The 72,089-nt window shown below is 33.6% G+C and overlaps 3 protein-coding genes, 2 long non-coding RNA genes and 1 pseudogene across 6 annotated transcripts; 5 read left to right on the top strand and 1 right to left on the bottom strand.

Annotated features, from left to right (window-relative positions):
- The first annotated feature begins 8,687 nt into the window (after positions 1-8,687).
- On the top strand, positions 8,688-9,112 carry LOC112718355 (uncharacterized). The gene is made up of 3 exons (XR_003160777.2): positions 8,688-8,749; positions 8,825-8,899; positions 8,973-9,112. It is a non-coding gene; the product is annotated as an uncharacterized lncRNA (long non-coding RNA).
- A 12,474-nt stretch (positions 9,113-21,586) lies between these two features.
- LOC112716458 (probable mitochondrial saccharopine dehydrogenase-like oxidoreductase At5g39410) lies at positions 21,587-23,747 on the top strand (annotated as a pseudogene).
- A 2,575-nt stretch (positions 23,748-26,322) lies between these two features.
- Positions 26,323-32,609, bottom strand: LOC112716457 (probable ubiquitin conjugation factor E4). Its single transcript, XM_025768368.3, has 16 exons — positions 31,429-32,609; positions 30,719-30,923; positions 30,492-30,643; positions 30,124-30,406; positions 29,817-29,969; positions 29,007-29,210; positions 28,797-28,909; positions 28,554-28,668; positions 28,184-28,273; positions 27,875-28,078; positions 27,665-27,760; positions 27,417-27,539; positions 27,214-27,306; positions 26,946-27,110; positions 26,766-26,855; positions 26,323-26,676 (listed from the first exon to the last, which is right to left on the bottom strand). Exons 1-16 carry the CDS (start codon positions 32,277-32,279, stop codon positions 26,497-26,499), a joined length of 3,117 nt encoding a protein of 1,038 aa, XP_025624153.1. The 5' UTR covers positions 32,280-32,609; the 3' UTR covers positions 26,323-26,496.
- A 3,504-nt stretch (positions 32,610-36,113) lies between these two features.
- Positions 36,114-38,049, top strand: LOC140175900 (uncharacterized). The gene is made up of 2 exons (XR_011866918.1): positions 36,114-36,244; positions 37,313-38,049. It is a non-coding gene; the product is annotated as an uncharacterized lncRNA (long non-coding RNA).
- A 3,802-nt stretch (positions 38,050-41,851) lies between these two features.
- On the top strand, positions 41,852-42,928 carry LOC112716461 (uncharacterized). Its single transcript, XM_025768371.2, has one exon. It carries the CDS (start codon positions 41,852-41,854, stop codon positions 42,650-42,652), a length of 801 nt encoding a protein of 266 aa, XP_025624156.1. The 3' UTR covers positions 42,653-42,928.
- A 303-nt stretch (positions 42,929-43,231) lies between these two features.
- LOC112716460 (uncharacterized) lies at positions 43,232-46,522 on the top strand. 2 transcript variants are annotated; one of them, XM_025768370.3, is made up of 7 exons: positions 43,487-44,075; positions 44,165-44,259; positions 44,365-44,514; positions 44,669-44,927; positions 45,012-45,230; positions 45,316-45,458; positions 45,970-46,522. In XM_025768370.3, the coding sequence occupies exons 2-7, from the start codon at positions 44,221-44,223 to the stop codon at positions 46,267-46,269; spliced, it is 1,110 nt and encodes a 369-aa protein (XP_025624155.1). In that variant the 5' UTR covers positions 43,487-44,075; positions 44,165-44,220; the 3' UTR covers positions 46,270-46,522. The 2 variants fall into 2 exon arrangements, with proteins under 2 accessions (XP_025624154.1, XP_025624155.1); XM_025768369.3 differs by lacking the exon at positions 44,165-44,259 and having other exon boundaries at positions 43,232-44,075.
- Positions 46,523-72,089: the final 25,567 nt, after the last annotated feature.

The raw sequence follows: 72,089 nt of genomic DNA on the forward strand, positions 1-72,089 counted from the left end.
AGATATTTCATAGTTTATAAAAAAAATTAAAGAGTAGAAATAATGTATTATATGAGAGAAAAACAAGTTTTATCAAATAAAAGAGCCATGATAAAAAAATTAGATTCTCTTATAATATATATGACTTTATATAGTGAATACATTTTGAATTATGGAATTAGGTAAAATAAAAAAAAGAAAAGAATGAAATTATATTTTTTAACAAATTAAAAAAATATTTAGTATCATATAATTAATGGTAGACATATAACTATATATTAAAAATAAATTATAAGAAAATATAAATAGGAATATTAGATTTGATATTAAAATATAAAATATAAAATATAAAATAATAAATAAAAAATTAAAATTTAAAATTAAAATATTTAAGATTAAGAAAGGATTTGAAGATGAACTTTTGATAAACAACGATTTAATAACATGACAATAAATTGAATAATTGCTATATTAAATTAATTCAATAAAGTAAGTTAAATAAACAAAAAATATCTTATAAATATTGTAACACTCTATCACACGAAGTTTTATGCTTAAATCATAAAGTTGAAGACTTGAAGTGGTAAGGTATTACGACAAGTAAAAGTAAAAGTATATATATATATATATATATATATATATATATATATATATATAATAGTAGTTAAAAGGAATTTATACCGAGGAGCCTGTGAAGAAAAGTTTAAAACAAGAATCGTAACACTCACATAAACAGAAAACTTGCGTGTGAAGAAATCTAAAGTTAACAAGCATAGGATAACAGAAACTAGGAATAGGGAACCAAAAGGTACATAATAACAAGCTCCTAACTCAGTCTGCGAAGTTAAGACTAGCCGGAGAATATTTACATACATATATACACCGCCCAAAATCTGAAATACCTAAACAAAATCCTAGTTCTCCATAATCCTCTAGGAGGAGCAAAATAAACAAGTATATAAGAAGGGAATTTATATATACACATATCAAAGATCAAAAGAAACCTCAAAAGAAACCACTTCGTTGCAGAAGCTCCAGACGCCTAGCAAGGTGCCTCTCGACCTGCATCTGAAAAACAACAACACAGTATAGAATGAGAACCAGAAGTTCTTAGCATGGTAAAGGTGCCACACATATAAGATATAAGGTCTTTGAAATGTCAGAGACAATCCTAAAACACCGACACTCAGATTATAAATCTTAAGGGACTAAAAACAGAAGCTATAAATAGGTGGTCTAAGGTTCTCAACCTAACCAAACTTAACCTGCACACTAATCTTTTACACCTTTCTCCATTCCTCCGTCTCCTATGGGTTGCACAGACAAACAAGCAAACAAAGCAAACACAAGTAGTTCACAAGTAATACAGATAACAATTATAACAAATAGCAGATTATAATCACGTAGGCAATCCCATATAGTTCACAAGCGAGCAAATCATACAATATGCACATGATGTATACCTGCCCTATGGCTGTTAATATCAACTGTCAGTTACATAGTCAGCCCGACATGTCTTCAAGCTCAACACTCACCATGGGGAGAATTCCCAAGCTGACATGGGGGAGAGAACACCCCAAGCTCAATAACATCCATTGGAAGAATCTCAAGCTGACATGGGGAGAAGAGACAACACCCCAAGCTCAAAGATTAACCATGGAAAGAATTCCAAGCTGACATGGAGGAAAATAACACCCCAAGCTCAATAATAACCACGGAAAAAATTCCGACTAACATGGAAAAGACAGCACCCCAAGCTCAAATTATTCAATCGTTTCTTACAATTTATCATTTTCAATCTCATAGTGATTCATATCTCATCTCATCATTCTCAATTATTTAACATCATTAAGAGTCTCACACATCATTATCAATGTCACTTTACTCTCTTAATTACCTCATATACCATTTTCATCATCTTTATCGATCAAATACCATCTTCTCTAATCACTTATTACCTTTAAAAAGAATCTTTCTTCACCTTTAAGTTACCAAAATTTCATAACTTCATCCTATGACTAGGCTTACTAACAATATTTAGGCTAAAGGAATAAAAATAGAAGTCTAGAGGTTCGAGTTTGAGTTTTAAAACACAAAATCTATTTTTGCTGAAACAGAGGCCACGCGTACGCATGGGTATGAAAAATTCTTACTCGCGTACGCAAGCCTCATGCTCGCATACGCGTGAATCCCAACCCGAAAGGTTGGTCGTGTTGCGAGCAGCTGGACGCGTACGCAAATCCTAGGTCACGCGTATGCTGGGCGTACGTTTTTCCAAAAATTTGCTAAGTCTGAAAAAACTACAGAATTTGACTTTCGAACCCTAAACTTTCGACGCGCATAACTCTTTTGTTTTAAAATATTTTTCATCCGTTCTTTGAACAGCGTAAACTTCATGAACCCAATTTTTATTTGAAAGAAGTTTAAAACACTTTGGGAGTTTGGAAGTCAAGTTATGTCTCGCCGAAATTTGGCCAAAAACCAATTTTTCACAAATCTCAAACCATAAAATTTTTATCAAAACAAAATTCTCTTTCATAACTCCAAGGTTCTACACAATATTACATAACTCAATTCACCTTTTCCACATTCTCATTCTTTCCAAAACATTCAACACATCATTCAACTACTCAAAACCAATAAATCCATATCCAAAGCAATCATGAGATATCAATGAAACAACAATAACAATTTCATATTCACAAATCCTCACTAAATCACCATCAACCACAATGTCTTATCATATCTCAATTCATCAATATCATGCATCAATTTCTCAAATATCTCAATAAAATCATAATCCACCTATCTTAGACATATACATTCATGTCATCAAGTCAATAATCATTAACTCAACACTCATCCAACAAACACCAAATCTATATCACAATTTTTAATCAAGGTTACTAAACATCAAACACACTCATACGTTCCAACCTATTCTATGGTCATCTAACCTAAGTTTTCACAGAACATTATGTATTAAATACATGAAATCTAAACCATACCTTGGCCGATTTCCACGTATAATCTGAGACACCACCAAAAGGCTCTAAACACAGCCCCAAGGATCCAAAGTTTCCAAAGCAATAACACCTAAACTCTACCAAGTCTCAAGTGTCCACAATTCAAGCTCCAATTTTCAAATACACACACCTAATACACATTATCACACACACACACACACACACACACACATATATATATATATACAAATTTCAATACCCAAAACTCACATAATCAAGAGTTTGACTAGGGTTGAAGATCCTTACCGTATATGTGCTTCAATTAAGGCAAAACCTACCAATTTCTCAAGTCAATTTGATCCTAAAATATCAAATTAACCAAAATCTCAATACTCCAAAATCTTAACATTTTTGAACTGAAGAAGAGGAAATAGGAGCTGAGAATGTGATTTCCTCACCTTGAAAGATACCGGGTTTTGTAGAGCTCGTCACTGCGGACGCGTGGCAGCAAATAATGTGATGATTGGAAGTTCGGATCAAAAGTTATCTTGATTTAAAGATCAAGCTAGGGTTTGAGAATCTCCTTCCTTCTCCCTTTTCATTGTGTAGCGTGAAAGTGATGAAGAAGAAAGGTAATGAGTTGAAGCTAATGTTTTAAATATATTGGGCCGGGCCTTGGGCCCAATACGGATCCAGTTTACCCGATTCAATTCGTTCAATTTAATTTTGGGCCAAATTCTTTAAAATTGATGTCAAAATTTTTGTTTTAATTTTCTTTATCTCATTAAACTATAAAAATTCAATTTTCTGATTGCTTGATTAATAATTAATATTAGTTAATTATTTACTAATTACTCAAATTTTACAAATATGCTATGTAAAAATTATAACACTTTTAAAAATCATTAATCAAAATGCATAAGGAAAAAAAATAATACAAATTAAAACAAAATCAATTTATTTATTTTAGTAAAATCAAATAATAAATATAATAGATTGATTATAATTAATGTGTTCAAACAAAATATTAAGTAATTTGATATTTGTTTCAATCAAATTGATTAAATAATTAATTTTAACACTAAAAAATTATTAATCAAAATAAATAAGATAAAATAATAAATGTAACATAAAACAAAATCAATTTATTTATTCCAGTCAAATCAAATAAATGATTAATTAACACATCTAAATAAATCAAATAAAATAAATCAAGAAATATTTTTTAGAAGGGTTAAGTACGATTTTGGTTCCTAAGGTAGGGGTTGAAAATTTTTTTTTATCCCCAACCTTTTTTTTGCTTACAAAATCATCCTAAAGTTTAACTTAGTTTAAAATCGTCCTTCAGACCAAAATACGTTTCCCCTTCTTCCCCAAAATCAACAAGAAGCAGAAGTAGAATCAGAAGTAGAAGCAGAAGCAGAAGCAAAAGCAGAAACCGAAGTAAATGCAACAACAAGAAAACAATGTAATAAAAATTAAAAAAAGTAACCAGAAGCAGAAGATCAACAACAACAACATTGGATAATGAAATTAGAAAAATAACAACAACAAAAGAAACAAAAGCAGAACCAACCAGAAGCATCAACAAATCCACAAATAAAAAAATTTAACAATATAATTAATAGAAGAAACAGAAGAATTGGAACCCCAAAAAGCACAGCGGCGAGTGACCAGCGAGGAGGACGAGGAGCAACGATGACCAGCGAGGAGCAACGACGACGGGCGACCGAGCGAGGAAGAGGAGCAAAAACAGCGAGCAGCGCGCAACGTTCACACTCGCATAGCTGCTGGCGTCGACGTCAAGCGAGGAAGAGGAACGGCGAGATCTGGCGGCGAGATCCAGCGGCGAGGACCGAACGACGAGCAGCAGCGGCGGTGATGAGGAACAACGGCAGCAGATTCCCTTCCTCCTCCTCTTTCCCACCTTCCCTTTCCCCTCTTCTTCCCTTAGCAACCCCCGCCTCGTGTGATTCCCTTCCCCCTTCTCTGTTTAAAAAATTAAAAAATTAAAATTTTGGTAAAAAAGACGGTTTTAAAATTAAGTTAAACCTTAGAGACGATTTTGTAAGCAAAAAAAGGTTGGGATGAAAAAAATTTTCAGCTCCTACTTAGAAACCAAAATCGTATTTAACCCCTTTTTAAAACATACCACGTCAGCTATACTATTAATTGAAGAAATTCGATTTTAATAATATATAATAAATAATAGATGACACTGTATGTACATAGTTGTCAGAATCGAAAATGTGATCAAATTGGTCATATTGTTGGTTTATTAGTTTAGTAGTTCAACCAATTGGACAAAGTTGAATTGATTAACCTAGTTATTATTAAGTAATTATATAAAATTTTAATATTTTTTCCCAATAAATATTTTTAAATTTTAATAACTAATCGATTATTCATATTTATTATATTGTTATATACAATGTGCAATTATTGAAAAAATAACTTTAATAAATATCATATAATAATAAAAAATTATGTTATAATTAATAAAGATATTTGTTATTTTTTGGTAGGTGTTTAATAAAATTTATATTTATAATAATAATTATTGATAATTAAAAAATATAATTAATTTAAATATAAATAAATATAAAATTAAATAGTATAAAATAATTTAACTTTATTTTTTATTATATATTAATTGAATAGCATATTTATTACAAAAAAACATCACAACCTAGTGGTAAAATGAACACTCTGTACTTTAGAGACCAAAGTTTGAATTATACTAGTTGAAAATTTGGAATTTTCTTTGCGAATCTAGATTTTTAAAAGATATAAATGCTTTTTTAAAAGTATTTAAAGTGAAACTTTTAAAAGTCATTTTATATTTATCAAAATTAAAAAATTTAATATAATTTTATAAATAAATTAAATTTTAAATTTAACTCTTATATTTATGTTTATTATAATATTTTAAAATTTTAAAATTTATTTTATGGTTAAATTTATTTTTAATTTGATTTTCTCAACAAAGATATTATAATTTTTAAAAAATATATTTTAAAAATTAACTTTTATAAAAAAAATTCAAAAACTAAAACACTTTATCAAACTAAATCATACTTTTCTTTCATATATTTTTTTAAAGTAAAATATTATTTTGGTTAAGATTTTTTTTAATTAAAATCATTCTCATTTTTTAAAAAATATTTGCGAGTAATTGAGTTTGTTTCTATTGGCGTTTTTTTTTCGGGCCTGCTACACAAACAAGCCTACAAGCATACAAGTTGGCCCAGCCCAAACAGAAATCACGCGCATGAAGAGAGATAACATGGCGCGTCAAAATCACGCGCTCAACATTCGAACGGTTACGTATGGCAGACTCTTCCACTTCTTCCACTTCTTCCATTTCTCAAGGCGCTTTCAAAACAACGAAACCCTCCCATTTTCGAGCGAAAATCAAGGTTCAAAATATAGAAATCGTAGTTCGAAAACTGCATCAAAACACCATCAAACTCTCTGTGAAGAATCTGAAGAAAAAACAAACCAACAATACTCAACGTAAGTCCATTAAAATACTGTATATTTTACTTTTCTTCTACGTCATTCTTCTAGGGTTTATTATTACTCTTGCTTCTTTGTTACACTGTTCTAAGTTATACGTCGTTCTTCTAAGTTCTACGTCGTTCTACGTTGTTATTCTAAGTTCTCCTGCTATTTTTGTTGATTTTTGGGGGTTTATTCCATAGATTCGGGGGTGTAAACTGCTTAACCTTGTAATGTGGCTTGATATTGAAGCATGGTTGAGTGATATCTGACTGATATCTATATGGATGTATCTGAATAATATCTATGGGTGTATCTCACTGTAATTAATGGGTGTATCTTGTTGATATCTTTGGGTGTATTTGACTCATCTATATGGGTGTATCTTACTGTTATCAATGGGTGTATCTTGTTGATATCTTTGGGTGTATCTGAATCATATATATGGGTGTATCTTACTGTTATCAATGGGTGTATCTTATTGTTATTAATGGGTGTATCTGAGTCATATTTATATGGGTGTATATTACTGATATCTTTGGGTGTATTTTTAGTTTCAGAGAAAATGGCAACAAGAAACCAAACTAAAGACCTTAAATGTGCCACACATCTCCTGAATGATAAGTTCAGAAACATGACTGAGGAGAAGAAGGCGATTGTGAGGGATCTTGGATTCGGTGGGTTGATGCACATCCCACCACTGAGGGTGGATCACCAACTCTTAAGGGAGCTGGCAAACAACTTCAAACTTGGGGAGAACAGACTGAAGATAGGATATGGTTCTTTCCAAATAACCCCAAAAAAATAGGTGATGCGCTTGGCATCAATGCAACAGGTAATTAGCTCAAAATTATAGGTGTATATTAAGTTGTTGCTTGGGTGTATATTAACCTGATGGTTGGGTGTATTTGAACCGACTTGGATGCTTTCTTGTCTTCCTTTTTGTAGGAGATCTATTTCCTGAGAAAGTTGACTATAAGAAACTTTCTGATGATGACAAAATAATTTATAGAAGATTCCAGGGTAAGACCCTCAAAAGTCTTACCGATGAAATGATGGAAATCGGCGTTGGCAACAAAGAGGAACGCCTGATGTTCAAGAGGATATTCATCCTCTACATACAGATGGCGTTCCTTTTGCCAACGACGATAAACAAAATATCGCCCGTGCACCTGGCCCCAATTTTTAAGATGGACGGCATATCGGAAAGAAACTGGGGGGGCATGTTTTGACCTTCATGGTCAAGGGCATCACAGACTATCAAGAGAAGAAGAAGAAGGCAATCAATGGCTGCCTCTTCGCCCTGATGATAATCTACTTTCATCTTTCAAAAAACAAAGGCAAGAACAGGGCTGAAAGACCACAAAAGCCATGGATTGCCAACTGGACTAAGGAGCAGTTGGTGGAAAGAATGAATGCAGAAAGAGAGGAAATTTTGGTGAGTAATCATAATAAGTTGGTGTATTTTATTTACCCGAATGGTGCTAACTAAAATATCTCATGTTTCAGGGGATTGTGAAGATGGCAGAGACAAGAGAAAAAATGAGAAAAAAAGAAAAAAAAGAAAAAAAACAAGAAATAAAAAAAACAAAAAAAAGGAAGGCGAGCCCAACATCGTCTTCGGAGACAGAAACTACTGACAGTGACACTTCTACCTCTGAGTCTGAGGCTCAAGAAGACTCAGAGGATTCGAGAAGAAAACACCCCGGGAAAAAGGGGAAAAAGTAAGTACCATACTTGGGTGTAATTTCTTTTTCGGTTTGGGTGTATTTTATTTGTCCACGTTGGGTGTATGTATCTTATTAAGCAGGGTGTGTTTCGTTTGCTGCGTTGGGTGTATATTATATATTTAGTTGGGTGTATCTCGTGAATCCATTTGGGTGTATTTTTAGTATGTTCTAAATGACAATTGTTTGCCTTCCAGAATGGACTCAAGAAAAAGAAAGCAGAGGCAAGACGAGTCAGATTCTGATACAGAATCTGAATCTGAACCAAGTGATGAGTAATGTCCTGAAATTAATACTCCTTTCTTTTGGCTTCGTTATAAAGATTTCGTGTATTAACTGAAGTGTCTATTATTCACTTATAGGAGCGAAGAATCATCGCCTGCGGAGAAGGAGAAGAAAAAGAAAGAAACAAAAACAACTCCAAAAAAGTAAGCAATTCTTTGGATAAAATTCTGTGATAAAATTAATTTTTTATTTTTGATTGGTACTGTTTTTTTTTCCACCCAGAACACAACAAAAAAAGAAAAAAGTTGTTGTGGAGGATTCACCTCCTGAAGAAGATCAATACTTTGACGGGTACAGTACCTCGTAAGCTATACTACGGTCTATCATCGTAATTATTTTTGTTAACGTCTTATTTTATGAATGTAGTGAGAGATATGAAATATCAAGTGACGAACTCGATGAATGGCTAAGGGAAAACGTTGATAAATCTGCTGCAGAGGGGTATGTCTTGCTGGGCTGTGTATTTGAGATTTTGGTGTCTTTTGTTTGCTAATAATTGTATCTTGTTTCGCAGGGAGAACCAAGCTGACCTGCGATCGACAGAAGGTCGCTATGTGTCCTCTGAAACGTAAGAAGCTTTATTATTTAATAAAATCTTGTTATCATGATTTGGATGTATTCTGTGAAACAATTTGGGTGTATTTTGTGGATCAAGTTGGGTGTATCTTGTTTACTAAGTTGGATGTATATTTTGTTTGAATAACATGAAATCTGTTTAGACTACCGGCTGTGAACTTGGGAAGTGATGATCCTTCCTCTCAAGGACGCACAGAACAGAGTAGTGTAAACCAGCCGTCTCAGAGCATGTAATTTCTCTTTCAAATATCCGTTACTTTTGTTCTTCTAATAACTTCTACTTCTAATTCTGTATATATTTTTTTTAGAAAAAAAAGCCCTTTATTATTTTATTCAAGAAAAAAAAGGCAGCAAAAAAAAGCAAAAACTGCAAGTATGTAAGTTCTCAAAAAACAAAGCCCGTCTTCTTTTTGAATTGTTCGGGTGTATTTTTTGATCTTCTTTGGGTGTATTTTAGGTTGACTCCGACTGATTCGAATATGATGGTTGTTAGGGAACAAACGCCGTCGGAAGCGCTTGCAATGTGAGTTTTCCAAGAATATTTCAACCTTATAACTTTATTATTTTCAAATACGTTGTTAACCTTTCATTTTTATTCTTGTTTAGAGTCCCGATCCAGTTTTTTGTGCCGGCATCCCAACAAACAACCACTGACGCAGATTTCGAACCAACCCCTATGCTACAGATTGAAGGGGCTAGAGAAACGTAAGAAAATAGTATTGGGTGTATATTTATTTAGGGTTTGGGTGTATATTTGCTAACAGTTTGGGTGTATATTCTTCCTGATTAATTTTGTGTAACTGTGCAGCACTCCTGAAACCCCCAAACAACTTCAAGAAACAACACCCAAGCTTCCCCCAGCTCCAACAAAAATGTAAGTTCATTAGACTAAAATCAATCTTTGCTTATCATCCGTATATTCTTATTCTTACTCTTATTCTTATACATAATGACGCAGTCATCCAGACGCAGAGGACGCTGCTGCCCTGTTGATGATGGCAAGGACAGCAAGCTATATTCCTAAAACAGATCCGGGGATGCCATCATTCAGCCTCGGATTGATAGATTCAAGCCAGGAGGGGGCGTCAACGCAGGAGACAGAAAGGGAAAAATCTCCAGAAACTGCAACTATGCTAGAACAATTAGACAGTTTGGTCCAAAAATTAGCAAGCAGTGCGGCAAAGGGAAAAGACGAAAGTCCACAAATTCAGAGGGAGACTGGGGGAGAAAGTTCTGCAAAGTTGGAAACTCCTGGGGGAATAAATCAAATTCCGGATGATATGAAACAAAAGTGCTACATCTGGGGGACGAGACTGAAGGAAGATGCAAAAGGCGATACTGACGAGTATGAGGAGATATGCACTCTGATTGGCCAAGGAGAATACATTTTGATGAGAACGCACCTTGCATCCCTCCAGGCAAAAAGTGATATAGAATCTCAGGTAATTTTAGACTAACATTAATGTTTTTACACCAAAGTCAACTGCAATGTTTATTAATTTAAAATTGATTTCTAGATTGTATCTGCCATCTGCCTCATCCTAAACCAGAAAAATGAAAAGAGGTTTCAGGAACAAATATACTGTCTCCCCCCCCCCCGATATTGTGGTAAGTGTTACTTCTACGAACTTTGGGTGTATTTTATGCATTGATTTGGGTGTATTTTTTAGCTTAGATTGGGTGTAAGTTGTGTATTTTCATGTTTTCATTTCTTGTATTGCAATTCTTGCAGAGCATGGCGCTTTCGGATCACTCAAGGGGGGAATTCATATCCCCGAAAACGAAAAAAGAATTCAGGGTGGAAGCCTACCCGAGCTTCATTCACTTCATAGATAGAAAAAAATTAAGTTCGCATCCATATGTAAGTTTTTGTTTCGTAAATTTGTTAGTACGCTTATTTACTTATATGCCAAATAAAATAACAGACTGTTGAAATGTGGCAATCCTTCATATTTTTGCTCCTGTTTGCCACTTGGGACATTGGTGGTTATGGCTGATAAATACAAGAAAGTGGAAATGTCAAATACTTGACCCGCTACACAAAAAAGCTCCAAGCGATGAGAGAAAGGACATTAATAAATTCACTGTAAGTTGCCTCTGTCTTCTTTACTTTAATAGATAGGTCTATTTTGAAGGTTGAGTTGGGTGTATATTCCATATTCAGTTGGGTGTATCTTGTCCATTCATTCGGGTGTATTACTGATTTGTTTTGGTATTTAAGGGATATGTATTTTCAAGATTGATAACATATGCCGGCGGGAAACCTCTCGAGAAAGGCGAGAAGGAGAAGGAAATTAAAGCATCATATGTTAAAATTTCAGGCCAAAAAACAAGGTATAGATTCGTGACTCTGAACCTTAAACTTTCCTAAATGAGATTTGTAATTTATTTTCTTCGTTTTCAGCTATGACTGCGCTATCTATGTAATGAAGTGGCTTGAGTTAATTGAGCCGGAAAACATTAAAAAGGGGAAGTATGAATGGGATAATTGGACACAGGTAACTGTCTTTAGAACTATATAACTCTGTATTACTTTACTGAATTAATATTTCTGTTTAAACATAACATACTTTTTAATTGTAGGAGGAGGTGGACCACTATAGAGTGGAGTATGCTTCCCGGATACTATTCAGTGAGATGAATAAACAGAGAGATCGGGCAATTAGAGAGAGTAGTGCTATAAGGCTGTCGAAGCCATCCTCTGTATTATTGAGTCCGTTTTGTCAGATTAATTCTGCTGATATAGAAACTGGGTAATCCAACTGCTGGGTAGTTTGTAAATTGAACAAATGATGTAAATATTTGCCATTTATCAACAACTTCTATTCGATGTATATTTTTTCCGATAGTTAAAATATCTGTGATGGTAAACTGCCTATGATGTATTCAAAAGCTGTATTACAGGTGGTAAAATATGAAGAAAAAATAAAGGCATATATAAACGTAAATTATAAACTGTTACACCCAATGCAAGTCTAATAATACACCCGAGGTTGAATAAAATATACACCCAACTGTCTGTGCTGTATTGAAAATGAATGAATTACATGTACTAAAATATGAAGAAAAACATCAACTGAAATATACGCCCATAACCTGTGAATTTTTACAGCTTTTGTTCTATATGTATCTATATATGTGTCTATATGTAAATTGTCAATTAACAAAAATACACCCAAAAGAAACAGAGCTTTTACACCCATACTCCCCATAACTATACACCCAAAGAGTTATCCCCTGCTGCTGGTACCCTGAACTGATAATTTATAACTTGTCCCTGATATTGGCTGCAATTTGAATGCGCTGCTGATGCAGCATCAAACAGGTTTATCTGAATATAACACTCCCGCATTAGCTAAACTATTAACTAGAAAAATAAACTCAATCGCCACAAATTTAAAGAACATTACATTTACCTCGCTTAAAACTTTCGTCTTCTTCTTCTTTGTGACATTTGCAATCTGTTTCTCGAGCTTTGAACCTAGCCTGTTTTTTGGACGTCCTCTTGTTCGAATCCTTGGCGGGCTTTGAAGCTCGTTAACGGATTCCAAGTTGGCGTCTTCGTGGGATAAAGAAGATGTCCCCTTCCTTTTGGCTTTTAATGCTTCCATCTCGGCCATGACGTTATCGTACACACGGTGCAGAATTGCAGTCAGCTCCTCCGATTCGGAGGCAAATTCGCAAATATTTTGCGAACGAAAAACCAATTGGTCGAACCTCTTGCTTATTGGCTCCATTAGTGGCTCGTCGTGGCTGCTCTTGATGTGTGTGTGTTGCCTCTTTACCTTCTTGCTCCATCGTTCCAGTATGTATCTAGGGGACACTTGGCTTACTTGTTCGAAGCTTAACACGCTTAGTGCGTGACGGCACAGTATCTCTCTCGACTCGAATAATAAGCATTGGCATTTTACCTCGGCTGCAACTGAGTCGTAGGTAACCGCGAACTTGTCGAATATTGAGCTGGAAACTTGTTCTCTGACTTCGTATACTGAATAGCCTAGAGCGGAATTCTTTAATCTGGTGATGCAATTTGCCTTTCCTCTGAATTGGGCTTGGACTTCCCTAAACTTTGCGTGAGTGTACGCATCTTGAAACTGAGCTTCGATGGAGGATTTGGTTGCACACGGTATGACCGTATGAAAATCTGCAGCATCTGATTCTCTCTTTGCTTGCTCCCTGCTTCCGAGGCAATTATCGTACTGTTTGACGAACTGAATGAGCGAGCTGTTCCGGGTGATGTACTTGTTAAAAAATGAATGCATGCTCTCGCTCCTTTGTGTGCTTCTCATCCCTGCCCAGAAGTGGTGGTCCAGATAGATAGGAACCCATATGTGACGGTCTTCATACAGATCTGCATAATACACCCAAACACACACTGTAAAATACACCCGAGAGATCGTACAATTTACACCTCTGCTGCAGATTTTAAAAACACATTACCTGAAAGCCACTTGTTGTCCGCAAGACCAAAATTCACCAGAAAATCGTTCCAATTCCTATCGAATGAGTCTTTGCTATGAGAGTTCCAAACAACATGGCTCATTTGTTGTTCGATATCGGCATGTCCCTTGTACCCGTTTAATTTGCTTGGAATCTTCTTCATGATGTGCCAAATACACCAGCGGCGAACTGTTGTTGGCATACAGGCCTCTAAAGCCCTTTTCATTGATGCGCACTGATCGGTGAGAAACCCTTTCGAAGCGTTTCCTCCCATGCAACGAAGCCAGCATTGAAATAACCATTTGAATGATTCAATTTCTTCGTTCTTCATCAAAGAGCATCCGAGAAGTGTTGACTGACCGTGGTGATTCACCCCGACAAAAGAACCACAGACCAAATTATACCTGAAACAAATTACCATGGTCCAGAATGCAAAATCATTAGGTACACCCTAACAAGTGCTTCGAATACACCCAATGACACAGCCAATATACACCTCTGCTGCGGATTCGTAAAAATAAATTAATTTAGCATCATAAACAGGGACAGTTTGTTACCTGTTTGTATTGTAGGTGGTGTCGAATGAAATGATGTCTCCGAAATACTCAAAGGCGGCTCTGCTTCTTGCGTCGGCCCAAAAAGCCAGCTTAATCGATTGATCCTCCTCGAGTTCGAGCTCAAAAAAGAAATTCGGATTCTTCTCTTTCATTCTTAAGAAATATTTCCCGAATTCCTTTGCATCTTCTTGTTCGGAAACATTCCGCACTTCCCTGGTAATGTAATTCCTCACGTCCTTTTCGATAAAATTTAACTCGCGGTGACCCCCGGCAGCCGCAACAAATGATTGGTAGGTTTTGCTTGGTCTGATACCGGCCTCCTCGTTATTCTCTATCGTACGATGAATGGACATGCTTAGTTCCCTGTGCTGTTTGAGCATCTCTGCTTTGCTTGGACAGCAGGGGTGTGAATGATCCAGCACAACCTTTGAAATGATCCAAGAACCGACATCCTTCAATGTGTGTATATAAATTCTTGCAGGACAGTTTAAACCGGCTGTCGGATTGGTCTTCTCGATTGGAGATATTTTAGATTTCCATTTTCCCTCTCTGCTACATGTAATCAGTTGATTCTTAATCTCATTTCCCTTCCTATTTGTGCACCGAACTCTTGTAGAGAAACCTGCAGCCTTGGCGTAGTTCCTGTAAAATTTTCCGGCATCTTCAAGGGTGGTAAAGGTCATTCCGACCTTCGGAACAAGCTCGTCATCAACAACCGAGAGAGGCTGCACAATACACCGTGTCAGAACTGTGAATACACCCATATATATGATATAAATACACCCAATCATGTCTAATATGATACACTCGAACCGAAACAACTCAACTACAGAATGACCTTTAAAGCCATAAACTGTCAATACACAGGCTGCAGAATACACCATGTCAAAAACTAAAAACACACCCAATCATGTCTGATAAAATACACCTGAACAACAACAACTCAATTAAAAATAACAAAAAACCAGTAAAGTGTATATACACCCACACTTATAGCTAAAATACACCCAAAGAAGAATTGATCTACACCAGAGCGTCTGCTATAAATTCCAGGTAATTAAACAATGTTCAGCAATTTTTAAACTACACAATGCTATACAAATTACTGTAAATCAAACCTCAGGAACTTCGTTAGATTCAAATTCATAATCCACATCGCCTGGATTCAGCACACAATCTGAGCTTGAAGGATCCATTATCTTCAAAACGAGTTCAAACTTTGATTTCAGAAAACAACAAATCAAAAGAGAAAACGAAGCTCGAGTTGCAGAGAGAGAAAAAGATAACGTAAACGAAGAACATACCAGTGAGAAAAGAAGAGGAAAAGATCGATGGAGAAGAATGAGGGAAGACGCGCGAGAAGAAGAACAACCAAATCTCAAAATAACGAAAACGAATACGGAAACAAATATTTTAAATTTGGAAGTTAGATATACGCGGGATATTATATAGCGCGTGTAATCAACGTACGTGGAGGAGCGCGTATTTTAAATTTATTGTTTAATAAACTTGTAAAGCATACAAGCCCTAATGGCTTGTATGCAGAGATTTTCCGTAAAAAAAATAATGAAACAGTTGATAACGAGTATTGTAATAAAAAGGAAAAATATTAAAATATAAAATAATATATAAAAAATAAAGACAATATTTATAAAAAAAAATATTATACGTGAATAGAAATTAAACACTTATAAAATTGAGATGAATAAAAAAAATTTCCATTAAAAAAACCGTCTTGTGCTCTTTGAGAGGTATATTAAAAACTATTTTAGAAAAAAATGTAGAATGAACAAATTATATACTCTAGAATAAAATCAACTTACACAATAAATATGGAATATACTTCTATTACTATCAATGTTAATAAATGACGAATTTAAAAGGATAACAAAATATTATTAATGTCAATTAAATTATATTGATCCATTAGTCTTCAAGGTAATTATCCTATTAATATTCATCCAATTAAATTCGCAACAAATTAATATTTAATCTACTGAATTAGGAGATATTGTAAAAAATTCAAAAAATTTAAATATTCCTTTATCATTCTCACGCCTTAGGAAATCCCATCTACCCCATTCCTCTAGCCAATTTTTTAATTTTTATCCATCTAAATCACTTAAACAATTTGACAAGAGATATTCTTTATCTTATGTCATCTCTGCAGTATTATGTACACATGTCGCTTAGAATGTGACTAAAAACAATCTGTAAAATCTATACAGATTTAAATATGTACCTTATAATTTATCTTATTATAATATTTTTAAATTTAAAAATTATTTATCAAACACAATTATTATTATTTATATTTGTTAAAAATTATTTTTAATTTGATCTATTAAATATAGATACGGTAAGTTTTAAAAAATTACATTTTAAAAGTTAATTTTTATAAATTATTTTAAAGGCAATTTACCTAAATAAATAGAATGACAAAATTCTTTACCTAAATGTACAAAACTGATTGTTGTTACGTGCATGTGCAAAAACGTACTCTATGTAATCCGTGGCAACTCACCACGGTTTACGAAACGTACATAAACCGTGGCAGGTCACAACGGTTTAGGTGCAAAAAATATTGAGTGTAAACCGTAGTAAATCACCACGGTTTACGAAGGATGGATGGCATGCATAAACCGTGGTAAGTCACCACGGTTTATGAAGAAAGTGACTTACACATAAAACCTGGTAACCCACCGCGGTTGATGTGTGTGTAGCTATATAAGTAATATTGTCTAAATTTTTGTTAACAAGGTAATTATTTAATATAGATTTTTTGATAGTACTACTATATACATTTTTTCACAAAAATCCTGTAGGTAAATATTTTGTTAGTACACTTTGTATCATGTTACATTAAAAATAATAAAAAAAATTAATAATAAGGTATTAAACATATATATAGGATAACATGTTACCAAAAATAGTATAAAGGATATAACAATATAATATAAGCTATAGCATGATCACAAAAAAATAATATGGGCATGAGTAATGGCAGAAAAATACAAAATCAAGAGTACAGAACTAAGAAAAATCCTAAAATGTAAATCTCCATCTGTAAAGTAAAAATAAAAAAATAAAATAATAATCTCAATCCGAGACCATATAAAAAAAAATAGTATATAGTAATACATAGCAATATATATGGCATATATTGTACTATTAGTAATTATAATGAACAATAGTTATAATAAGCACCAAAGAATTATGATCTATAACTTGAGCCTGAACTTGCAGCTACTGCTCTTGATTCTAATGGAGTTATTAGCATTAAGATTATCCACAACAATCAGCACCTAACCCTGAAGGTGATCTTGAATAGCTTCAACTTTCCAAACTTAATTCTCACCGGTTGCTTGGCCTTCAACCGAAGAGGAACACTTCCACTTTGCTGCAGTTGTTGCTTGAATAGCCAATGGAGGGTGAGGATCGCTTGTACCGACTAAATGGCGTCGCTCACGTGGCAGGATATATCGACGAAATGTGAGGCGTTTATTATGTGTAAGTTACTTATATAGCTACACACACATAAACCGCGGTGGGTTACCGGGTTTTATGTGTAAGCCACTTTCCTCATAAACCGTGGTGACTTACCACGGTTTATGCATGCCATCTATCCTTCGTAAATCGTGATGACTTACCACGGTTTATACTCAATATTTTTTGCCCCTAAACCGTTATGACCTGCCACGGTTTATGCACGTTTCGTAAACCGTGGTGGGTTGCCACGGATTACATAGAGTACGTTTTTGCACATGTACGTAACAACAATCAGTTTTGCACATTTAGGTAAAGGATTCTGCCATTCTATTTATTTAAGTAAATTGCCCTTATTTTAAATACTAAAAACTATATTTTATCAAACTAAGTTATGCTTTTCTTTCATATACTTTTTTTTAAGGTAAAATATCATTTTGGTTAAATTTTTTCTTAAAATTAAAAGCATTCTCATTTTTAAAAAATATTTGCAAGTAATTGAATTTGTTTAGTTATCCAGTTATTGGCATTGTTCTTTTTTTTTGTAGTTAAGTTGATTGTCTTACTCAGATTTATGTGGTTAATTCTCTATACTATCATAACTGTTATGAAGGTCTAATGATTCATTTGAATTAGATAATGTTATATTGTCACTGTCATGACTTGGGTCTCTTTACTATTGAGAAATAATCTTCTTAGAGTGTCATTAGCAATTGTTCTTGTTAAGAGCTTTTTAACGTAGGTTACTACAATTTTTTTTGAAAGTCAAAACAAACTCAATACATTCGCTGGAGCATACAAACAAATAATAGATTCGAAGTAATTCCTATGTTATCTCCGACATAGCCATCAACTAATTTTACACCATTCTTTGGAGCTATAAAATGAACCATCTTTTACGCTCATCTTTTTTCATAGGCATCGTCCTCCAACTCTCAAAATGTTCTCTTATGGACCCCAGGATGCACTAGACCCGACCCAAATGGGCGATCTATGCGCACCATACCTGCCAAGCAAACTCACACGTAACAAACAAGTGTTGGATAGTTTCAACTTCCTTGTTGCACATCATACAAACATTATCATTCTGAGCAATGATGCCAAATCTACTCAAGCGATCATTTGTATTAACTCGACCTACTAGTACAAACCAATTAAACAACTCAACTTTAGGGGGTACCAGTCCTTTCCAGATACCATTGGTGAACTTGTAGCTAAGGATGTCATCTGTCAGAGTCTGTTCCTGCAAAGCCTGCACAAATGAGTTAGTAGTATAAACGCCTTTTTTTTTGTCAAACTTTCACACCACTCTATCTTATACACTTGCTATCAATCTCACAGTGTGCAAGATATCAAGCATTTGATTCAAGCTGTCGATCTCCCATTGGCGGAGTTCTCTCCTCCATTGGAAGTTCTACACCCACTCTATTCCATCCCAAAACGCACAGTCTCCAATTACGAATCATTTGTTATTTGAAACTAAGAAAAGCTTCGAAAAGGAGTCTTTCAACTTCTCCGACTGTAGCCATGTATCCTTCCAAAATCTGGTTGATCTATCATCACCTACTTCCATAGCAAGTCCATCAATCATCTTCTGTCTAACAATTTGCTCTTTTATTTGTAGGTTACATATATCTTTTCATGGGCCCCCTTTTGCTGGTAAAGCTTGAGTAGACAGTAACTGACTAGGGTTCAGATTATTGCAGGAGCACGCAATTTTCTTCCACATTAGACAATCTTTCTTAGAAAATCTCCACCACCACTTGAACAATAAGGCGGTGTTATAAACCATCGCATCTCCCACACCTAGCCCTTCTAGTTTCTTCGGTGCCTGTATCATCTCCCACTTTACAAGAGCCAACCCAGGTCTTCCATCCTCCTTCCCCCAAAAGAACCTCCGCTGTAGTAAAATTAATTTTTTTGCCACTGCAGTTGGCATTTTATACAAGCTGAGATAAAAAATAGGTAGACTATTGATAACTGACTTGATGAGAACCAACTTTCCTGCTTTACTGAGAATCTTTGCTTTCCACAAACTAAGTTTCTCCTCCACCTTGTGCATTACCGGCTTCCATATTTTTACCAGTCTTGGGTTTGCTCCAAGATTAATACCCAGATACTTCACCGGTAGAGTTGCCACCCGGCACTCTGATAGTCCGCACATCCGATCCACCCACTCCTGACTGCAATTACCGGTATCAAGTTGGACTTTTCAAAATTAATACTCAATCCGGACATCACTTCAAAACACCGCAATAGTCTCTTGTAATTTCTCATTGTTTCTTCATCTGGTGGACAGAACAATATAGTGTCATCAGCAAATTGCAGGTGTGATAACTATATATTATCCCTACCGACTAAAACTGGAGCTATTCTCCTATTTCTAACCGCCTCTCCAATCATTCTATTCAACACATCTACAACAAGAACGAACAGAAACGGTGATAAAGGATCGCCTTGCCGTAGCCCCCTTTCCATCTTGAACGGTTTCGAAGATGACTCGTTAACCATTGTGGAGATAGATGCTGACCTGATACACTATGTAATCCATGTCTTCCATCTTCTATCGAACTCCATCTTTTTTAGCACAATATCAATAAAGTTCCACTTGATTCTGTTATAGACTTTTTAGAAGTCCAATTTAATTATTGCTAACGCCCTTCTTTTCTACTACATTTTTTTTATATAAATATTTCTTTTTAGTGGATCAAACTTCTTGACTCCTTTTGGGTTGGACTAAATTTACTATTAGATTTTGTTGTGAGATTAATTTTAAGATGAAGCTACTCAAGTGTGGGTTAAAAATAGACAATTCTAAATTTTTTCTTTGTCATTAAGTTATCCTCTAAGACCATCTACTCTTTACTTTTTGGATATTGGTTCTTCTTCTTTGTTAAAAACAAGTTCATAGACTCTATGTTCATAATATACATGAACAACTTGCTTGTTCTTTTGAGCATGAAAATACATTTTCATAATCAGTTTATCATGTGTAATAATTTGGAGGCCACCCTTCAAAGATCTATTAGAAGCCAACCACTATCATTAAGTCAGTTTGTCATAAGCAATAGCCAATATACTTGTGATAGTTTGAATATGAGAAAATATGTATATCTACATCGCTTTCAGATCATTCAAAAATTTGTCCATTTTTGTAAAACATATTTCCATCTTACTTTATGGTAATTGATCCTCCATAATAATATATGATAGTAATGAGAGGAACATTTATCTATAAATAAAAAAATAAATGATTAAACTCAGTATCTTTAACATTATCAACAAGTAAAATATAAACCTCTTTATTCAACAGTAAGGTTATGTTTGTTTCTGAGAACAAGACAGGACAAGACACTAAAAATAAGACATGACAAAACACTGATAGACAGAGACACAAAATTTTGTGTTCTTGTATTCGATTTGACGATAAATTTATCTAATTTTTTCATTCAAAAAATTTGAGATAAAAAATATAATAATAAAAATATAATTATAAAAATTAATAAGAATAATGAAAGAAAAAATAAAAAATAAGTTGTGTCATTTGTTAGTGTCTTTGTGTCTTTTCTGTCAGGATGGACACGAAATACACTAATTCAGTGTCTCTTGACATATTGTCTTTGTTCATATTTTCTCTGCTAAACACGATTTTATGTCTTTGTGTCCATGTCTCAATGTCCTAAACAAACGCACCCTAAATGCATTCAACTCTAAACGACATTTTCATTAACACATCAAAATCAAATTCTAAAAATATTGAAACAAGAATCAACTATAACAAACCACCCATAATCAAAGAAATATTTTTACTTTAGCCACTAAAAAATTTAGTTCCATCAAACCCTAGCACAAAGTGCAGAACAATGATATGCATACCCACATAATAAACCACAAATAATCCTATTTAACTACTTAAAAAAAATAAATTAACAAGATTAATAAAAAACCAAAGCATCTCCTATGACTAGACAAATCCTTTTTGCTTACCTTAGAAAAAATTTTCTTTGAACACACACTCTCAAATAACAAAGCCGACGGTGGAGATCAGTCCTTTTTGAAGGGAGTCGCTCCAACGAAGGATTTGTAACTTTGTATGTGTTTTGAAAGGGAGAGAAAAGGTTGGATTAACATTAAGGGGTTTTATGTAAGCCAATAAAACGACGTCGTAACTTGGGATACCACTAATACTCCTTCCACAAGCTCCAGCATAGGGCAATAGCTATGGCTTCTTCGTCTTCAACTCCACAACTCTTCGACCTCGTAATCCTTGGAGCATCAGGCTTCACAGGCAAGCACGTCCTCAAACAAGCCCTCAAATTCCTCAAAGCCCCATCCTCCCCGCTCCGCTCCATAGCCTTAGCGGGCCGAAGCCCATCTAACCTCTCCCGGGCCCTCCAATGGGCTTCCGGGCCCAACTCCCCGCCCACCGACATCCCCCTCCTCACGGCCGACACCTCCGACCCGGACTCCCTCCGCGCCCTCTGTTCCCGCACCCGCCTCCTCCTCAACTGCGTTGGTCCCTTCCGCCGCCACGGGGATCCCGTCGTGGCGGCATGCGCCGCCTCCGGGTGCGACTACCTGGACATCACCGGCGAGGCGGAGTTCATGGAGCGGATGGAGGCGAGGTACCACGAGAGTGCCATGGAGTCTGGGTCACTGGTGGTGTGCGCGTGCGGGTTTGACTCGGTGCCGGCTGAGTTGGAGTGCTGTTCAACTCGGTACAGTGGGTTGGTGAGAGCTCGCCGTACAGGGTGGTTGGTTACCTTACCGCGGATTCGGAGAGGGGAATCGTTGGGAACTTCGGAACCTTCGAATCTGCTGTTCTTGCGGTGGAGAGTGTTAAGGATTTGGAGGACTTGAGACGGTCCAGGCCCGCGAGAACCAGGCCCGCGGTAAGAGAATCTAACATCTCATATGTTCAAAGTTTGTTAAGACGCAATTCTGATGTTTCCATTAACACGTCTATTATCATGGAATAGTCCTCATTCCTTAAATGGCAGACAAATCTCTTCAATTGAAACTAAGTTAAACTGATTATCAGTATTTTTGTTGTGCTTACTTTCTTGAGCTTTATATTTTTTGGATTCAATGTTGATGTTATAAACTTGTTGCTTTTGCATGGTTGCAGATTCCTGGACCACCTCCTAAAGGAGCACTAATAGAACACCAGAAGAAAATTGGCCTCTGGGGAGTAGTGCTACCATCAGCGGATTCAACCCTCGTCGGACGAACATTTTCAACTCTAACTGAAAACCCTTACGGTCTCCCTGGGAGAAATGAGAGTGCTGATATGGTTGAGAAAAGGAAAGCCTTCTGGTCATCTGTGAAGCCTACTCATTTCGAAGTAAAACTCGGCTCAAAACATTTATTGAGCATTTTTGTGTATATTACCATTGGAATTTTCATTGGCCTTTTAGGAAAAACATCATTCGGAAGATGGCTTCTTTTGAAATATCCTTCTGTATTTACATTCGGTGGGTTCAGTAAGAATGGTCCGTCCAAAGAGGAGGTGGAAAGCGCCTCGTTCAAGATGTGGTTTGTTGGACATGGATATAGCAAGAAGAATGTTGCCACAGAGAGAAACAGAAAACCTGACATGGAAATCATAACAAGAGTAATGGGACCTGAAATGGGTTATGTAACCACCCCAATAATTCTCATTCAGTGTGCACTCGTTCTTCTAAGCCAACGAGACAACCTACCAAAGGGAGGAGTTTACACCCCAGGGATTGTGTTTGGTGCAACTGATCTTAGGGATAGACTTCAACAAAATGGATTGTCATTTGATGTTATCACGAAAAGCAAACTTTCTTCTTGATTCATAATAGTAATATCCTTTTTGGTTGGAAAAGAATACTGGATGGATCAGAAAACTGAATTGTAGCAGACTGAGTTATTCACGTTTATATCTGGGGTGAGTTCTGTTTCGATCCTACTATTGCACTTATTTGTGAGACTGACTGAATCTTTGTGGAGCTGTTTGAATTTTTCTTTTGGCTACTGCTGGGTGTCTTAGAACTGTAGAACATTTGCTCAAAATTAGTTTTTCTAATTTATGTAGCCGCCATAAGGTGGAATAAGGCTTTGTTGTCTTGGTCTGAAAACTAGTTTTTGTCGATATGTAAAGATGAAGAAGGCTAAATCTTTGTGATTTGTAGTCTATGACAATATTTGGTGTATTTGGTTGGAACAGCAGAGTCACAGACTTTTAGCTTTGTGACATTTTCTTCTCTTTGTTGTAAAACTTTTTTTTTTCCCCTAAAGTGATTTCCCCCTCTAATATGTTGAAAAATTGAAGAGCTTTACCAATTTTTTGTTCTGATATCTTCCTCTTGGATTTTTTTTTTTTTTAAACAAAAGAGCTCAACACACTAAGGTGCAAACAACACAACTAAACAGGCAACTCCAAGAAAGTACCAAAAACCAAAAGAAAGAAAGTTCGCATGTCATCTCCGACATAACTATCAACAACACTAGGACCGGGCACCTCTCCACTCGTCGCAGCTAAGCATGGTCATGTGGATGATGTATTTTATGCCTCTGCTTTGATTCTGAAATATCCTCCTATTCTTTTCCAACTAAATGTGCCAAATGATCGCACAGAAGTATCTCAAACGCTGCTTTCAATCCTCTTTCCTATGCGGCTCATCCATCCAACTTAGGAAATGGTCCTTCATCAATCCCGAAAAAGACCAGAGCCGGCCAAACACAAATAACCATACACTCCACACCTGCCAAGTAAAATCACAGCCAAGAAACAAGTGATGGACCTGTTCAACATCCTTAGAGTATAATACACAACTCTTATCATCTTGGCTAATAATTCCGAACTGACTGAGTCGTTCCTTGGTATTCACCCTGCCTACCAGGACAAATCAAGCAAACAGCTCCACTCTTGGAGGAACCAAACCTTTCCAGATGGACTTCGTAAAAGTGTAGCTGGTTACATCTTCTGGTAGCATTCCTTCTTGTAGCACCTGCACAAAGGAGTTAGTTGAAAAAATATCAAGTTTATCATATTTCCACACAACTCTATCCTCTCCATTATTCACTAGCCTGACCGGTCTCAACACCTCATATAACTAACTTAGAAGGTCTAACTCCCACTGAAAAAGTTCTTGCCTCCATTGGAAGTTCCAAACCCACTCTAACCCATCCCAAAACCCATAATCCCCAATAGCCGAACCACATTAGTTTGAAACAGAGAAGAGCCTGGGAAACCAATCTTTCAAGGATCCACAATGTAACTAAACATCCTCCTAAAACCGAGTCTGTCCTCCATCACCAAGCTCCATAGCCAGGCCTGTAATCATCTTATTCCTTGTATGTTGCTCCTTAATTTGTAGATGACAAATATCCTTCCATGGGCCTCCTCTAAAAGGCAGCACTTGAGTGGACAGTAACACATCCGGCCTCAAATCATTGCAAGAACAGACCACCTTCTTCCACAACGGGTCCACAACGGGTACTCTTCCTTAGCAAAACGCCACCACCACTTAAACAACAGTGCAGTGTTTCTAATCATAGCATCTCTAATTCCCAACCCACCTAACTTCTTAGGGCCTGCACCAACTCCCATCTCACCAATGCCATATCATTCCTCCCATCATCTTTACTCCATAGAAATCTTCTCTGTAAAGAAATCAACTTTTTAGCAATTGCCTGCAGTATCTTATATAAGCTCAAATAATACACTGACAAGCTGTTCAAGACTAATTTAATGAGCACCAAACTTTCCCGCTTTGCTTAGCACTTTGGCTTTCTAAAAGTTTAGTTTCTCTTCCACCTTGTCGATGAAAGGCTTCCAAGTGTTAACCAACCTCGAATTAGCTCCTAAGGGGACTCCAAGATATTTAACAGGGAGAATATCTTCCTTACAACCCCACAGCCTACACATACTTTATACCCACTGCTCTTCACAATTGATTTGAATCAAATTGGACTTTTCGAAGTTGATACTGAACCTTGACATCAACTCAAACCATCGCAGCAGCCACTTGTAATTCTTAATCTTTGTTTTCTTCTTTTCTTTATTACTTGTAGTGGTAGAGATGTAATTAAGGCATAACTCGCTTCGAAATGTTTTTGGTTTTTCACATTGGCACATTTTCTTTTTCCCTCTCTGTACATGCTTAGAGTTAGAGATCGAGAATTGGAGATTTACAAAGGTATTCTGACCGAAAAATAAAAAAGAACCAATGATTTCTTGTGTACACTATTTTTTTTGAGTGTGAAACAATCTCTTTATGATTATTTTATATTTTATCAATTATTTTTAATATTAAAAGTGAAAGATAAACACAAAAATAATACGTACATATTTTTCAAAAATAAAAAAGTGAACAAAGTGCAACTCTAAAAATTTTATTAGAGCAAAGTTTCATTGATTATTAGACAACTATTTTTAGTTATTTGATTCGTACGTATCAATCAACCATAACTGTCAATGACTAATTCTTAATCTTATTGTCGTCATGTATTGGTGAGTAAAAAAATTGATCATGAAACTGACTATATAAGTGTATATACACTGGCCCTAAAGATGGAATTTGAAACATGATGCTTAAGTAATTTATTATTAATATTTTGATTTTTTTTTTCAAAGTTATTTTGTACTCCAAAGAATATATGTTTCTTGTTGGCACTATCTTAACAAAATTCTTGCTATTATGTATTAGCGGAAAATTTGAGAAAAATAGGTAATTAATATATTATACCCACTAAAAAAACATGTTAGACAGAAAACTCAATCCACTCTAACCAAATATTATCTAAACGTTTGAGATACCAAACACACACTACAACTTGTAGTTTGAAGCTCTATGCTGCCATTATACGAAGAAGCTCATTGAAACGATAAAGATTCAATTTCCTACAAATAGGATACACCTAAAACTTGTATGAAATAAGATACATCATATTAATCAATCTGGCCACCTTACATTATCGGAAATTTATGAAAGTTGAATATTTATTTACCTAGTCGATCAACATTTCCCCATTTGTTGTCTGAATCGTGTCCTTGGTGCTCTGTATGCTTATACCTTCACTACGTTTCTTCATTTCCTGGGACTTGACAAACTCCTCTATTCTTGCTTTGAGTTCAGTGTCAGGAATCAGCATGTCGGCGGTAAGATGGGATCGGTTGAATGGGTCCGACTGCACACAAAAAACCAAATATAAAAAGCATAAACCGAGAACCTGTAATTTGATAAGAACATCAATAATGAGAACAAGAGGCTTCGTACGCTATCACTAAGAAGGTGCCTCTGTATGACAGGTCGATCAACTACAATTCTTGAAGAAGGTAAGATGACAGGATCCTTCATTAAAGTGTACTGCAAAATAATAATGAAGCTTCTTTAACCCTAGTTATCATAGCACTTAAAATAGTAATTCTTTGTTAATCAAAGTTTTAGAAACGTTACTTGAATTGGATCAAGGAATTCATCTGGAATTTCTCCCAAGGTAGCTTCAGTATCCATGGCTTCAGAAGCTGCAACTTTTGCCTTAGCACCGAGTTGAATGAATTCTTGTATGATTCTCCCATCCTCACCTATTCTATGAAGAACCTCTGCTGCAGCACTAAACAACTGCAGTGAATTCTTAGTCAGATTGCACGGCTTTTGGTAATGTGGAACAAAGATAATTTTTGAAGAACAGTCTGCTAGATATTAGAAGTCTCATGAAACTTACCTGATCATTGTATGATCGACCATCCTTGGAGATGGCAGCTGGGAATATGGAATTTGAATCACCTCTTGCCAGGTGAACATATACGTGCACAATCTTCAAATGAATAATTTAAAGTTTAGCCGTTTACTTTTCTATTACAATCACAATTTTGATACAACATAATGTGTTTGATAATTTCTTTTTTCAGAAGAGTTAACTCCAACCTGTTTAAGCAAATGCTTTGGACGAAATTCATATTTCTCAGGATCTTTCAGACTAAGAGATTTTCTTTGGGGACCCACTAGTTGCAGCAGAAAGTAATTGAGCATACTAGCCACTCTTTCAACCTTTGAAAGATAAAAGAGGAGGAATGAGAATTAAGCTGACAATAGCAAATATATTATCTAGCCACTAAAACTGTTTCAGGAGACAAAAAGATGAATAACAGAAAAAGGTCGAAAGGAGAGAATACCATCTCTGGAAGTAGGAATGGAGCAGTAATCTGCTCTGATGTAAACGCAAGCATACTCACATCTTCATTTGCCAACTTCATATCTATCCGAATAATCTACAACATTCTCCAATATTATAAGTTCCATTAGGTAGTACATTTTTATTTGTAAATTATTTTTGAAAAAAAGGAAAAAGGAAGATATCAATTAGCCCGAAATGTATGACAGACATTTTCTTGAGAATGGAATAACCGTGTCCTCTCCTGCCTCTCTTGAAGTGGCCGTCGTTCCCATTCAGCTGTATTTGACATTTCAGCCTCCAACTCTTTTAGCTCAAGAATTTTGTTCAGACTTTCATCAAGAAGATAAATACTATCATTAATCAGGAAGTTTAAGAAATTCAGATAAACACCCTTTTCCTCTTCCTTAGCAATCTGAAAGAAGATTAAATTCAGGGGGGAAAAATGAGAAACATTGGTGTATGAATTGAGATTAAGAATTGATGAAAAGAATCCCTCAAAATGTGTCTCATCAACTACCTGTCTCCAAGCATTACGATGACTAGGGACCTGCCATAGGTATTCAAGGAGTTCGGCTATATTATGGCGGATATTAAATTTGTCATAGAACTGCAGTGAACAAGGGACAAGTGAGAAACTTGGCCAGGCATTCTTGTACTTAACAGCACGGAAAAATCAATTGTTTCAATTTATGGTGGCGCTTGGAGTGTTATATAATTTATGTATATCATTATATCAACAAGTGTTTTGTATAGGAAACAGTTTGAAATTAAATTCATAAGGTTCCCCCCTGATACTGCCAATACCATATTTAGGATTACATTTGCAAACAGTTAGCTATTCAAATATCAACCTAACAAGATAGCCTTGAATCAAAATGCAGACTGACCTGCGTGTGAGACCCGGTGAACTCAATGTCAACATAGAGTTTTAGAAGATTCCTCACAAGATACTCCAGAGACAGTTGGTGGCCTTCAAATAAAGTAGCTGTGGCAGATGAACCGCTGTGAAAAGGGAATAGGGAACACATTGCCTATTATTAGCTTTATGAAGTCAAGCAAATACTTAGCAATATGAAAATATTAGTAACAACCTAGATTTCTAACTCTACACAACACAGACACCAAATTACCTCCTACGGGGCATCCAACAGTTCAAGACTTCGACCATCTTTGCTCTTAAATATGGGTTTTTGATGAACTCAGGGCTAGCCATAAACATAATTATGAAGTTCATAAACTCATCCTGCAGAATCCAGAAAAGATACATTATCATGCATAAGTAAAAGTAGTTGGGAGACAAATGATTAATCTCAGAAAAAGCACTTGGAGATGGAGTATACCAGCACAACTCCATCCAAGGCCTTGGGAATCCGGGAAGCAAATATTAGAAGTTCCATGGCATCTTCTACAAAATGCTCAGGCATAGTTGCAAATTCCATTGGGCAAGTCGATTGTAGAGGCATCTTAAATCCACCAACCAAGCTAACCAACCAAACAATCATCAAACGGTAGAAGGATAGTGCATTCTGAATAAGCGTGTTATCCTGAGGAAATAAAATTGAGATGAATATATTGAATCTTTTAAGCTAAAAGGACTTTAACAACTTGTAAGAAAATAATATAATGAGTCGTTAAGCAAGGGTTTCGTACTCATTAGCAATAATACATATTTTCTTCCATTTTCCATGCTATTGTCAGAACCAATAATAAATCCCTATGTTGGATCAAGTTATCAATCATCCATGATTTTGACACACATGGGAGTAGTGATAGAAAAGTTTGTAAAATACACTGATTGCACCAAGGAATAGATCAGGTCATAGCGTAATAATAATTATCCAATTTAAATCATTAATGCAATCATAATTCATAAGTGGATGTATATAATTAGTCCGCATACAATGTAATTTATATTAAAGCAATTCAAAAAAAATTCCCTAAAGTTCTTGGATCCATTATCAAGTATTACATCTAGAACTAGAAAGCTATTCAACATTATGAAATAACTGAAACACCTAGGAAGAAGAAGAAGAGAGAGGCAGGAACCAGGAAGCAGAGGAGCAACTTATTTCATTTTGGTATATATTACTTGTAATTCTATTTACAAAGATAAGAAACATGTAACAAATGGAGAAAAAAATAAGATTTACCCGCAATATTTGAGCTTCATAACAAAGCTTTTCCTGTGAGTACGATTCCAATTCTTTCTCAAGTCTAGTTATATCCAATTGCAATTGGGGGGTGGGAGATTGCTCTTGCATAGCTTTTAGTGTTGAAAGAGCATCTTCACATCTAGAAATATCCTGGAAAGAATATGACTCCTGACTTCAGATTTTACAAACTTGGATGTAATCATTCAAAGGTTTACAGTTCAAAGCAAATAAGAAATAGGGGAATATTTAATATTTAAAGTTAAAAGAGTCCATAAAACAATAGTAATTCCCCAACATGTGTTACCTGAACTAAGTGTTTGAAATCAGAAAATGCTTTTAAAAGGCCCAAGTTGAGCACTCTTGCAGTCATAAAGAAGCATTCACAAATGAAATGATATTCCGTCTTTTCACCATGTCCAGAAATTTCATTTGAAAGCTCACCAGCATTACTACCAGAACTACTTGCTTCTTGAGATTGCTCCAAGCGTTTCTGGCCATCATTATTTTGATTGTTTCCATTAGCCCGTTTATTGCTATTAAGCCATTCAGTAACTTCTTCCGATGATGCATGTAGAGCAGTCAACCCACTAAATAGGATTATACCAAGTTATTTAAAGAGGGTGACATGAAACTTCCACAAGGAACTTAGCATTTACTATATATGAGCCTCACCTTAGCTTCAAACGGTTGGAGTAGTGTACATATTTTGGATCAATTTTATTCCTTTTGGTTAAATTTGCATCTAAAAATGGCTCACAAAGATGAAGCATGACAGCACTGAGATTTACAAACATGCCTGAACTTGCACAAGTTATAGGGTCAACCTGTTTTTCAAAGGAATAAAAAAGGCATAAGTATTCTCACAATACATAAAAACATAAATTAAGGAAGAAATTTACCTGTATATGAGCCCTGGATGCATTTATATTGATCACCTCGGCAAGATACTCAAGTACACTATCACGAGTATCTTTACTCTTAAGGAGAATGAAGAGAACTTCATAGAGGCCATCATACAAATTATTCATGACAGTTTTGATAGTCGAGAATGAAGATAATAAATCTGCTGGTCGTCGAGTTGATGCATCAGAAAAGCACTGTTGTCTGGATTTTAAAGGAGGTTAAAAGAAATTGTTAAAATATACGAACTCAATTCAATACCCCACCTGAAAACTGAAAGAGATCCAAACTATGGTACTTGGAATAAATAGATAGACTTCAAAATGAAAGATAATATAGTGAAACCTAGAGTATGACTGAAAATAAAGATCAACACCTAACAGATTGGAAGCGACAAGTGAGTAGGGGGCTGCGTAACACTTTGGCATTGTGTTTACTGAACATCTTGGTCTTTTCTCAACGGGGATATACATGTTCATAAATCTAATCCACCAAGCACTACTAAAAGGTTACTTATTACTTAGTAAACATTCTATCAGTTGTCTTCTCCAAATAGTTGAACTGTCAAAACTAGTTAGTGCTACTCTCCATTGTTTTCTAACTATGAGAAAAGCAAGCCTACAACATAATCCCCTAGGCTGCGTTTGTTTTTGTTCCCTACTGAACTTAGAAAGATACGAAAAACACACAAACAAGAATCAAGTCTCACCCAACGTCAGGCTGGCTCCTGAAAAAGGTTTGATCAGGAAGAGCACTAATGTGAAAGAAGGGACCCAAAATGCTGGTCATCTCAATGGCACGGCCATTCATATAAACCCCTTTGGGAATCCACCACTCATGGCTCACAAGTGACTTTGCACCAACAGGGAATCTCACCAAGAACAACAAAGCCCTCAAAGAGTCCTGAAAGTTCCCAAGAGCAGAAACCTTCATCACACTTCCTCTCAGCTCCTCATACAGTCCTTTCAAGATTGGGTCCAGGCTGTCAAAATCCGAGTCCCTAAAGAACTCCTCAAGAAACCCCGGTGGACTCTTTGGCCCTCCGCCACCACTGCTACCTCCGAACGCGTCGATGCCACCGCCAACCTCCGCGAATATCAGCGGCAGCAGAGGCGACGCGGTTCCCGAACCGGAACTTTGATTCCGGTTCTGAAACAGCTCCGGATTGCCGAGGTGAATCCTGCAGTATGAGACGCACAGTTTCTTGGCCTGTTTCACCACCGCCTCCATCTCCGACCTGAGGGTTTTGTCCTTCATGTTGGCGATTTTCTTTGCCTCCTCATGCGCGCGGTGGTAGCAACCGGTGAGGTACTGGAACGGGGATTCTCCGACGCCGGGAAAGTCGCCGGATAGTCGATCAATGAGGACTCGCTCCATCAAATCGCGCGAGAGGCGGAGGTCCTTGCCTTCGCTAAGAATCTCCGCCGCTGTGAGCTCCAAATAGACGTTTCTGGAATCGGCGTTAGTCGCGGCGGAATCGGTGATCGACACGAGAAAGATTTTGCGGATGATTATGTCCTCCACTTCCTGTGGAGTCCTCTGAGGTTTTGCGGCAGCCATGGTCGATCGAATTTGAGTTTGAGTTCAAGAGTTTTCTTCGATAAAATTGGAAAAAAGAGATGGGAGAGGGTTTTTATTTTCTCGAGAAACAAACGAAAAATAAGAGAGAGAGAGAGAGAGAGAGAGATTATTCAGAATGAGGGAAGTGAATGAGATTAAGTGAAAGTGAGAAGGGAAGAGGTTAGCAACTTAGCATGGTTTTGGAGAAAGGAACCTTCGTGTCCGGGGAATGCTGTTGCTGAGTTCAATCAAATTGGGATTGTTTTGAGCTTAAGCTTAAAAACACTTCTTAAATGTTAATAAAACATTATCGAGAAAAAAATTCAGTTTAGTCTCTGAACATTCGAGTTTTAATTTATGAATCCTCTTAGGAATCAATACAATATTTGTACAATGTATATAATGGATTATTTATTGAATTAATCTCTACATATAAATGATTTTGTTATATAAATCTTACAAGTCTTCTAATTGATATTACGCTCAAACGCGCCTTTAACAGATTTTTAATTTTTGAAAAAATTCTGTTTCTTTTTTCGAATTTCTTACCTTCTCTTTCTCCTTCTTCATTTACGTGTTTTTCTCTCTATTCTCTTTCTTCGTTATTCTCGATTTCCATTATTTTTTGACATCAAGCTCTGAAATCATTTTTGAAGTGTTTCATCTTCATCGTCGTATTTCTCGTTGTTTTTCTTTTGATTTTGCAACATTATGTATTCTTTCCTTGTTTGTTTGATTTTTTCCTCCAAAAAAAATATGAGAATATGAAATAAGAAAATGAAGCAGCAGAAGATGAGGAGGAGAAAGATGAAGAGTTCTGAATTATACATAAGGTATACTTCAATGAATTTTGGGTGTATTTCTTAAATCTTTTGGGTGTATTTCTATAATCCTTTAGGTGTATTTCTATAACCGTTTGGGTGAATTTCTGTAATCGTTTTGGTGTATTTTTGTAATCCTTTGGGTGTATTTCTGAAGTTCCATTATCTTTAAAACGATTTCAAAGCTTGATTTCAGAAACCATGAAAATAAAAAAAAAACGAAGCAATAATACCAGTGATAAACGCGGGTAAAACAACGAATGAAAAGGCGAAGAGAGTAACACACGAAGGAGATAGAACAAATTTGGCAAGAAACTCATTTTCATGGAGGAAGAAGAAGAGTCGTTCATAATGCATAGTGAGTAGCGCGCTTTGGAAATAGAAAGTGGTTAAATAACATGGGTGTATTTACTCTTGAATATGGGAGTGTAATGCGTCGTGTGTTTTGTTGAGCTTGTGCCAACTTGTAAGACTTCTAAGCCAAAAAGGCTTGTATGTGTAGCAGAATTCTTATTTATTTGGCTCAATATGAGTTAAAAAATAAATATCCAAGATAAAATACTACTAATTTTTCAAACACAATACATCCATACTATTCAGAATAATCATCCGGATTCCAAGGATAATAAACATCTGATATCCTACTGAATCGAACATCTTTAAACTCCCATTGTACATATTGTACAAATATTTAATTGATTCTTTATACTTTCTCTTAATTTGTTTCTTAAAATTTCAATTGTTTCAATTTAGTTTTTAAATTTTAATCACGTTAATTCTTGCGATAGTTTCTGTCACAAAATCAATTAAAAAGTTTAAGAACTAAATTAAATCAATTAAAATTTTAAAAATTAAATTGAAGTTAGAATATAATTTCAGAGACCAAACTGAATATGTTTTCAACATTATTGCAAGTTATCTTTTGAACTTTTTAATGTTAATATTTATTTTATGATTGTATAAATATTTTATTCGAAAGTAAATAAAAATAAGATTAGGAAATAGTCCGATGCCAAATTATCAAACTTGTTTTCTTTTTTTTTCATTAGTTATCAAATTTGTTTTAATATCATTTAAGAAAAAATCAACTCGATTTAAAATATATAATTTGTTGTGATTTGATTTAACTTAGTTTAATTTTATTTTTAAATTCAATAAAATCTTATCCAAATACGTTAATAATTAAATTAGTCTTCGAAATATAAATTGTTTGTCAAATTCGTTATCAAAATATTTTTTTAATTAAATAATCTCTAAAAATTAAAAATTAATTGCATAATTTCGTAAATAGATTTATATTTTTCGTTTATAATTGACCACGTAAAATATTAATAAATAGCATATCATCACCCCTAAAACGATTCATAAGATTCATAAGGGTTGAATTGACACAAGATAACATCGTTTTGTGTGATTATTAAAGGCAAATTCTGTCTGTGATGATGGAGGCGATGCTGTTGTAGTAATAGAGATAGGTTTAGATATAGATCTGAAGTTGGTCTAGAGATTATTGGTTTGGTGATGGAAAATAAGGATAGAGATATTGTTAATGGTGATAGTTGTGATATAGAGGACAGTTGTAACACATGCCCTTCATGCCCATAGAAATGACGTCGTTGACACCAGTGGTATCAAACTTAGAGGGAATTATGCTGGTTTTCTTACACCTTTTATAATGGCTTCAGAAAGTTCCAAAAGGTGCATGTTGCATGTGTTATCTTTGTATCAAACAAAATAGAGGCCAATTTGAAAGTTGTTCATGTCATCCTCCAATAGGTCTACGCCATAAAGTACAACCTTTGAGACTTGGGTTAGGTTATGATGGAGGAAAGGGATTAGGAGGCTCTGATGGAGAATAAGAGGATGATGCAACGGGTGGAGAGTGGAGGAGAGAAGTAGATAAGAAGAGAATGGATTGCATTGTGTGATAATTTAAAAAAGAGGACACCAAATAGAGATTTTACAAAAGAAAATTCGGATTTGACAAAAGTATGATGGTAGTGGAAGACTAACGAGTAAGTTTGAGATCGTTGATGAGTTCTCTCAAAAGCTCCAATCAGAATTGGAAAAGACAACTTTAAAGAAGTTGAAGAAGAAGAATCCATGTTCTTAGTTTGCTGCACATGGATCTAATTAAGTCACCCTTGTTATTGTTGTACCCTAATTTATCCTATCAAATCTAATCCAAGAGGGAGGTTGGGATCTCGATCAAGAATAATTTTAAAATTTAACAAAAATTATAATTTTATTACAGAAGGACAAACACGATTAGTTTTAAATTTTTATGGAAATAATTTGATTCAAAAATTTATTTGTGGACAAATTTGACAAATAATTCATTTTTTACGAACTAATTTAACTATTAATCCTTATTAAGACTATTGTGGTTTGAATTACATTAGTTTATTTCATTTTAAAAAAATATATATTTTATTATTAAAAAATACTAATTACTTTAGGTTAGTAAAATAAATAAATTAATAAATCTAAATTTATATTGACAAAACATTCACGGAATAATAATAATAATATATAAATGATATAAAAAATGTAACAAATTAAATATATTATATATAAAATTTAAATTTAATAATAAAATAATAATATTATATGCCAATTTTTGAGTACGATTGTATTGATTTTATTTTAAGAAGTGAATTCGAAATTCAATAGTTTGTCAAAAAAAAATTTAATATATTTTAAATTAATGTGATTTTAATCAATTTTAAACTTAAATTAGATTAGAGAAGTGTTTTTATTTGGATTTGTTTGGATTTACACATTCTTAATTTAAAGAATAATTTATGAATGAAATTTCACCAAAATGGCTTCTAATATATGATTAAATGGGATTAAACTATAATTTTTTACAATAAAATTTTAGTGTGTTTTGACAATTTTTTGAAGTTAAAAGTATTAAAAAAGTAAAAAATATATTTTTAAGAAGTTATAATTCTATATTTTTAAAATATATTTTTAAGAAACTATAATTCTATATTTTAAGAATCGCGATGGGACGAGATTGCAGCAAGGATGGTAGATTAGGCACAACTGGCGGTTCTATGGTAGTGTTTCCTAGAACTTCTTTAAAACTGAGACATGGAAGACAAGATGCAAGGCACAAGAAAGCAGTAATTTTAAACGGTAAGCCATCCTTCCAATTTTTTGAATAACTTGATAGGGTTCATAGAAGTGCTTTTGCAATTTGTTATATGTCTGATGGGTGAGAGACTGTTTCCTATAAGGCTTCACCTTAAGCCAAACCCAATCTCCCACCTCGAATTGTTTCTCGCGGCTTCTCTTGGGCTCCCTGGAGAGAGTGACAAAGCTCTCTGTCAAGAGCATCCTTGACCCTAAAAAGATCATCCACTACGAGTACTATGGTAGAACTTGGTGTGCACCTAGGCAAGGTGTGCATTGGAAAGCTGTAAAGTGCTTCATAGGGTGACATAGTGAGATAAGAGTGATAAGAATTGTTATATTACAGCTCTGCCCACAACAAATAGGATGACCATTGATTAGGATAAGAGTGTGTACAGGGTACGGGTTTTTATAGATTTCCTTGCAGAGAAGGTTTTTATAGAGCAAGGAGGACGGGAGGAATGGTATGGCATTGGTAAGATGGGAGTTGGTGCAGGCTCCAAAGAAGTTAGGTGGTTTGGGAGTTAGAGATGATATGGTTCGAAACACTGCACTTTTGTCTAAGTGGTGGTGGCGGTTTGCAAAGGAAGAATGCCCATTGTGAAAAAGGTAGTCTATTCTTGTAATAAACTGAAGCCGGATGAGTTATTGGCCACTCAAGTGTTACCTACCAGAGGAGGCCCTTGGAAGGATATATGCTAGTTGCAGATAACCGATCAACAATTAAAGGATAAGATGATTACAGGTCTGTCCATGGAGATTGGTGACGGTCGGCAGACCCAATTTTGGGAGGATGTATGGCTACATTGTGGTTTCTTGAAAGATCGATTCCATCGGCTCTTCTCTATTTCAAACCAGTGTGGTTTGCTTATTGGGGATTGTGGGTTTTGGGATGGGCTTGAGTGGGTTTGGAACTTCCTATGGAGGCGAGAGTTTTTTCAGTGGGAGTTGGATATTCTGGGTCAGTTGCATGAGACTTTGAGAGCTGTGAGGCTAGTAAATAATAGGGAGGATATAGTGGTGTGGAAATATGATAGACTTAGTATTTTTTCGACTAACTCCTTTGTGCAGGTGCTACAAGAAGGAATGCTTGCAAAGGATACAACCAGTTACAGCTTCACTCACTCCATTTGGAAAGGTCTAGTTCCTCCAAAAGTAGAGTTGTTTACTTGGTTTGTTTTAATAGGCAGGGTGAATACTAAGGAAAGGTTGAGTCGGTTCGGGATACTCAATCAGGTTGATATGAGGTGTGTGTTATGCAACAGGGACATTGAGCAGGTCCATCACTTGTTTCTTGGCTGTGATTTTGCTTGGCAGGTGTGGAATGCTTGGATATCTGTGTTTGGCCGGCTATGGTCTCTTCCGGGATTGATGAAGGACCACTTTCTAAGTTGGACAGAAGAGCCGCGTAGGAAGGAGGATCGAAAGCGATGGTTGAGGTGCTTCTGCACGATCATCTGGAATATTTGGATGGAAAGGAATAGGAGGATATTTCAGAATGATAGCAAAGGTGTAGAAGAAATCATCAATATGTCTGTGATTAGCTATAAAGAGTGGGAAGATGTGCTCTCTTAGTGTTGTTGATGGCTATGTTGGAGATGACATGGGGAACTTCTTTTTGTGTTAATTTCTAGGTGTTGTTCGTCCTATTGTTTTTAATTCTGCTCCACTCTATTGTGTTGAGCTCTTTTATTTCAAAAAAAGTAACATAAGAAGGTTTAGCTAATAGCAATTCACATTTCAAATAATCCTGTAATCTAACAACAAATAAAGAAATCACCCAATCCTCACTTAATCCTGTTACTTAATTAGTGAGTTCCTCAAATTGACTTTGGTATTCGGCTACCATAGTCACTTGCTTCAGCTTTTTAAGAGTCGTTTTAGGGTGATAAAAATGATTGTGTCCAAAATACACCAATAAAATATTTAGAAAAGACTCCCAAGTATAACTGATTTTGTTGTTGACTCCCCAATGATACCAAAAATATGCAAGTCCAGTTAAATGAAACGAAATCATATGCACTCTCGTGTCAATGGGTACCGACAATCATTCAAAATATTCATGCACTTTAAAGATCCATTCCTCAACATTTTCACCGTCAAAAATAGGGAGTTCAGCAATCAGCATTAATACCTCGACCAAACTGGTAATTAAAGCTTGCAGCATGGTGGAAGAAGGTGTGGAGAGTATCTTCTCCATCCGATTCGGCTTCCACTTGCTTCTTTTTGAGTGCTTCCTTGAGCATGCCTCTTACGTAATGAATCCTCCAAGTTATTTATCCTCTCATTGATGATTGAAAACTGGTGAGCAATCTCCACATGATTTCTTTGTAGAGTTGTGAGTTCAGCATGATGATTGAGTTTACTGGGACTTGCTATTCTCTCAATGAAAGCACCAAATGATAGTATTCACAAAATTGAAAAAAAAAATGAAATTTTATTATAAACAATGTAAAATCCTCTATTCGAGTCATAAAAACTCTTAAAAAAACTCTTCTCAAATTCTTCTCTACTATAAAAATGATTTTCTTACTCTGTATTCTCTTATTTCCGTAACAAACTCTTCACGTCAGATGTAATCTCATGTTTCTCATACATAATTACTCTTTTATCTACAACAAAATCTTTTATCCAATTGAGCTTTTTCTTAACTCTAATCTTTTTGGGTTCCTTCGCTTGAATTGACCTAATTTTTAATTTTAATTCTGATTTTGATTCCTCTTCATTACTATTTTTTTTAATTGAGTGATTCTCAACTTAGAATTTTATTTTTATTTGGGCGGTTAGTTATTGGAGAACTATCAAAATGAGTTAAATTCAATTATTCAATAATTTCTTTTATTTAATTTTTTTGGCATTATTTTGATCTTCTTATTCCAAAAAAAAAATACAAAAATAATACGTTTAATGTATGTCTTTACTAAATGTCAATGACCAAAGGTGGTGATAATTCTAAAAATGAGACCATCTACAAAATCTTATCAAAGTGCAATAATTTATATAAAAATTATAAATCGTGTCAATTTATAACGATTTATATGAAAACAAAATGAGACAAAAATATAACTAAATTGAAATAAAGAAATTTACCGAATTTTTTTTTCAAATAATTTTGTTGTAAGTAATTTATCCTTTACATGATTATTTAATTAGAGTTATGCTGATAATTTTCAAAATAACGAGTTTGAACAATTTAATTCTTTTTATATTACGATATTACACTTTCTTGCCATCTAAGCTTAATCAGATTCAGATGACATAAGCGAGACCAGTGACACAAATTAATGGTCCAACCGGCCATTGACAAAAAAATAAAAAAAATAAAATAAAAATAAAAAGAAAGGGTTGAGAAGTGAGAATTTGAGATGAATTAGAAGCAAACGGGGCCTACGAACACGACGCGGTGTAATTGCGAGTAGGTTGGAATCGAATTGAATCAAATCACGTTTCTCACCTCCTTCCGCTCACTGCCACTCCTTTCTCTTCTGCTCTCTGCTCTGATTTCCTCTTTCTCTACTTTTGCGCCTGATACGGTATCTTCTTTTCCTTCAAATCCAATTTGATTTTTTTTTTAATTTACCCTATCTTATTTTCATTACGCCTTTCTTTTTTGTTTGTTTGTTCTTTTACAATTTGCGATTCATTTTGTTCATTGATCAGTTAATAGACTAATTCAGTTTCCACGTTTAAATAAGTTCCTTTTTTTGTATGTTTTTTTTTTTCCATCACATCGTTGATAGTTGCACTGGTTTGGTTAAAAAGCTGAAATTTGATACACGAATCTAATTTGTATAAGGGAGTTCATAAGAAATAGTTTGAAGAGGGGGCAAAATTACGTTTTCTGCTATGAAGTTATTGGTTAGTAGGTTGGACTTAACTGTTAGCTAATTGAGGAATCGATTGCTTTGATTTGATTTGATTGGATTAGTTTGGTTTGGTTTGGTTTGGTCTCTTCATGCTTTGCATCTAGTATCTTCATTTCTAGGTGGTGGTTTGTGTCTTCTGATGCTTAGGACTTAGGAGTGTGCCAGCTACTCAAATACTCCCTCCGCAACACTGCGAAAATCTGGTACATCCTTTGATCAAATAAAAAGGAACGGATGTATGTTTCTACTTGTTAATAATTGAGATGGAAAGGCAACAAATTAGAGTCTCTGATTCACCTATTTCCATGGTGCTTTCAGTGCTGTACGTTGCCAATAACAATTGAGAGCTAAGATTCTGGCATTGGCCTTCAATATCTATCAGGCTTTGCATTCAGATGTTCCTATACTTTCGATGATGTATTCAAACTTATATCAAAAAACTAATTGAACTAGCTGATATATGAAACGTTATTGCTCCCTTCCCTTTCCGTCAATACCCTCCATCCTTTGGTGTGGATCGCCAGTTAAGTGGTGATTGATTTCTGACGCTACCATGGCTACTAGTTATGTTCGACAGTTGAGTCCATTCAGATGTGACTGCTTGTCAAACATATTTATTCACATTTCTAGTTGTTAATTGGATTGAGCAGTTGAGCTATTTTTAGTTCTCTTCCATCAACTTGATGTTCTTTATTTGAACAAGCTCCATAATCATACTCCAGTTTTGAATAGTGAATAATCTGCGTGTAATTAGGCATTCTTGCTGTCTGGAACTTTTCTACCTTACTTGATGCTTTTCTGAGACAATTTGATTGAGTTCCTCTGTTCCCTTGGTTGTTATGTATGTAGGATTAAGGACCGATTTTAAGCAGTCTTAATTAAATCCTGATTATGCTGAAAGCTCTCCTTCAATCATGGTGGAGTTATTTAAGCACAATGCTACAAGTATTGAATTCGTAGGCCATCATCTTGTTTGATTGTTATCTCTGTGATCCAACATAAAAATAATTGAACCATTCTATCTTGTATTTAGGGAAAAATAAATGCAGATTATAGTATTTAGCTCTTTTTTTAACGATAATGTTTAGAGAAGTTATTAATCAAATGAATGAGTGAGCCTATGATGAGCTGTGTGTTGATCTATCACTCCCAAAGGAAAAGTTGGGGGGGGGGGGGGGGGTTGGTGTTTTGGCAACTGACAGAGTGGCACATATGGATGATACCTATTGTGGTGTACTAAATAAATGCATGTACTAGGATCTTTCACTATGGAAGAACATGGCCCCTTGCTTGAAAATGAATTAGAAAGGACTTTTGTTACATGTTTGTTTTGCTATTTATAGTAAAATCGGAGAGGAAGACATGTATTATGAGCATCTTTTATAGCTAATAGAATGTGTATCAGATGCATGAATTAGATTAATATTATTGGTGTATTGCATATGATCATTGCTTAGCAAGATGCGTATATAATATTTACTTCTAATTTATGTTTGGTTTTCTATTCCTCCAACATGATTTAGTTTTGAGGGAACATGTTATTGTGGTTAATGTTCTTTCTTTTGTTTTTTTTTTTCCTCCCTGAAAATAAATTTTCTAGGTTTTACCTGGCTACACTTATGTGACTCTGTCCTGTTTGGCTTTTTGCCTTTTTCAGATTGGATGCCTAGAGTGGACCACTAATGATCCCATTGAAGTCCAAATGATCCGTTATGCTTGGTCATTTTACCTATTGTGATTGAGAATGTGGAACTTTGCTTCAAACTGTATTGCTGGAAGTGTGCGGCAGAAAAATGATTCCACAAAGCCAACTCATTCTGCATCGGAATGTTCTGATGATGAGAATTCGGTTGTTGGGAGAGAAGAAGGGCTGGAATGCCCAATATGCTGGGAATCTTTCAACATTGTTGAAAATGTGCCCTATGTATTGTGGTGTGGGCACACCCTTTGTAAAAATTGTATCCTGGGACTGCAATGGGCCGTTGTGAAGTTCCCAACGCTGCCAATTCAACTTCCTCTCTTTATCTCCTGCCCGTGGTGCAACCTTCTATCTTTCCGTCTGGTTTATCAAGGGAATATTAAATTCCCTCGCAAGAACTACTTTCTTCTTTGGATGGTTGAGAGCATGAATGGTGATAGAGGGAAATCGCACTCAAATTGTGGTGGTGATAATCAACAACATTGGCCAATTAAAGACAATTTAACCATGGGAAGCTATGTAAGCCATGGAAATGCCCGGAGGAGCCAAGTTCACCACCCAGAGACATCTGGTTCTGGCCCTTATCATGGCAATACCGGCGACTATCTCAGTATGGAAAGGCTGCATGCTTCTCTTCGGAAGTCGCTGGTTTTTGTTGTCCAATTGACAGCTAAGTTCCCATTGGTCATTATATTTCTTTTGATCATCTTATATGCGATACCAGCTAGTGCTGCCATCTTGGCTCTGTATATACTAGTTACGATTCTCTTTGCTCTCCCGTCATTTCTCATCTTATACTTCTCATATCCTAGTTTGGATTGGCTTATCAGAGAAATTGTCACTTGAAACCGTGAAGCAGAAAGTGCCAATTTCGCAAGCATTATGACTAATGTTTGCTTCCCCCAGTGGCACCCTTTATCTGATATCTTTTACTTTGTAATTAGCCAATTCCTTTTACAGGTTGCATCTTTTCTCTTTTCCATATAGAGCCTCAGTATAATTGAGTATTGATTTTAGCTCTGGTAGAGCTTGGTTCATTTGTAGGTGTGATAAAAATGTTTAGGCCCCATTTTGGTGGCTAATAGTGATTTATCAATACAACTTATACTTTGTACGGACAAATGGATAGTCCTCTCTATACTGTTAAAACTTTCATGTTTGTAAGTTGTAGTTATATCAGTTGTGTTGCTTATATCTGGAAGCATTATTTTGTTAACATTAAAATTAGTGATCTTCCTGCGCTTGGCTGTGCTGGATGGTCGATCTTAAAGTCAGAATCCCTTTACAATGAAAGAAAAGCTAAAGAGGGTGTTTATTTTTGCATCTTTTGTAGTTTTCACTTTTCACAGAAAAAGCAATTTATTGGTCTCATAAGTGAACACTCTCTAAGAGATTTATTGCATAATTATGAGAGATTTACATTTCATGTATGGCTGTAACATTTTGATAAATTTAAAAATACAGACAACTAATTGCATATTGTAACGTTAAACAAAATTACTAATTTTAAAATTATGAATATGGTTAAATTATTATATTAAATTTTTTACATGATAAAATTTTATTTTAATAACAAAAATTTCAATTATAGTTGCCAATGGGAATATTGTAGAGCCTTCTAATTTGGAGCAAATAAAACAGAAATTCTAAATAAATAAGCAAATGAAAGAAAAAACCTACATTGTTCTAGAACAAGGAATTCTATCAAAGGTCAAACACAATTCTAGTTAGTAACCAAAAAAAAAAAAAAAAACACAATTCTAGTTCATTTTCCCCCATAAGACTTGCATAGTTTAGTTCACCGTTTCCACAATTAAATCTGAGGCTCATAAACATCCACGTGGCAAAAGCAAAGCCAACAGCATCTCCAATTCGGAACACATCCAAACAAGACAAGAGCACCCAACAAAAACAAGTACACTGTTAACACATCAATCAAACCTTGGAAATCAAAAAAATGGTGGCAGCCACCATTGCTGTCTCTTCTGCCAAATCAACCATTTTGCAGAACCCCATCTACCTTGGAGACTCAAGTTCAAGTTTTTATAGAGGATCTTTGAAGGGTCTATTCTTGCATCATGTGAAACCAAGCCAACAACAACAACAAAGAAGAGAGTTAACCAATTTGGTTGTGGCTTCCACAGCCACCCCTACTAGTACTGTAACAAAAAGCAACAGTAATGGTAGTAGTGGCAGGTTTTACTTCAACTTCACTGGCTTCCCTTTCCCACTTGGTCCATTCCTCAACAGGCGCACTATTAGGACTGAGGTCTATCATCTTTGCTTTCTCTGAATTTCATTTGCTTTTGATCTTTTTCATGAATAAACTAAAAATCATCCTGTTTAATTTCTATGCAGTTATTGTGCAATTCTTTTAAGTTGCATTTGGATACGGTCTGAATGTGCAAACCACTATGGCTTCTACATTTTATTGTTTCAATTTGGAGTCTCATGTAATTAATGCTCAATCATGTTGGTATATATTGGAGTCTCGCTAGAAGATGTGTTTTTGAAACACTTTATGATTATTTCTCCCTTTGTTTAAATCATGGTTGTAGGCTGTGAAAGGTTGTATATGGCTATTTGAACAAGAGCAGGCATTAGGCTTCAGCAGTGTTTCCACAAACATAAGAATGACGGTTATCAAACTCAAATCTGGTGGCTTATGGATCCATGCACCAATAGCTCCAACTGATGAATGTATTCAGGTTCATGTTCATTTCCAATTCTCTTACTTTGATCCAACATATTGCTTGTGTGGAACTAGCTTGACTTCATTTGGTTCATGGCTTTTGAACCTTTTTGGAATTATGCTTTCTTAACATGTGAACCTTTTTGTGCGTGTTGTGTGCGCGCGCGCAGCTCATTAAGGAATTGGGAGCTCCAGTTGAATATATTGTCCTCCCTACTTTTGCTTATGAACACAAAATATTTGTTGGTCCGTTTTCTCGGAAATTCCCCCGTGCTCAGGTATGGGTGGCCCCGAGGCAATGGAGTTGGCCGTTGAACTTGCCATTGGAATTCTTAGGCATTTTTCGGGCTAAAACATTGAAAGACGAGGATTCATCCGCTCCTTGGGCTGGTGAAATAGAGCAAAAAGTTCTAAGCTCACCAGAAGTTGGTAATGATAATCTGCTGTCGCATGTTTTCTAGACATTCTCTTCATAAATCCACAAGTTTTTTCATTTCCTCTCTTATCTATCAGGAATTGGTCCTTACGTCGAAGTAGCTTTCTATCACAAGCCTTCAAGAACACTATTGGTGACAGATGCTGTTATTTTCGTTCCGAGACAGCCACCAGAGTGTATAAGCAAAGAATCACTGTTAGCATCTGCTAAAAATGGTTTGGCTGTAAAAATTCTTAGTAAAGGGAAAGAGGTACCGAACGAACCCGTAGTTGACAACAAGACGAACAGGCAAAAAGGTCGGCATCTTTCCCTCCCACACTTGCAGAATGCATACTACTTTCATTTGAGGTTGAATTTAAATCCTATAGCTTTACTCTGCAGGATGGGAAAGAATGGTTCTACAAATCTTGTTTCTTGGTCCATCGAATCTGTTAGAACCTAATGCTAGCTTTGCACAGATGTCGCAGAAACTGATTGTTTCACCAATTGTGAAGACACTGGTCTTCAGCAAAGTTCCTGAAAAGGTAATCCTCTTTCTGAAGTATCATTTGTTTTATTTGAATATCCTAAATTCTTAATCTTGTTACCTGATATATAGCTACCAATTTATAAACTGCTCAACCTTGTGTTATTTTCTATAGGTGGTTATGATTATGATAGACACATAAATTGAATAGTCTTGATGTTTCAAAAGTATCTTTTACTAGGAAAAAGGTGACTACTCACATGAAGATGTCTTTATGTAAAGATGGTAGTTAAGATGTTGACACGTATTATATTGAGCAGTTTAGTCAAATATAACAAACTATCTATTGGTTTTCAACTATCATTTTCGCATAAAGACATCTTTGTGTGAGTATAAGTATTTGTAATGTAGGGAACCATAGGCAAAGTTCACTCCACCTCCTTTTTACACCATTGCATTCAGACTCCGACACGTTTGTTGTTGTGACTTGTAAGACAAGTAAGCCTAAGAGATGTGTTTGTTGGTGTTTTCGAGTTTTGGATTCAGAATTTGTGTTCACTGTTATCCAGGTTAGAGAGTGGGTTGATAGAATCTCGCAAGATTGGAGGTTCAAGAGAATTATCCCTGCTCATTTTGCAGCTCCAATAAATGCAAGCCGGTCCGATTTCCGGGCGGCATTTGCATTCTTGGACGAGTTCTTGGTCGATACCAACCCCACTTGGCCATCACTTTCCCTTCTATTCTCTTCAGTCATGGGAAAAGCTGCCAGCTATTTCCCTCCGGACGACATGAGGACCTTATCGTCCCTCGATCAGTTCTTAGTTTCGGTTGGGGCTGTGAAGAAAACCGTTTCGGGCCGGAAACGGTGAAATACCATTGCTAATACTAATACTGGTTAACCTTAAATATATATAGTTTTTCTAAGTTGATTGTTAAGGAAGATGTTAATATTTGAATTTTTGGAATATGTAGGAAGATATATTGTAAAATCAGAGATTTATCTTGCATGAAAATCTTGAAGAGATAAATAGATTTACATGCATGATCATAGTAGGATTTGTTCATTTCATATCAGCATAATCCCAAATATACTAAACACCCTAACAGGTTCCATGCATTCAACTTTTGCGTTTTGTGTTTAAAAACTGCACCTCTTCTAACCAATTTGTTTTGGTATAGTAATTAAGTTCATTAGTCTGTTTAACCCTGTTTTGTGACCTATTGGCCAACAACAAATTTTTAAGGTTTACTAAATTTTCAATTAGATCCCTATATTTTTTTTCTTTTCGTTTGAGTCTTTATACTGTATCAGATTTTGTAATTAAGTCCCTATTGTGACAAAAACATTAGAATTAATGGAATATTCTATTAAACAAAACGAATATGACTAATATTTGACTGAATATTCTATATAGTTTAACAGAATATTCTGTTAATTCGTTTTTGTTACGATAGGGACTTAATTACAAAATATAGTATAGGATCCGACTGAAAAGAAAAAAAAGTATATAGACCTAACTGAAAATTTAATGAAATTATAGGAACTGGCAGAATAATTAAACTAATTTTTAAATAGAGTTTAGACCCACATTTGTCCTTTGAAAAACCCAAAAAAAAAATAAGAAAAAGACTGCACCTCTTGTAATTTGGGCTTCATTCTGGCCCAAGTTCGTTTGTATTCAACTCTGGTAATAGATTTAAAAAAAATCTATACCAAAAAAAAAATTAAAAAAAAGCACACATAAGAAAGGTTTGGCTTAGTCACTAATAACCAAACATAAATGTTTGTCTTCATAAAGTTAATTTATCTATCTGTAGAACATTGAATGTGGCATAAATGTTGAGAATAATGATTAAAACAATATAAATTTTGTTGAATTGAATTGAAGTAATGTGGCCTACTCTTCCGTTTAAGTTTTCTTTTTATTATTATTATTGTTACGTTTTTCTAATTGACAAATTGAATGGCCTGTTCAACAGATGATTATTAATATTATTTTTGTTTTTTGGAAGCAGAAATAGACATGTTAATATGAATAATGGTGTTGTCCAATTGAAGTAGTCTTTCTATTTGGTTATAAAGAGAGAGTATTTTTAATAATAAAAATTGGAAAAGAGATGCAACTCCAAAATACAAGAAAAGGCCAATAATGGTCCTTTGTCACTTCCACAACAGCTGTTCTTTCATGCTATTGCATATTTCTCTTTGAAATTAAATAATAATAATAATAATAATAATAATAATAATAATAATAATAATAATAATAATAATAATAATAATAAATTTAGTTTTATGTATTGAATATCATCTAATTAATATAATTTTGTTAGTATCATAATACATAATTAAATATGTATATTAAAAAAAAGATGATTTCTAACCAACTCTCTCGTAAATAGAAGATAAATAGAAGATTAGGTGTCCTCTATGATTTGTTCAATTGTCATTTAAGGAATTGATTTGTGAATTGTGATTAAGATTAATTATCTCTCTAACTTTAGCTAATTAAATCAAATTATTACTAAACTATGATAAAACCCATTTTGTGAATTACAATAATTTTAATTTCAAAGAGATTTCATTACAATTTTCATTTTTTTCAATCTATCCAATTTTTTTAATGTGTTCAAGTAAAAAAATTAAAAATAAAAAATAAAAATAAAGGTTAAAAAATCAAAATAAAAAGAAAATGGAAATTGAAAATTCGAAGAACGAGAATAAGGGAATTAAAAGTGGACATCTTATTAGAGATATTGATCATATGTTTAATGCTTATACTTCTCCCGTAACAAGTTTAATTAGAATTATTAAAATATTATTAGTATTGTTAGTAGTTGAGAGTTAAGTTAGTAATGACTAATAGTTAGTAGATAAAATATTTATGAGGTTAATTTGGTAATATCCCTATAAATAGGGTGACTCTTTGTATCATGTAATTTGAACACAACACCTTCACATATAATATTATCATCTTCTCCAGAAATTCAACATGGTATGAGAGCTATGGTATCCTCCTTGAAGAGGATAAGCCATTAGTTTTTCGGTGAAAGATCATCATGCTTCTTCTTCAAATCCAAATAATCAATCTCCATTGTCTTCTTTCTATCTAATGGCAGAATCATCTTCTAACGTAACACAAAATCTCACTAGCTCTTTCAATATTCATTCTAATGAAAATCCAACATTTGTCACCGACTCTGTTCCTTCTCATCTAAATTGATGATCTTCTATTTTCAATAGCTGGTGTTGTCTTGGTTATATCATTCCCTCTCTCTTTCTATTACCCAAAATTATGGTCATTTAGACCTGCGCTTTCACGCGCTTCTCAAAGTTTGTTGTCATCATCACTTTTTCTTCTTTTCTACTCTCTTCTTTTTTTTTCCCTTTCTCCTTCTTCTTCGGTAAAAATAAAAAAAATCACTCCCTGTCTGTACATTTTCTTTCTCTCTTTATCATTGTCGGTCGTCGCGGCGTCTTCAATGTCTCCTTTCTTCTCCTTTTTTTTCCTGGTTGTCTCACTCTCAAACATAGAAACGAGAGAAGTAGCCTTATTTCTTCCTCTCTTTATCTATCTGTTCAAAACACTGCCAGTCGTCGCGGCGTCTCCGACGTCTCCTTGCTTCCTTTCTTCTCTCTTTTTTTTCTTCCCTAGTTGTCTCACTCTCAAACACAGAAACGAGAGGAGTAGCCTTATTTCTTCCTCTTTTTATCTATCTGTTCAAAACACTGCCGGTCGTCGCGGTGTCCCGACGTCTCCTCCCGTCGCGGTGTCCCGACGTCTCCTCCCATTTTTTTTCTGTGAGTTCAACAGGGCATCCGCCACCAAAGGCATCTTCCTTCTCTGCGTCACCACATTGCAAGCATCGTCTCTTCTGCATCACTGCACGCCGCTCATAGAATTCCTGTTCATCTCTTCTGTCATGACCAAATTGCGGCCCACGCCGCAGCGCTCTTTTTTCTTTGTCTTGTCTGCATCTAGCGCCACACGCCTCTTCCTTTGCGTTACTGCACCACACGCCTTTTCGCCAACCATCTCGTCGAAACTTATCCAAGTTGTGGATTATTGACATGTTCCATCCACCAACTTGTGGGAACATATTAAAATATTATTAGTATTGTTAGTAATTGAGAGTTAAGTTAGTAATGATTAATAGTTAGTAGATAAAATATTTATGAGATTAGTTGGTAATATCCCTATAAATAAAGTGACTCTTTGTATCATGTAACTTGAATACAACAACTTCACATATGTGTATTATCATCTTCTTATTCTGTTCTTCTCCCAAAAATTCATCAAAAATTATATAAACAACCAAAATATAAAAAATTCTAATATATTTATAAACTTGTGCGTATGTAATGTATAGAGGTGTCATTCAACCTATATACATTCTCTGCTATATTAGTCATAAAACAAAAAAGATCTCTGTTACATTTGAAGTTGTTCACCATTTTCAACTTCTAAGTCGTTTTTGTTTTGATTTTCTTTTTTTACTTTTATTTTCAGTTTTTTTTTTGTGGCCGAAAAGTTGGAGCATATTAAGAAAATTGTGTGAACTGAGAAATTTAAAAAATGGTAAAATAAAATATTTTTGAAAACTATTGTAATTTGTAAAATAGGTTTTTATCATGGTTTAATAAGTTAGTTTAATTAACTAAGGTAAAAAAAGATTAAAAAAAATTTCAATCATAACTAAACAAATTATAAAAGATACCTAGCCTTATTTATGAGAAAGTTAATTAAAAATTACCTAAAACAAATTAAGTCTTTTTAATAATATACCTTAGATTTGGGTATATTCTGTACTTATAATTATAATAAGGATGACAATAATGATTTTGGTAGGATTAATGTAGAGAAGCAAATTAAGGATTAATATTCAAATAATTCTTAAAAGATAAGACATTTTTTAAATTTATTTTTAAAATTTTTTTTAATTAAATTGATCTTTTAAAAATTACGAATTAATTATATTTGTCCTTCAGTTACTCTATTAATAATTTTTATTTAAAATTAATGTTGTAAAACGTTAATTGATAATATATATATATATATATAGTACCTAATATGTCTAATTAGATATGACCAAATATATTTATGAAATTTTATTAATTTAGTTATTTTTCTCAGTTACAAAAATCTTATTCCCAGTATGACCTAGTGACTAAATTGATAAATTTTCTTAAACATATTTAGTTAACGTCTAATTGAACATCTTATATGTCATGTATGTAATCAGTTAATATTTTACATCATTAATTGTTAACAAAAATTACAAGTAAAGCAACTAAATGACAGATATAATTAATTCGTAATCTTTAAAAGACCAATTTAATTTTAAAAAAAATTAAGAACAAATTTAAATAATATCTTATTTTTTAAAAACTAATTTGACTATTAAACTCGCAAATTAAAAAATAAAATAACTTTTCCTTCCATCATTCGGTCATCTTAATAATGTACAGAGAGAAATATGAAGATAACAAAGGAGTTTGCTCTCTCTATCTCTCTTGAAAAGAAAAAAACAAAACAAAACAAAACTCAATTGCTTTATCATTTTGATTTGCATGTCTCAATTATAAATTGAAAAAGACTCATTAACAGTTATTTTTACCTAAAGTTTAATCATTAAAATTATTAGATAATTTAATAAATTTAATTAAATTATTATTTAATAATTTTTAATTATTAATTTTATATAAAAATAATTATTTATGAATTTTTATCTTATAAATTATATATAGCTACTGTCCAAATGCAGTCATCATGGAATCCAAGAAGCAAAAGAAACAGAAAGATCTTAACGAATGATTCTATATTGTTCTAGAACAATGCACCAAATTTTGTGTAAACATATTTTTTGCACTTTAATTTCAACCTAACTATTTAATATTTGCAATGTTAAAATAGGATTGAAGGAGTCAGGGATTGACATTTCTTGTTCATTATTACAAACTTAATAATACTTAGTTGGTGGTCATCACCCTTCTTGACTAAGCACCGCCACCAACTCATTCTCATCATCTTTCTGAGTTATAATTATTTAATTAAGACCAATATTCAATTATATTCTTAATAAAAATATTAGAAAGTTATTAAAATATATATTAAAAATATATTAAATTATATATTTATATCTAAATATATAATAATTAATTTTAATGTGTAAATAATATTTTTTAAAAATATATTATTAAATTATTAAATTAAAAAATTAAATTAATAACTAAAAATACTAATAAAAAAATTAATAAATTCTACTTATCCTTAAATTTTTCTCTGTTCTTAATAATAATTCTTCAACTTTTGAAATAAGATAAAAATGTCATATACATTAATATTGTAGTCGTTTCTTTGGTAAGCACAAATATTTTCTATACAACATAAAAGTCATAAAAGTATTTTATATAAAAATGAAGAGAATATTTAAAATGATATATTATTAAAAAGACTTTTTAGGGATAAAATTTTGATTTACCTTTTTACCAACATGATTACAAAAGTCACTTTCTTTTATCCTTAAAATTTAGTGAATTTACTTCAAGTAAATTTTTTTTGCATTATTTTTTGGTAAATGACCAAAAATTTTTATTAAGGAAATAATAAGAGTCTAAGAACTGAATTTTGCTCCAATTTTTTACATGTGTCCTTTCTAAATAGTTATTCAAATGTTCTTAATATAAAATTTGGATCCAAATACTGAAATCCTTTGTCAAATACAAAAGCATTACTTATAAAACAACAAATTTTATTTTTATTATTTATGTCATATTTTAAAAATTTTTAGAAGTATTTTTGTGGTGTAATCTACACTTATATTTTGTATAAACAAAACGATCACATGTATATATATATATATATTAAAAAAATCATTTAAATATATACAAATATATATTAATTAATTGTTTGTGTGAATACATATTTTTGTTTACACTATTAACTAACTACTTTTTTCTTTTCTTTTCCTTTTTCCTCTCCCAACCACAACTTTGTTAATGCTTAAAGGCATGCATGTTTCCCTACATTGATGCATTCAACTTCTTTCCGTCCTTCTTCATAATTTTTTTTTTTTAAAAGTCCACACTTTTCTCTTCTCACACAAACGACTCTAGAGTCTAGATCTTTCCACGGGCCAGTATCCTAGTTTGTAGGGTTACACACAGATTAGATCGGATTGGATATAGTCTGAAATTTTATCCGATCTGCACTGCACTCATCGGATCGGATCGGATACGATATCCGTTTTTTTTAGGATGGATCCGATCCAAATACTTGCGGATCCGATCGGATATCGGATATCGGATATATCCGCATAATTCAAAAAAAATTATTTTAAGATTCTGTTTGACTGTTTTTATAAAAAAAATATCCAAAAAATTCATTTTTTATCTGTTTAAGCCCATTTACTTCTAAAATATTATCAATAATAGTTCTCTTGAATAACAAAAACAAAATAATAGCACAAGATTTAAGTTTAATTATTCTAAGTTGAAGTACAACATAAAAAATCAAAAACAAAATATCATAAAATAAGACACTAAAATTCATATCACATTAAAGTTTACTTTCTTAAACTATGCTATTTATATGTGATGTGCGGATATATGGATTTGCAAATCGGATCTGCGGATATCACTGCCGAATCCGTAATCCGATCCTATCATAATGCGGATCGAATAATATCCGCAAAATTCGGATCGAGTGCGGATAATTACCGCGGATATGCGTATATTATCCAATCCATATGGAGCCCTATTAGTTTGTGACACATCAGGTTTTTTACTCTTTTTTTTTGTTTAATTAGTTTGAACTTGTATTTTTTAATTAAAAAATATATTCGAGTATTAAAAAAATTATATTGCGGGCATAGCTCCTTATTATTAGTACTCATTGTTTCAATACCCGAAACTAAAATAATAAATGACTAATTCTCACACAAAGTACTATATGCCATTTCAATCCTTTTGGTACATAAGGTTTTTATGTAGGGAAAAGTTGTCTATAGAAAATGGATGGTTGAATGGGACCTTAGATTAGTCCTTTTCATATTTTCTACATTTATCTTTTTTTGTTTTTTTATGTGGAGCAGGCACCATGACTTTCATGCTTTTCCCGGGTCTGGAGAAAATTGCTTATTTTTATATTTTTTATTATATTTATCTTACTAAATAATCTTATTTATATATTATTATATTTAATATTTAATTTAGAATATTTAATGTATATTTCATTTAAATATATATTTAATGTATTTAAATGTATATTTAATGTAATTAAATGTTTGTTTATTGCAGTGAAGACCCTTACACAATTACACTAGTTTAATTTAATTTGCAAATTAAATTAGCCATTTGTTTTTGGAAGTTTAGAAATTGAAATTGATAATGTAATTTTGCATTGGTTAGCATATATGTAATGAGACCTTTAAGGTTGATTAACACACACATTTTGTAAACGGTCAAATAAGTCATTATGCAAGTTTTATGAATTTAAAAGTTGTTTTTTAACCCCTTTTTTTTGGGTTCATGAAACATACAATTGATAAATTGACCCAAATAAAAGCAATACAATTTTGGTGCTTGGTGCATTAATGATCAAGCACCACTTTTTTTTTTCCACATCATATAATAATTGCAATAAAAGAATTCTATATATCAAGATTGTGACTTTAATAATAAAATTCAAAGAAAGGAATAAAAAAAAGTAATTTTTATGGGAGTCACTCAGATAAAAACGTCTAAACGTCTTTTTTTAAAGATGTTTTTTATTAATTAAAATTTAACACATATAATTAATTAAATCGTGTTATTTTTGTCAAAATTAGGTTAGACAAATTAATTTAATCGAAAAAATAAGAAATCAAATCTTGAACCGGTCTAAATTAATATTATTTTTTATATAAAATGACTACAAAATCCTTATTATAAAAAATAAATAAAATACTCCTTTATATATATATATATATATATATATATATATATATATATATATATATATATATATATATATATATATATATATATATATATATATATTGAAAACTCTAAATCCTAATCCTATAATGACAGAGAAATAAAGAACTAGAATTTAGGATTTTCAAAATTAATAAATATAATAAGAGTATTTTAGTCATTTTTTTAATAAGGGTATTGTAGCCATTTTTTATAAAAATAATATTAATTTAGACTAATTCAAGATTTGATTCACTACTTTTTTCAATAAAATTAATTTATCTGACTTAATTTTGACAAAAATAATATAATTTAATAAATTATATGTGTTAAATTTTAATTATTAAAAAATATCTTAAAAAATATTTTAAACGACTTTATTTGAGTGGCTCCCAATATTTATTTGTATATATGAATTTATGGATCGTGTGCCGCGTGATAGTGTGATACACTCTTCCAAAGCGTTGTGAAAAGAAAAAGGCATTACTCAAATCGAAAGCAATTTTCATAAAAACCATTAATTAATGTCTACCTTACATTTATTTTATTCTCCAATATCTTGTTATTTTTCAAATGATGTATTTATATTTTATGAAAAAAATAACTTTTAGTAACCTGCTGTAAATTAATTGCTTTGTAGGTATCTTCACGGAAAAAAAAAAAGAAAACAAAAAATCCTTTGCAGTAGGTATATCCAACTTCTTAGAAGATATCAAATTGCTTAGAACTTAGAAGTTCTTTATTTTTTGCCAAACTAAGACTCCAAATAGTAGCTGAACATACATTATCATATATTGACAACTTAATTACTTAAATATTTTCCTTAACATAGAAGCTAAAATTCTTAATCAAATATACCACCTGATCAATGCATGTGATGATAGTAAAATAATTCTTTATCTAGTTAAAAAACCTCATCTTTTCAAACCAACGAAAGTTCTAAATAAAGTTAATTTAATGAAATTAGTCTAAAAAATTGTTCATGATAGAAAAATCTTTTGGGTCAAAGTGATGCAAAATAAATATGGATGTAGAGAAATACTTTTTTCTAGGATTAAACACATCAAAACCGTATCGAGTGCTTGGTAAGGTATTCATTCGAAGTAGAAAGATTTCAAAAACAATCTTATTTGGAGGATTGGTTCTGAGCTGAGATTAATTTTTGGTCTGACTAATAAATTTTTGGTATTTGAAAATTTGTTGATTTTGTTCAACTAAAAATTATCGAAGAGATGTTAGATGAGCAAATTTGTGAATACATGATTGATGACAATTGAGACTTTGACTGTATTGTAATTGTTGAAGAAAGATTGATATCCCATTTTTGCGTCCATCAAATCTTTTGAATTAGAGTTGGGCGTTGAATGCTTGGTTTGGCTCTTTATTGCAAATGATATTTTTTCGATTAAATCGATTTGTGCTGTCTATTTAAATTCTATAGATGAGTTAAATGCTTTTCTTTTTTCAAAAATTTGGAAACTAGAAGTTTCGCAGCAATTAAGATCTTTTTGTTGGCTTGTTGCGAATCAGGCGCTTCTGACAAATGAGCAGCATGCTAGAAGATATATTGCAGAGTTTGATATGGATGTGTTATCTGTAGAAAAGTTCTTGAATCTTTGCTCCACGTGCTCCATGATTATAGATTTGCAAGAAGAACGTGGATGAACATTGATAATAGTTTAAGTTTCATAATTTTTTTAAGAGTTAAATTTCAGAGTGGTCCCTGAGCTTGTACTCGAGTTTCAAAGACGTCCCTAATTTTGCATTGGCCCCAATATTGTCCCTGAATTTAACATAGGTGGCTCACGGTCATCCTTGAAGCATTTTTCGGTGACGAAAAGATGAGTTGGATTGACGGATGCCACGCTGGAAGCCAGGCTGGACTTCTAAAACGTCGTCGATTAGTGTTTACAGAAGGGATTTAACATGCAGTGACTACTTCTCTCTCAATCCAACACAGTCTCTTCCTCTTCTCCTTATTTTCTTCAATGGCGCCAGTTTGAGAGGGATTTTCGCTGGCCTTCTCTCTCAAGGAAAGCAAGCATATTGTGATTATCTCGTCTCTATCGCACACGTAGTGGTCTGACAGGAAGCATCTTGATTGTTAGAGGTAACCAAAATAGAAAGGAGAAACAAAATAGCTACCATCTTGATGAACGAAATTTAGCATGTCGATTTAGAATTCAATGATGGATATGATCGTGAGTATAGTCTAATCGACACTTAAACTTCGCATCAAACAATTCTACAATCTATAACCGAGAGTATTAGTCTCCCGAGTCGTCCTCCCTTGGAATTGCCAAAGTGTGCATCTTATTGATTAGAAAGCCTTGTTAGGATTCTTTGAAAGTTTTAGCAAAGTAGTAGGAAACAAACAATCGATCATTAAAAGACTTGGCTTAGGGTTGGCATTAGAATTTATATCCTTATAATTCTTTCAATGATGATAACAATTAGGCCTTGCCTTATTTAGTTATCCTCTAGGTATAGAGGAAAGTCAAATGAAAATAATCAACTTGAGTCACAAATCCTAGCTTCACCTCATGGGAATCTAGCTTTAGTGCACTCCAAGTCAATTAGCAATCCCTAATTCCAAATCAACAATTGACACAACTATTCAACTTCTTCTAATGGCCCAACCCTATGCCAAGTGAGAAATTTCTACTCCATAACTAGTGTTGACATTTTATCAAACATGTGATGAGCAAGAAAGAAAGTCATAGTAAAATGGGAAGAAAAGTAGAATTAAAAGTATTGCAACACAAGGAACTAACAACAAGTCTCAAAGAACAACAATGAGGATCAAATTCTCAAAGTATTGATGAAATCCAAAACCACAAAGTTAAATTCTAGATCTAAGAGAATTTAGCAATTACAACTACTACTTGAAATTGGAGAAGAAAATCTATGACATGAACAAAGTAAAGTGAGAATTGCAATAGATCTCACCAAAGAGTGATTGAAAATTCAGAACTTGGATGAAGAAGAACCCTAGTGAGAGCTTGAGATCTCTCTCTCCTCCTCCAAGAGTGTGACTAACTATCCCTCAAAAAATCTCTAATCTAAAAAATGAACTAAGTGTCTTTAACCCTTGCTCCCTTGGTCTTCTTAAGCTTTTCCCGCCAAGGCATTCCCTAAAAATGGGATTCCCAACTAACTCCACGCCTAAGTCACGTGGCTCCTTAAAAAATCATATTCGCACATCGGCGCATGCGCGCCAAGTACGCGCGCGCGCCACCGAGGCATCTTGTAATGTGCGCGGAGGCGTGATGTACGCGTGCGCGCCGATGAAAATCATGGCTTAGCCGCTACGCAAGTCGGCTCGCGGCTTGGCTCTCGGCTTCGACCTCTAGTTGCTCTATCCACGCGGACGCGTCAAGTGCGCGCACGCGCCCATGCTGAGGTTTCCAAGGCTGAATTTTCGTGCTCCCTTCCTTTGCACCCGTCCTCCTTCTCTCTTCCGGTCCATCCCTGCCTTATATTCTGAAACCACTTAACACACAAGTCACGGCATCGAATGGCATCAAGAGAAGATTAGAAATGTATCTATTTTAGTGCAAAATAAGCATGTTTTCATCCATGGGTCAAAACTAGGAAAGGAACCCAAAATCTTGTACTTTCATATAGAAAGTGTGTGGAATCATTGATAAAACCCCTGAAATCAACACAAGATAAACCCTCAAAATGGGGTTTATCACATCTACTCCTCTGTTTTTTTTTATCATGGCTTTTTGTACATTGTTAAGTCATTATATATTCATTCGTTCATCGTTTTCTTATGTGATTTTTCTGAAAAATTTTGTTAGGGTTTTCTCTGTATGTTGTTGTTGCGTTTTTATTGATTATTTTTTGCTGTAATAATGGTAGCTATGGTTGTAATGTGCTGAAAATAGAAGTATGTAGGTTGTTTATGTATGCAGTTTATGTGTGTTCATGGAGGGTTAGGGATTGGGGTTATTGTGCTTTTCTGGTTGATGGCAATTTTGATGATCATTTGTTATTTGCAGATGGGTCTCATAACTATTGTGTGTCACTATGGGGGATCCTTTGTGAGGAGTCAAGACGGTGTCGTATCATACACCAAGAACCATATTTCAGAGATTCCAAAGCTTGATCCTGATCGGCTAGATGTCTTTTTCATCAGGAATTACTACAAAGAGCTTGGGTATGATAAGGCGGAACACTGTTGGTGGCTGGTTCCAAACAAACCCTTAGAGACTGGCCTAAGGGAACTTAATTATGATGCTGAGCTCCTGGAGATGTGCTTCCTTGCTGAAAGCAACCACGGAGAGATGCATGTGTACTATGAACATGGGGTATCTATTCCAACATACTTGGAAGAACTACCATTCAAAAAGGACAAAGAGGTGGTCGTTGAAGTCCCTACCTAACCAGTTTTGTTGAGAACAGAACTAAGCTCCAGGGTCATTCCTCCACACCCAGTTCCAAACCCATGTATCAACCACCTGAAAACTACCGAACCCACCCAGGAGGCAACCTCTACGAAAACTACCCCTGCCCCACCCAACCAAGACATGGACCATACTCAAGTACTAGCTGCAACCACCAAATCAACCCCAATTCCCAAATCCACCATTCCGACCCTAATTTCTATGGCTGCTACAACTGCCCTACCCAACCAAGGCATGAGTCATACTCAAGTACCAGCTGCAACCATCAAATCAACCCCAATTCTCAAAAGTACTCCAACACCAGTGCCTAAGCCAAAACAGGGTAAGATTTTCCAACCGAAAGTGCCCTCAAAGAATGGGACAGAGAAGAAAGGTGCTGCTTTGAAAAAAACTGCAAAGAAAGGCGAACCAAGAACAACACTGAATAGGAGATATATAACCAGGGGTCTAGCTAATGGTCATGTGGCGAGGCAAACAACTAAGGGCAAGGGAAAGTAAGCTGATACGGTTGTGTTATCAGAATCAGACTCTTCGGACAGTTATGAAAGTGCAGAGGATAGTGCTTACAAGTCCGGAGCTGAGGAGAGTTCCAGTGATGAAGAGGTCACCAATACAATACTGAAAGCTAAAAGTAAAGAAGTAAATAGGAAGCATCTTAAAAAAGTTAAACTCAGTAAATTGTGGAAGGAAATACTACAACCTGATGATAGATTAGTACCTAAGGATGATTCGGGTGAAGATGATGGGTTATTTTTTGGACAACCGGCAAACCATAGTCCTAATATTGGAGGTTATGATGCTTATAATGAATATCATGATGAGTCAGATAGGACAAATTCTTGGCATTTCGAAGAAATGAAGACATCCTCTAACTTTGAGGATGACGACACATTTCCCGTTTTCAGAGAAGGAACAAGGTTTGGGGAACTCCGATTAGAGGTAGGGATGAAATTCAACACGAAGATGGATTTTAAGGAGGCTGTGAGGGAGTATTGCATCCAAAAAGGTAGGAGAGTTAGATTCAAGAAAAATGATAAGGTACGATGCAAGGCTTTATGTAAGGGTGAGGACTGTCCATGGGTTATCTATGCCTCTAAGGATAGTGAGAGTGTTTGCTGGCAAGTTAAAACCTTCAATGATGATCATACCTGTCCAAGGAAGACAAAAAATAGATTAGTTAACAGAGGGTGGTTAGCTAGCAAGTTGGTGAAAAAGCTTAGGAAATTTCCAAATCTGAAGCACTCTGAAGTTTTAACATACTTCAAAAGTAAATGTGACTTGGACTTGAACAAGTCTTCCCTGACAAGAGCACTTGGAGATGCTAGGCACATTGTGTATGGTAATGCTACTGCATAATATGGGATGGTGAAAGACTATAGTGAGACTCTCCTAAAGTGCAACCCTGGTTCTACTATGCGCATAACAATAATTCCTCATCCCAACCCCGCAGAAGAGCCCATTTTTGACAAGATGTATATTTGTCTTGATGGATGCAATAAGGGATTTAGGGCGGGATACAAACCTCTAATAGGGCTTGATGGAGCATTCCTGAAAACTAGATTTGGTGGACAAATCTTGGCAGTCATTGGACAAGATGCCAATAATCATATTTATGTAATTGCATATGCCATTGTACCAGTTGAGAACACGGATAATTGGAGGTGGTTCTTTGAGCTGCCACATGAGGATCTAGGGAGTTACACCCAAAATAGGTGGTGTTTCATTTCGGACATGCAAAAGGTAACGACGAATTTGTTATTTACTGGTTATTGTATTTTAGTAATGGTTGAACTCCTTAGCTTGATGTATTTTTCTAGCCATGTATTGCTTTCATGATTCTATTTCAATATCTACTAGTTTGTTTCACACATTGTTGTTACCTGTGTTGATAGAATGGGATAAAAATAGAACTTAATAAATCGTGGGGATGAGTTTACTGTCACTTATACATGTATAGGGACTTATTTGTTGTCACTTATGTATGTGTAGGGACTAATTTTATGTCACTTATGTAAGGTGAGAGACCATGTTGGGTCCCAATATTGTAAGTTAACAATTTTAGTGGTTTCGTGTAGGGACTAATCACAGCTGTGCAGGAGGTCTTCCCTGATGTCCACCACATATTTTGTGTATGGCACTTGTGGAGAAATTTCAATAAGCGGTGGAAAAACAACAAACTCAGAGGATTACTGTGGGAGTGTGCAAGATCTACCACTCAAGAGGAATTCGTTGAAGGGAAGATGAAAATTCAGAGAGCTAAGAAGGAAGCATGGGAGTACCTTGCCAAATGCCAAAGAGATGCATGGAGTCGGGCCTTCTTCCCTACCCAACCAAAATGTGACAACATCTATAAGAATTCTTGCGAAGTATTCAATGCAAGAATCAAGGAAGCAAGGGGTAAACCAATTATCACACTACTCGAGGAGGTTAGAATGTATATCATAAGGACAATAGCCCGAAACAAAATAAAATTCAAGATCCATGTTGGTTTACTACCCCCTGTTCAACGTAGCCGCTTGGAAAAGATCAGGAATGCTTCAAAGAATTGGATGCCAATGTGGTCAGGAGATGCAGAATATGAACAATTCAAGGTTCATGGATGGCCAACCAACATGGTAGTGAACTTGGGAAGGAGAATATGCACCTGTGAATTTTGGCAGCTGAGTGGTATTAATTTAATTGTCATTACTGTTCTTATAGTAAATATCATTACTGTTACACTTTAGTTGTTGTTCCAATACTTATTCTGATATTGTAATTGTGTTTCCTTAATTTATTGTGGATTGCATGCTGGAACTGGAATTGATTACTTAGTAACTTGGGTGAATTTTATTGATTTGAAATAGGGATGCCCTGTGTCCATGCTTGTGCTGCAATGGTTAGGGCAGGCAAGCAGCCTGAAAACTTCTATCAAAGATGGTTGACAATGGATGCATACAATGATACATATGCATTCTATATCAATCCTATTCCTGGCTAGAAACTATGGGAGAAGTCACTTTACAATAGACCACAAGCACCCAAGTTTAAGAAGATGACAGGCACCCAAGAAAAAACGAAGAAAGGAAGCTGATGAAGGCCCGGTTGGAGGCAAGAAGAAGAATATCACCAAGATAAAGAGGGTATATAAAAAGGGTTCATGCCGTCATTGTGGTGGCAAGGGTCACGACAAGAGAAATTGTGCTAAGAAGAAGGCTAACGATGAGGCTGCAGCTGCTGCTGCTAGTGAAGCTAATACAGAAAATTAGCAACAACCTCCCCCTGTTGCACCTGAAGTCCAAGATGAGAGCAATGCTACTGAGATTGAGGTAGGCATGAGTCAACCACTTGTGTCAGAAAACGAAAATGAAGACTCCCACCAAGAACTTCAACCCCAGGCAAGGCCACCAAAGCTCCCACAAAAAAGAAGACAACCTCCACCAGTTGCACCAACTTCGATCCATCTAGCAGCAACCAGTGCTCCTCCACCAAGTTTTTCAAATGCTCCTCCAACAGTCACTATTCCAATTTCAAATACTCCACCTCAAACAACTGCTCATATCCATCCAATGGTTGGTGCATCAGCAGCTACAGCTTCAAGGTTAAGTAATGCCATATGTTTTGTTCCAATTCCGGGGTCCAAACCACCAAGAAAATTCAAGAAATGAATATTTTGCTATTTTTCTGTTAAGATATTTTGCTTTTAAACATTGAACTTTATGATTTCTGAGTTCCATGTGTCAAGGTGTATGTGTTTTGGATTATGGTGGTTAAATACTCTATGTTGTCTTTTGATCGTGTCTAGTTTGACACAGACAACTTTAGAAAACAATTAACAATGTGTGAATATTATTGTTGAATGTTTCAAATTTTATTACACTTCCTTAGCTTCATATTTCTTAATTCCTAAATTACAATTATCAACAACAATGATAAAATAGAATTACACAAATCTATTCATTTGTTCATCATAGGGTACATTAATCACAACTTTTGTTTTACACAATATCCAAATAGAAATTACTGCTTCCACAAACAACAATTACAATTACTATAACAACAACCAACAACAAACAAAATGCTAGTTTTAGAGCTCTAACTTCAGACTCTAAGCTTTCAAGTTTCCAAGCAAATTTCATTCTCCACTCCTCAATTTCAAAGTCAAGATTATCTCTGTCACTTCTTCTTCATCACCAATTTTGTCATCCCACATAAAAAGACCACACTACCTCTTGCTAATACTCTGCAACCATATTTCATGCCCATGGAGAAGAAATGTTACAAATTGAATGAGCAATAACGCTAGGTATATACATTAACAAAAATCACTTACATTGTAGTTAGGACAACCATAAAATGGTCTCCCTGGATTCACTTCTGTTCCTGACCACTTGAGGACGGGTTGGCTACCACACCCACGCCTATCTGAAAGTCGTTGGTGACTACTTCTGGTGGTTCTCCTCCCACAGTTTCTTTCGGATCGTCAGTTACTAGAGCTACTAACATGGTTGCTGCCTCCACCCATCATGACCCATTCAAATCAAGCTCAACAGTGCCAGAGAAGACGAAGGAGAGCAGAGAAGAAGAAACTGTCTAGTTTCTAATGATAAATTGGGGATTAGGGTTATAAATGATTTCAGGGACTAAATTGAGTTAACTAAAGATAACAACCACGTCAGATAGCTGTTACCTCTCTAACGTGGTGCCTCTCCATACACATCAGCGCGCCGTTTAGGAATATTCTCCGGAAAATGCTTCAAGAACGACTGTGAGCCACCTGTGTTAAATTCGGGGATAATATTGGGGCCAATGAAAGTTTAGAGACGAGTTTGAGGCTCGAGTGTAAGTTCAGGGACCACTTTGAGATTTAACTCTTTTTTTAACTCTCCTCTTTTGTGTTGGTTGTTAAAAAATTTATCATTCAAATCTCTTTTTCAATTGTAGTCTTGACCCCTTATTTTTTTATCAATAAATTCTTTATGGTATCAAAGGAAAAATTTATTTTTTTTATGTTAAAGATGTTATTGAGTAAGATAAGGTGACCAATCTTACTCTCCAGCTTGCTAAGAATTTTCGGTATGTTCAACACGAGATTAGTCGAGTTTAGCAGGTCGTAGACAACTATATTAAAAATCAAATTAAGTGAATTCTTTCTGATTCTCCATTTGTTAAGTTGAATACAAATGGTTCAATGTTAAAAAATCGGAGAGCTGCTTGTGGTGATAAAATTTTGAGTAGAGTAACTGAATTTGATTGAAAAAATCTTTCAGAGATAAATTTAAAAAAATCTTATCTTTCAGGGACTAATTTAATTATTAATTCCTATTTTATTTATTACAACTCATGTTAATAATAAAATAAATTTGAATTTTTTAAATTTTAAATTTTTATTTTATAGAATAAAGTGAAATTTTTTATTATTAAATATTTTTTTTCTTTATATTTTTTTTATCCTATTTATGAAATAAATGATAATAAATTATATTTTATTTTATAAAATAAAATTTAAAATTTAAAAGATTTAAATAAAAAAATAATTGTTAAAATTGTCAATAAATTCTTACAACTTAACTTAAAGCAGAAAGTCAACCCTAGCTAGTGTATAAAAAAAGTTGGACGGACTTATATATAAACGTCCTTAATACGAAGCAAGACAAGTGGCCTCCATGTTGAAAGAGAATTTATGAAAGGGAAGTGTTAGGACCATGATTATCTTAAATAACATGAACAATTATCAATTAAATATAAATATATTATACTTTAATTTAATATTATTCGTTAAATTTATTCTTTTAACTCTATTAATTCACATTATTTATAAATTGTTCAAAAATATTATTAGTTACCTATACTTTTTCTTTATAAAATACCATAACTATACGAGTGAATCTCTCATCGGACTATGAAATTTTTAACTAAAAAAGTTATTTAATTTGGTCTTTTAGTTTTTTTTTGTGATTGATTAGTTTTTATTAAAAAAAATAACATTAATTTTAAAAAATAACATTAATTTTTTTTATATAAAAATTAATCAATTCCATAAAAATAAATATCAGAAATTAAATTAAATATTTTTTTATTAAAAATTTTATTTTTTTAAAATAATTGTCAGAGATTATTTAAATTTTTTTAATTGTATATATAGATTATAATTATTTTAAAAAAACTATGAAATTTTTAACTAAAAAAATATTTAATTTAGTCTTTATATATTTTTTTGTGATTGATTAGTTTTTATAAAAAAATAGCATTAATTTTTTTTATATAAACACTAATCAATCTCATAAAAATAAATATCAAGAATCAAATTAAATATTTTTTTATTAAAATTTTTGTTATTTTTTAAGATAATTATCAAAAATTGTTTAGAATTTTTTTTTTAATTTTATATATAGATTATCAATTTATTATATACTATTAATTATCAACTGATTCTTCGGCCATTAATTGAAACTTTTATATAAATAAATGACCGACACAAGCCGATGAGTTTGAGTGGAATTGTAAAATAAAAATCAATTTTACTTGTATATATGGGACCATGGATGCATGATGCAGGGACCATTCTTTGCCATCCTCAGTCCATTAATATTATAAAAGTATATAAAACAGAATGTTGCAAATAAAATTAGTTTTGAATTAACTTTCTTTTTGCTTCAATTTTCTTTTACAAATCTGGTGGGTACCAGATTCAACATTGGATGTCCGTGGCCAGTTGGTTGGGGTGGCAACCATGTCGGGGAGCAGATCTTTTTCGGTGAAAAAAAAAATGGATGCTGTCAAGTATTTAATCTAATCTTTTATTATTATTTTTATTTAATTTTAGTCCCACTTATAAAATTAAATGTGAGAAATCACACTTTATTCTTTCAAATGTTTTTTTCACTGGAAAGGATTCATTTTTCCATGTCCGGTGGTGGCATAATACTATATTATATTTTTTATTATATACAACTCAAAAAATTATTATTTTTTAGATTTCAATTCAAGACTTTAGTCAAATTATAAATTATTTATTATCTCAATTAATTTAATTTTTATTATTTTTATATATATTTAATAAAAAATAAATTAATATACATTTATGTTTGAAAGAGAGATTGAGAATGAAAAAAAGAAATTGAGAGACAAAGACTAAATTAATTTTTTGTATTGTATTTGATATAAAATATATAGAATTGAGTTATATCTCAATATCATGTTTGATTTAAGACAAATATAAAAACTGAAACAAACAAAATTACTTAAAAAAAAGATAAATACTAAATCAATATTCAAAAGATTTTGGTACTGACAAAATAGTACTTGACTTTTGTTATTGACGGAATGATTCCCGAAAGATTTTAAAATTTGATAAAAACATCCAAACGTGAAGCATGACGTCGTCACTTTGAACGGAAAACACCAATCTGACAATCGGAAGAGTTTTAATGATGGTGGCAAAGAACATCGATGGCTGTTTCAGTGACGAGGGGAGCTTACAGCTGCGATGATGGCGTTTTCACATCTCGTCCATTTCTCGTAATCTGAACACATCCATGAAACCTCTCTATATGCTCCCTCCCTTCCTTCCACTTTACATGAACTCCAACAACCTCAACAGCTGAGAGAGAGCATAGAGGGTCGTTGCAGCTTCCTTTTTCTCTCTCTCCTTTCCGTCCCTTACGAAAAAATTTCCGGCAGCGGTGTCGGAGATGTCGACGACGAGGCGGGCAACGACTCCCTCAGTGACAAATCCAACCTTGTTGTGGTCATCAAGGTTGAGATTGAGAAGCAAAAAAAGAGCATTCTAGTGGAAAAAATTGTGGTCGTGGGACTCGACACAGGAGAGTAACAGCATGACAATTTTCGAGTTAGTGAAACGGCGATGGAAGAGTGAGTTGCGCTTGGCGAGTTGAGTGAGTTGGTAGAGCGAATCAAGCTTGGAGGAAGAAGAGAAAGTGGAGGAGGTGAGGGAAGAGATTAGGGCTTTAGGTTGGAGGTGAGGAAGTGCGGGATTGAGAATTGGAGTTGGAGAGAGGGTAAAGTTGGTTATCGTCGCAGCGGAAAGCTCCCTTTCTCGTCGGAAACACTATCGGAGTTCTCTGCCGTCATCACTAAAGCTCTTCTAATTACCCGATCAATATTTTTCATTCAATGTGATATCATGCTTTCATATTTGGGTGATTTTGTTAAACTTTAAAATCTTTCAGGAATTATTTTGTCGATAACAAAGATCAGGTACCATTTTGTCAGTGTCAGAATCTTTCGAATATCGATTTGGTATTTACCTCAAAAAATAAAAAACAAAATAAAACCTAATTCCCACCCATGCCTCTGTTTCTCTCTTCTCCCTCTCTATCTTGCCGTCAATCCCTTGCACAGTTGCACTTATCACGGCGTCGTTCAGGAAGCTACCTCCATGTCGTTGTCACTTCTTTTTGCACTCATCTTATTGTTTGAACTACACGTTATTAAAGTTTTAATTTTCATTATTCTCAAAAAAATTAATTTCTTGTGTTCTCATTTTTTGAAATTTTTTTAATTTTTTGTATTCTTACTTTTTTGGGATATTAAAGATACTGAAATTTTATATTTTAAAATTGAAATTTTAGTTATAATCTCTAATTATTAAACAAAATATTAAATCTGAATTTTTCAAGTTTAATTTCAATTTTTTAAAAACAAACACTGCCTAATGTACATATTGATATACTAGTTTTTATAAAGATTCTAATGCTTAAATTGATAGTAGGATATTCTAAGATACTACGATTTGTATATTATTACAATTGGGAAAGGGATCTCAGCTACTAGAGCATTTTCAGTTATTGATCTCCTTCGAATCCCACTTAAAATCATCTAGCACTAGTGAGATTATCATATGTAAAAAATAACCATTTCACTAGATGAACAATGAGAGATGTAAATAACGTGAACAATAAGTCGCATCTTAGGTTTACTAATCATTCAATCTTATTTTTATTTTAAACCTACCACTTTTACCTAATTTCATTTTGACCTAATTATACCCGTTTTTAATCTAAATTCCCTTTTCACCGCAGTCATCCGTCCATTACCTATCACATCACGCAATCCCTTTCACCGACGAGAAAGTTCCTAAGTACCTTCGTCTCCTGCCGTCACCAACCCCAAAGGCAGATGAGTTATTTCGTATTAAGATCAAACACTCCATTTTTATGAAGAACAAATATCTCATTTACATTAAAAACAAACATCTCATTTGTATAAAAAATAAACATTGCATTTGCATGAAAAATAAATATCTACATGCACGATGGAAGATGAAACTAGACTGCTTGCAGCAGCGCGATAGAGGCGTGACGAGACTGGACTGCGTGTGACGGTCACCACGGTGTGATAAAGGACGAAGATGGGCTGCTTACAGCGGCACGACGAAGCTTGATAAAAAAGCATAAAGGAGGAGAAGAAGATAGAGATGTTCTTCGCTATAGTGAAAAGCACAAAGAAGACGTGTGATCTCCTCTTCAATAAGGACAAATAGGATAACGAGACTGACGAGGATGAAGAAGCCTTCAAGAAGGGAAAAGCTGCTTGGATTCCAATGTTTCAGCAAGAAGATTTTATTGATAATGGAAAATTGGAAATACGCGAGAGACAGTAGGGGTTGTGAGGAACAAGGGTGGGGAGTGATGCATGTATGAGGAGAAGGGTTTGTGATTGTTAAAAGTTAAATTCAAAACAAGAATTATATATAAGGCAAAGTTTCTGGTGGCCACAAAAGTGGTAACTATTGGTGGTGGCTAATATTTGACTTGCCAATAAAAAAAAGTAACATGTGACAGTCTTTATTAACATTGGAAGGAATCAATGGAGCGCTTATTTATCGTGGTGGTAACTTTGTCATTTTGTGATCCAACAACTTGGATGTTCATTGGCAACGTAAAATGAGTTTGAGAAAAATAAAAAATAAAAAAAAGAGAAAAAATTTTGTTACCCCCAAGCTAAGTGCTTTGTAAATTAGATATTGTTTTATTAGGGACAAAAATAACTAAGTTCCAAAAATAAATGTTAGATTAAAGAACTATTTTAAAAAATTTTTATTAAATAAAAAGTGTTGTACTCTTTATGATTAATTAAATAAAGTTTAATTTTTTATTTATTATAATTTATATCAATTACTCATATTTAAAATTTAAGATTTAAAATTTATAATTTATTAATTATGGCTAGAATAATTATATAAGTTTAAATATAATAAACATATAATTATAAATAGGTTTAATTATTCTGTTGGTCCCTAGAGTTTTGTAAAATTTTCAATTAGGTTCTTATATTTTTTTCTTTTAATTGGGTCCCTACACCAATTTTTTTTCAATTGAGTCCCTATACCTTTTTTTTCTTTTATTTGAGTCCATGCACCAATTTTTTTTAGTTGTGTTCCTATGTAATTAAGCCAATTACTACTAAAAGGGACCTAATTGAAAAAAAATTGGTGCAGGGACACAATTAAAAAGAAAAAAGTATAGAGACCTAATTAAAAATTTAGCGAAATATAGGGACTAATAGAGTAATTAAACCTTATAAATATTACATATATAAAATTATAATTATTATATTATATAAAATAATTTTAGATATCTTTGATATCTATTATATATTACTAATTTCACAATCAAAATGTACCACATAGTCTCATTGCAATTGAAATCAAATATTTTTCACCAAAAATAAATAGTTTCTCCTCCTCTCTCTTCCTTTTTCTATTTCTCACCTTTTTCCACCCACTCTATTAAATGGTTATAATTATAATTTTAATATTTTAATTTTAATTTTAATTATAATTATAATTAAAAAATGTTATGTTGCATATTTTGATTGTTAAATTTGTAATTAGTTATTGATAATGATATATAAGAGAAATAGAGCGAGTGAAAGAAGATGAAAAATAGAAAAAGAGAGAGAGAAGATCAGAGGAGATAACTATTTAATTTTAGTAGAAAATATTTTATTTCAATTACAATAAGAGAATGACATGTGGTACATTTTAATTGTAAAATTAGTAATATATAATAGATAATAGATATCTAAGATATCTTAAATTATTTTATATAATATAATAATTATAATTTTATATATGTAATATTTATAATTATATATTTATTATATTTAAAATTATATAATTATTCTAGTCATAATTAATAAATTATAAATTTTAAATCCTAAATTCTAAATATGAATAATTAATATAAATTATAATAAATAAAAAATTAAACTTTATTTAATTGATCATAAAGAGTGCAACACTTTTTATTTAATAAAAAAATTCAAAAATAGCTCTTTAATCTAACACTTATTTTTGGAACTTAGTTATCTTTTTTTCTAATGAATCAATATCTAATTTATAAAGGATTTACAAGTAACAAATTTTTTTCTTTTTTTTTAATTTTTCATTTTTTTCAAACTCATTTCACGTTGTCAATGGACATCTAAAGTTGTTGAATCACTAACAAAGTTACCACCACAATAAACAAACACTCTATTGATTCCTTCCGATGTTAACAAAAACTGTTACATATTACTTTTTTTATTGGCAGGTCAAATATTAGCCACCAGTAGTCGCTATTCTTATAGCTAGTTACCAGATACATCGCCTATATATAATTAATTCAAAATTTAAATTTTAAAATTAAAATTAACTTTTTTTAATTTATCATTTATGTTGTTCCCAAAAAGCGTCGTTTTCATATACAAGTATATTTATGAGAAAAGTTAGGTCAACCAAACTGTCAAAATAAAAAAAAAATCAAACTTTTATGTAAAATCAAAAAAATAAATCAAATACCTAAAATAGAAAATTATAATAATATTTAAATCATATAATTATTATATTTATTATTTAGTATACATTTTATAAAATTAATTGACTCATTTAAAATTATAATATAAAAAAATTGAGCTGGATCAAAATTTTAACAACTATGAAATCACATATTTTTTCCCCCTTATTAAAACACATATATATAAAGTTAGCTTGTCAATTGATATACAATGCTTTGGACAACAATTTGTCCAACTAAACTAACATTATTAGGTCTGTGTATATTTATATATAGCATAAGCTAATTCAGGCAGTCACCAACCTACTTACATAGGTAATTGACAAACCCTAAATTAAAAGATACAGCCATGGTTGCTAGGGAATTTCGGGAACTATCCATGTTCTATGGTGATTGGTGAATGACAAATTTGATGCTATATAATTATTAATTATACAGTTGAATTGCCATGATATTTAATTGCATTATACATGCATGTACGTGATGTACTCTAGTAGGATATTCCTTCAATGAATGTGATTCCTATTTTAACCTTACATGCATGTATGTTAATGATTTTTTTTTCTTGTTTTTGTCTACATTTATTTTAATATCTAATTTCATCTTTGTAACCCAAAAAAGAGTTTAAAAAAAATATATAGCTTTGTAAAATTTAGAGGGTGTTAATGAGCTTTTTTTAACCCTTATTATTAATTGGAAGAAATCATACAAGAGAAAGAATAAGTAGAATTTAAAAAAAAATAAATTTTCTAAAATAATTAAACTTTTTTTATATCAAAACCCTATAATATATATATATATATATATATTGAGTAAACAACTGAATATTTATTTTAAAATGGAATTAATATGCTTTGTGATACGCTTATGTCTTATATATATTGTAAACCCCATCATCAATTTTTTTTTTTGTCACAATAAAATTTAAATCAATGATAAAGGATCATTAATTCATTATTATATTCACTACGGCGAAGTAACCCATATCGTTGTCCAAAGAGTATATAAACCTTGTTAAGGAATTGATCGCCAAATTAATTAACATTAATATTTAATTCATTGATGGGGAAAGGAAAACCACCTAAAAATTGCACAAAACATTTTAAGAGAGCAAGTCTCATATTTAATAACATTCCATCATGCTAATTAATGTCCATATATGTATCATCATTCTACTATTTTTACTTTTTATTATGAATTATTTATTTTTAATCTACTCTTTAATATTAAAATGTTTTTCTCAAACATCTAACAGATCATCTAAAATAAATATTTAACTTTATAATATAAAATAAAAGGTTTTATTATTAAATCAATAAAATTAAAAGTAAAAGTAATTTTTATTTTCATTTGCTGTAAACTGAAAAAAAGTTAAATTTTATTTTTAATACACTAGTATATTATAAATCAATAAATCATTATATTTCTATTTATGGGTTCCATTTTAAACTAATATTTACGTTTTCTAGGATTTCTAAATATTTGTCACTTTTAACTTAAGTTTTATATATTAATTCATTATATTTCTATTTATCTGAATTTTA

Source organism: Arachis hypogaea, chromosome 10 (genome assembly GCF_003086295.3).
Source record: "Arachis hypogaea cultivar Tifrunner chromosome 10, arahy.Tifrunner.gnm2.J5K5, whole genome shotgun sequence".
NCBI classification, from domain to species: domain Eukaryota; kingdom Viridiplantae; phylum Streptophyta; class Magnoliopsida; order Fabales; family Fabaceae; genus Arachis; species Arachis hypogaea.

Coding starts and splice junctions, on each gene's coding strand:
- LOC112716461 (XM_025768371.2), top strand. CDS start 41,852: ATGTGGAACTTTGCTTCAAACTGTATTGCTGGAAGTGTGCGGCAGAAA.
- LOC112716457 (XM_025768368.3), bottom strand. CDS start 32,279: ATGGCTGCCGCAAAACCTCAGAGGACTCCACAGGAAGTGGAGGACATA. Junction 28,669..28,796: donor TGTTGGATGCCCCGTAGGAG/GTAATTTGGTGT, acceptor CCCTTTTCACAG/CGGTTCATCTGCCACAGCTA. Junction 27,761..27,874: donor TATTCCATTCTCAAGAAAAT/GTCTGTCATACA, acceptor AGAATGTTGTAG/ATTATTCGGATAGATATGAA.
- LOC112716460 (XM_025768369.3), top strand. CDS start 43,764: ATGGTGGCAGCCACCATTGCTGTCTCTTCTGCCAAATCAACCATTTTG. Junction 44,515..44,668: donor CAACTGATGAATGTATTCAG/GTTCATGTTCAT, acceptor GCGCGCGCGCAG/CTCATTAAGGAATTGGGAGC. Junction 45,231..45,315: donor CAAGACGAACAGGCAAAAAG/GTCGGCATCTTT, acceptor TTTACTCTGCAG/GATGGGAAAGAATGGTTCTA.